Consider the following 71,329-nt stretch of genomic DNA (forward strand, 5'->3'; position numbering starts at 1 on the left):
TCTTCGCCTGACCTCTTCCAGGCAGCGTGTATAACCGGCCCCGTCAGAAGTCCCCTGTCCCTTTTCTGGGCTCCCGCACATGGCTGTACATCTAGGGCAGCACGGGTTGTCCTGAGTGATGGTCAGCTCCCGTAGACTGGTGCACAACCCACCTGCCCCCCACAGCTGGGAGCGCCTCCAGGATAGGAATGAGATCTTACCACAGATCCCCTGCAGCAGGATTCTAGATAGGGCTTAACCCTCAGAACTTGGATGCTGAGAAAGAAAAGATAGAAAGGAAGCTGGGCCTGGCTAAGGCACATCGGGGAGGCAACAGGAAGATCCCAAACCCAGACTACTGGGGGCAGGAGGAACTGGACTGTCCTCCTCCCCTAAGAAGAACAATTGGGGTGATCCTCTGCACAGTTGCTAAAGTGGGTGCTCTGGAAAACACCCCCTTCTCTACCTGGGATCCACACCTAGCATCCCCTTCAGGGATTTCTGGCAAGGTGATATAGGGCTGTCCAGGTTGCTCTATGTTTAGCAATCGGAAAGGGGTACTGGGAGGAGGAAGTTGCCTCGTCTCCCCCGGGGCCCCCAGAAGGAGCAGGGTGAGCAGGAAGGTGGGCTCTGGCCGCCGTGGCTCAGCCTTGAATGTGTTCCAATTTCTGTCTCTGGCCCTGAACCACCCATGGACAAAGGCCTATGCATTTCTCAGAAAGGCCAAGGTCGGGTGGGTGAGGATGGGAGAGGGTTATTTGGGCACCAGCTACTCTGACTGGTGACTCTCCTTAGTCTCTCCCTGTGTGCCAGGCACTGGGCTTGGAAGTCTCCACATTTACCCAATCTATGTAACAGTCCTGCAGGAGACCCACTATGATCCCCACCATAGACAGAAAGAGCCCAAAGCTGGGAGAGGCTGGATTACTTGACAACACTGTACAATTGGACAGTTGCTGAATAGGATTCAAAATCAGGTCTGTCCGGCTCTAAGACTTGACTTCTTTCTACCCAAACTCACCCAGAATGAAATTTCCAACGAAGCCTTTTCCTTCCCACCCTCTGACTGCAGGATCTCCGAGGTCCTTCCATCTCCAACGGGACACCACCAGCAGGCTCCCTTCCCGAGGGGTTGCCAGCTCCGGGACCCCCAGATTTGCTCCTCCTCTCTCGGCTTTCCCAAGAGCACCTCTTTAGTGCCCTACTGTATTTTGTTGTACACTTAGCTTCACAGAAGATAAACACCCAAAGCTAAAAACTCCAATTCGTCACGTTCCTCCAGGTGGTGTCCCCTCTTCCATATCTTTGCTCAGCCTGAGCATCTGGTCTGGTTCTGCCTTCAGCCTCCGGATCACGTGCCCAGCCCCGTGTGTCTGAGCCCCCCGCCTTGCCATTCTTCAAGTGGTTCCAGCGCTGTTGGCTTGGCTACCTTACATTTTTGGCATTTGGACAAGGCCCAGCCGTGCTTTTCCAGGGACATTCACTTTTATGTTTCCTTTGGGAGAGTTGGGGACTCCCCAAGTAGGGAAGGGCCCCTGTCTTTCATCCCCACCCCCCAACCTATTGTTGCCCGGGGCTCCAAAGTTATGCAAGGAAGAAGCCAAATTAGGTTGTATGTGGGTTAAAAATGGCTTTACTTTTATTCATTTCTGGTAAAATAAAGTATTACACTGCCTCCTCCAAATCATGACACCTGTCACCCTGGGTTAAAGTTTCTTGCTTTCTGGGCTAGCCCAGGGGTTCTGGGATTGCAGTGGGCTGCCTGCCATTGGACCCACTGTGCCCAGTACAGGGTCTGGCACAAAGAAGAGGTTCAAGTATTTTGGCGGGGGGCAGGCAGCAGGAGAGGGAGCAGATGCTACTGACCATGGGTCTCATCCTCTGAATATGGGAACACAAGGACCATTTGGATGATGACCAGCAATCACTCCTCCATTCCCACCAAAGCCCCCTGGAATCACATTGTGCCTTCCACCAGTTCCTTCCATTGGAACCAGTCTGTCTATGCTGCCAGCTGCAGAGACGTTCACAATGTCCTTTGTTACATCACTAGTGCCTCGTGACCTGCTGCTCTTCACCCCGTTTCCTTGAAGGTGCCCTCAGAGCCTCACAGAGCACATGCGCTCTCATCCATCCAGCCCCATGCTGTTTCTTCGTTTGTCATGGCAGGCCCCACGCTACTTTGTAGACCTTCGGTCAGACATGATGAACCAAAGCCTCCGGCCAGAACACAAGGGACGTTGGAGAGAGAGAGGGCCCCGCAGTATAAACAACCCAGTAACGGAAGACAAGGCTGGATGGCCCACAGAACGGTCCGCCAAGCCCACTCTTGTTGTGGGAGAGCAGAGTTGAGCCACACCGAGGCCCTGAGAACAATGAGAAGCTCCCCCAGAAGCTGGGGTGGCTGCAGCTGAAGCTGAGGGGAGCGGCCAGGAGCCCGCTGTGGTTACTCAGTGCGCTGTAATTAAGCTCATCCATAATTTGATAAGTGGGAGCAGCCTAACATTTTATAGAGTAATTAAGTCTGAGAGAGCAGGACAGGGCCTTCCTGGGCCCCCGCATCCCCTGAGGTGGGTCCCCATTTGCACTCTCTCTCCTCTAGCACACGTCCATCAGTGGTGAGGCACAACGGTGCTCACCCGGCCCTGGGAACACTCCCTGGCCCTGCTCTCTCCACCCCTCAGTCCCTCCACCAGGACCCAGGCCCCCGGCAGGTCCCACAGAAAACCGGCCACAGCTCCAGTGAGACCCAGGGCCCAGGCTCCCTTCCACACTGCTCTCTGCAAAACTGTGGGCTAGGAGAAATTGAGTTCAGTGCTCCCCTCATCCCTCCTTCACAGACTACCTGGCCAGCCTCTGACTGAGTGGGGTCAAGGGCCCTGATGGGGAGACTGAGGCAGCCCAGGAGTAAAGCAAGGGGCCCCAAGGATGGAAGCCAGGCTCTCCTACTTCCTGGCCCTGTGATCTCAGGTGAATCACTTCCCCTCCCCAAGACTCAGTTTCTCTGTAAAATGGCAGTGGTTGTCCAACCTAACTCATAAGCTGTTTGTGAGGAACAGATGTAAGAGGAGTCATGAGTGTACTTAGTAGCCAGGAGGCCACGTGTGAGACGTTGTCAGCATCTCTCACCAAAGGTGTTAAAACCTGTGTCCAAATCCTTGCCATTGGAAGGGATGCAGGTGGTCGTTCAGCCTGGTGTGTGTCCTCAAGAACAAGAGATGGGATAACCACAACCGAGACCTCCTGCTCCGATAGCGAGGAGTATGGAAACCTTGTCAAGTGAGGGACCTGGGCTCTTGCACCTGACCTGGCCGTTTCCAAACACCCGATGTTCTGTGCAGTTCTGGGTCACAGCCAAGTGCCAGAGGACTTATGTTCGAGGTGGTAGATTTCAGCTCAGTCTTTGGATCTGTTCTCCTCCACCTCCCCCCAAGGACATGCTGTCTCGGGAGGTAATGAGCTCCTTGCTCCTTGCCAGAGGACTTATGTTTGAGGTGGTAGATTTTGGGCCAGTCTTTGGATCAGTTCTCCTCAGCCTCTCCCCAAGGACATGCTGTCTCAGGAAGTAATGAGCTCCTTGCCCCAGGAGGGCTTCAAGGCTTGGCCAGCTCCCTGGAGGCTGAGAGTCAGGCTTGGTGGTGGTTGAATCCCCTTTCCCTCTCTGAGGTTCTGGGGATCCTAGCAGGTGCTCCCAGCCCTAGTCCAAGCCCTGGTCCCTGGTCCATAGCCCAGCAAGGGCTCACCCAGTCCGTCAGAAGCTGCCACTCACAGACCATCTTCCTTAGGGTGCACAAACACCAGGAGGGCCTTGGGATGCTCTGGGCTTGCCTGTGTGGTCTCCAGCAGAGCACCAGGCCCCATGGCTCTCCTTGTTCCACAGCTTCATCTGAGGACCCTCCAGCCCCAGGCTCCTAGAGCCCTCGAGCACTCTGCAAGCACCTGCAGACTCTGTCTCTGTCCAAGGTTGGGTCTCAGTGTTCCTAGAGCATGCCCTCAGAAAGGTCCCTTACAGGAGGGCAGCATTGGCCCCATCCAGGCACATTTCCTCCTGAAGGGATGCAGACGGGCTCCCCCAGCACCGGCTCTCCCACAGGGGGCCGGGAGGGAGGTGCTGGCTCATGTGGCAGGACTCTGTGCTTGTTACTGTGTATATGCTTACAGACTTTTCTCACTGTTACATAATTGAGGTATTTTTTCCCCTCCTTATTTTAGATCCTGGTGCCATCTGCCCTGCTTTTCATGCATCGCTAGCTCCGGGCTGGAGGTTAGATCTGGCTCGGCCACCCAGTTCTAGTTCTCCCTTGGCAAGAGACTCTGGGTCATCGGTTTCCTTCTGTGTACCGTGAGATAGTAACCCCACGCTGCCTCCCTCACAGGGCCGCTGCGGGACGCAGGGGAGAGGCCGCGAACCGGCTGGGTAAGGCAGCCAGCCCCGCACAGATGTGCCTGTTGTCATCTGGCAGCCTGAGACTGGTGTCACCCAAGTGAGGGAGCCTCTGCCCGCTCCTGTCTGCACCTGCCCCAGCCGAGCTCCACCAAACTCCACACAGCTCCGCAGGGCTCCGCAGAGCCAGGCCCTGTTTAAGATGCGGGAAGTGCATGAGTCACACAAGTGGGGAGTCTGGTGGACCCCCTGGCAGGGGCAGCAGAGACAGGCCCCAGGCCAGCAGGGCCAGGCTGGCCTCAAGCCTGCTCACAAGCCTCTTGGCCCCACGTGGCATGGTAAGCGCCCCCTGTCAAAAGCGACCTGCAGGGAGCTCTCAGCCAGCCTCCAGCCATCAATGAAGGCACCCTAGAGATCATGCTCCTCCCTGAGGCAGCCCCCATGGACGCCATCTGTACCCCGCAGAATGGGAACCTCCTCTCTCCCCTCAATGTCCCCCCCACCAATCTCCACCCCAAGAAGGGGCAGCTCTCTGCAGACAGTCAAGCAGGGAGGGTCTGGGTGCCGGGTTAGTTCCCAGGACTGTTGGGGTGAGGTGATGATGAAGAGCACCAATCGGGAGACTTTTGTCACAGATCCACCGTGACACGGGATGAGTCACTTTCCCTCTTTGGGTCTGAGTTATGTCATCTGTAAAATGGGAACAGCCACCTCTGTTCTGCCTACCTCTGTGTCTCTTGTAGGGATCAGAACTAGACCTGCTCCCAGGGAGGCTCTAGGCCACCAGAGTGAATTTGGTCACTGTGAGCTTTTAATTAGCAGTGAGGTTATCTGGAAAGAAGGTGCTCCGGGATTTCCAGTCATTGGGGTAAAAATAAAATCTCAGGGCGGCCTCCCAGACAGCCTGTCTTGTCCTACTCCCAGAGACTCCCGCAGAGGAAGACATAGCTTGTCCAGTGCTCAGGAGTCTGCTTCCCCTTCCCTCTAATTCCTGGATATCCATGCACATGCATAACTCCAAGCATTGCATCCATCCAGCTCTCATAAAATCGAGCATGATAACAAAATCTCCCAAGCTGCAAAATGCAACTCTGAAAGGTCAGTTCTGGGATTCAAAAGGATGTGGTCGTAATGTGAACAGGATGGCCATAGGATGTCCAACTCCGGACAGCGTCAGCCCTGACCACCCACCCTGTCATCCCCACCGGCCCTCGTGGCCTCACCTTGCAGACAGGTGGCTGGGCAGGGCATTCCTGATTGAAGACAGAGGGGACCAAAGCCCAAAAGGCAGGCCTAATTTCCTCCTTGTGAGACACCCTGTTCCTTGGCACTGCCTGACCCGGGAGGCCATGCCTGGCTGCCCAGCTGTTCTTCTGCCTTCTGGCACCAGGTTCCACGTTTATTACAAGCAGCTACTTGCAGAGCAGGAACGCTGTTTCTAAAGGGGTCTTGCTCGTTGTGCCCGGACCGGAAGGTGGATCGCGAACACTCTGAGACCTCAGGTTTGGACGGAAGCAACCAAGTCAAGTCGGGAGCAGAGGCCGCTCAGGCAGCAGAAGAGGCAGAGCGCCCTCTAGCGGCAGGCCTGGCCCTTCCAGGGAGAAGGCGGAAGTGCTAGTTTGGTTCACGGGGCTGACTGCCTACAGCCACCTGCAGCCGCCTGGGAGAGAGCGTGGTGCCTGGTTTGGGTCCAAACATCCAGGCTCTGGGCAATTGCAGGGATAGCAGCATTCAAACCCCAACCCAAGAAGTGATAACACAGATTCTACCTATCAGTAACCTGGCTTAATTAAAAATAAGGCCACAGCAGGAAGGCAAGCATATGGCGAAGGCCCCCTGAGTGTGTGTGTGCGCTGTGTGTGTGTGTGTGTGTGTGTGTGTGTACCACATGACACAGACCGGGAACCTACACCTATCCCAGGAGCAGGCCTGTGTACCATGGCTTCTGCCAAGGGTGCCCCATCAACACAGTCCTACCCCAGGCAAAACTACACAGACTCAAACCAGAAACCTCTCAGCCAACAAGCCCCTCTACACAAGTCCTGAGAGGCTGCAGAAATCCCAAATGGAAATTTACAGAATGGCCCCACCCCTTGGAATAGCTGGCTCTGGGCCACACACACAAGCACCATGGACATGTACAGGGGTGCACAGTGGACATCCAGGGAGTCTGGCTCAGGCGAGGGTACAGAGCCCATCACAGGATCCTCAGATAACTGGATCCAGAGCAGGCAGGAACATAAAATGTGAAGCGTTTCTACTGCGGTGGCAGAATTACACAGCTTGGACCATGTACAAACCACAGACGGTTACTCACCTATCCTCTCTGGGCCACAGATTCTTCGTATACAAAAAAAAAAAAAAAAAAAGAAGAAAGAAAGAAAGAAAAGAAAAAAATATCTGTCCTTTTTACCTTAAACCATGAGGCTGGTTTCAGGATCAAATGAGAGAAATTCCTGAACTGTCATTCGGCTTTAAAATGTAAAGGATCTGTATTGTATTTTGTAATAAATTCGTGTTGAATATAAACGTGTCTTCCCAAAGTCTTTGTATGAAATCAGCTTCAGAAAGATGGACGTACCATGTTTCAAGGTGCAAGGACCCCACCCACCACTCCACACCCCCACGGAGAAGCCCACACCACTCACGGTGCACCCAGGTAGGGCTGAGCTAGCCCCTGTGGTTAATGCTACAACTGGCAGTAGGTCCTCCTGGGACTGTGGATAGTGCACAAGCAGGCCACCAAGAGGGGCGTCACCAGACCCTCCCTCCGACCCTCCGGCGCTCCTCCCTCCCTCCCACCAGGGCTCCCCAAGCAGAGGCGGGTGGGAAACTCTTCAGTGTATGTAGATCCGGTCGGACACCGCTGCGGGCAAGTGGGTCATGACCTGCATTCGAAGCCACCAGTAGTAGTCCATGGGGTGGTAGCGAGTGTAGGGGCTGGCAGAGGTCAGGGCGTGGGTGACAGCGTTGATAACAGGGGACGTGTCTGTGGAGCCGCTGTTGCAGTAGGTCTCCATCTTGGCGATCTTCTCGTCAAAGTACTTCCTGCCGTAGTCCTGGCGCACTACCTCGGGCAGCTCATCCCACATCTTATTGGCAATGGCCTGAATGCGCTCGGGGCTGTAGAGGCTGGTGGCGGCGATGAAGTTGCCAGGTTCCACCACGCTGACCTTCACGCCCAGCGGGTGCATCTCGTAGCGCAGGCAGTCGGAGAAGGCCTCCACCCCGAACTTGGTGATGCAGTAGGGCGAGCGGGCTGGGTTGGCCATGCGGCCCAGCATGCTGCTGATGTTGACGACGCGGCCTGCGGAGGAAGACGGCAGAGCCTTGCTTACAAGGCGCTGACTGGTCGGGCAGAGGGTGGGGCCAGGCAGGTTGCTTTGATGCCTGAATTACCCAGGGTCAGGGGGGCCTTCTAATACACAGTCGAGGTCGGCTCAGGCCACATGTCCAGCTTTTCCCTGATTATGCTAGGCAGGACAGGCCAAGAGAAATGAGCCGGCCTGCATCCAGGAGGGTGTGGGGTAATGCGCAATGGATGCTAGAGCGCTGGCGGCAGGCAGCCCAGGCCAGGGTTCTGAACCTGGTTTTAGTGCTAGGACAGAGGGACAGAGTCTTCAGTACTAGAAGACGGTGAGGACCTCAAGAGGCTTTCCCACAGGCCTGGCCTTGGGAAGCAGGGTGGAGGTGGAGCCCGTCCAAGCAAGCCGAAGCGGACCTGGGACGTGCTTGTCCTGGGAATGCCCTCGGGAAGTTAAGACCCAGCCCCATCCTGGGCACCTTGGGGAGCTGCCTTTCAGAAACCTCTAAGTTGGAAGTCTCTGGAGTGTTGGGGTTTTCTTCTACAATCCTACAGAAGCTCTCGGAGTTCATCCTATCATTGCTGAGACTTTGGGAGAGATCCTATGGGATCACCCCCTTTTTGCCATCATTGTTTGCTATCTAGAGAGAACATCCAAATCAGTGACTTCTTTGGCTACCTAACATGGTCTGAGTGCTCTGTCTACTTTCCAAATTCCTAATCTCGAAGATTATTATTACTATATTTTACAATCTACCACAATAGTCTTATTTTGTAACTACAGCCTAGTGACCCAAAGAATGGATCTACCAACATGGACTTCCCAGTGCCTCTCTTGGTAGTTGCTGTACATAGACACAGCCCCAAGCACAAGGTGGTTATTTCTCTAGATTAGGTCCCCAGAGCAGGACGGCTGCTGTAATCTTTGAGCCTTTGAGACTGAGACCTCTCAGCCGCCTTCCTTTCTGAAAACCACACATACCTTTCCACCTGCCTGGCCAAGACAGCTCGCCTTACCCCCATCCATGAGACCTGCACGGCCCCCGGGAAGTCCTGTGCTCAGCCTCACTGGGGTACGCAGGCTGGATCTGCAGAGACCTCTTTCCAGTCTAGGCAAAGATGAAAAGACAGGATGGGAGGAAAACCCTTTCCAACTCACCTTTGGCCCTTCGGATGAGGGGGAGAAAGGATTTCGTCATCCGCACGGTGCCCCAGAGGTTCACTTCTGCCACTTCCTTGTAGGTCTCCATGCTGGTGAACTCCACTTCTCCGAAAGTCGAGATGCCCGCATTGTTAACGAGGCCCCACAGGCCTGGACAGGATGGAACAGAATCACTGTCACCATGCAGCCTTGGCCTCGGACACCACCCATCACCCTGAAGCTATGCCTCTCCTCACTTTTGTCCCTTTCCCTCCAAACTTGCCACTTCGAAGGCTCTTGGGACATTTCCTAGAATCAGCAAGAGTAACAGGAGACAGAGAGGCCTATGGTACAGGTTGGGACCCTGTCTTACGTCTAAAACATCCAATTACCATCTCACGTCTCCCTGCATGGTCTCTCTGGGCCCACAATGACCCAGCCCTGCCAGATGTCTGCAGCCTGGGGTCACTCCCACTGGCTCCACACGGTCACCTCCCCGCAGCCTGCACTGTGTCTCCATTCCTGCCCCTGCACCTTCGCTTGTCTTCCACCTCTGGCCAAAAGCCTGGAGAACCCCAGGAGTCTTCCAGGCCAAGCCTTCTCTGGAGGCCTAGGGAGGGGACCCAGTATCCAGGGTCTCATAGCAGTTAGAGGCTCAGCTAAGACTTCACCTCAGGTCCAGCCCCAGTCCTGATCCATCCTGAGCCCCTGACCGTGACCTCGGATCTTCCCCTCCCACAATACGCACTGTTTGCTGTTATCCCTGGTGAGCCCCACCACCCGTGTGTATACGCCTGGTCTCGGCTGGTTGAAAACACCCCTCAGCCTTGTGTGGTCCCAGGCAGAGGACAGAGCTAGAGCAAACAGACACGCTCCGAGTAACCTGGGTTGACTGTTTCCTATAAGACCAGAGAGGGGACAGCTGGTTTCCGCAGACCCGGGAACCCTGGTGCTAGAAGGATCCTTGGAGCTCTGACAGCTACTTTTGTCACCAGGGAAGCAGAGGCCCTTCAGCATGCGCAACCGGTCAGAGGCAGAGCAGAATGAGGGAAGGAGGCTCCAAGGAGGCCAACTTGCTTTGCAGGGCCTCTGAGTTCCATCTGTGGGGCGTGAGGACTGCATGGGCCGCAGCCTCCGGACAGAGCTATCCTCCTGCCTGTGGGAGCCCTGGTCCCACTTCGCTTTCCAAGTTAATCATGGAAACGAGTTTGTATGCATGACAGAGTAATTGGTCTCTAGCTGCGTTCCTTCCGTGTTATCCAAATTAAAGCTTCAACTGACCTCTTGTGCCTTCTCCTTCAATTATGGAGAATTAAGAACATTTATCAGGGAAGGAAACTGCTAGTTAACAAAGTGCTCATGAAGCTCTCACTCCCCACAGCGGCTGAGCGGCAGCCACAGGCTCTCGGGTCTCACCAGTGACCTAGCACTGACGCAGCCACCAAAGCCCGTCCTCCCCGGAAGTCTTCACCACTCTCTTCTTCCCAGGAAGAGCCAGAGGCCTCCTACCACCTGCCAAGACTGACCTGTCACCCTCCACCTTCCAAACCATAAGCTGTCACTCCTTGTTCCCTTTTTATGCAACGTTAACCTTTCTCTTGCCCCTGGCTCCCTCCCTCCAATGTTGAATACATTAGATGCTCAGTAAGGGTTTCTCAGATGAATGAAGGTCTACAGATACCATGTCCCGAGATCCCAAAGAACCTCCTCTTTACCATGCTACATCTTCACACCGCCATCTGTTTTCCTTCCCTCCACGAAGAGGCTTCTGAGAACACAAACCACACCCTCCAGACCCCGGTTCCCTGCCATGCTGGGTCCCAGCCCTGCTGCTGACCCATGGTGTCTGGGGTGCAACATGGTAAGGGTGCCCCATCACCCTCACCTCCCATCTTCACTCCCCTCAACCTCTCCCCAGTATGAGCTCTACTCATGGTTCTCTACACTCATTCCTCCCTTGGAGCATCTCTTCTATCCTCCCGGCCGCCCTTCTTCTAGCCACCCCCTAAATACAGGCATCCTCCAATGTCCTGTCCTAGACCACCTGCTCTCAAATTATGCTCCGTGCCTAGGCAGCCTTGTCTTCTTTATGTTCATGGAAATTTGTAGCTGCTTTGTGTTTGGTTCACATACAACCTCATCCCACCTAAAATGCATATTTTCTCCCTAACAAAAAACTAATTACAGCTGACACCGATATCCAAAAAAGGGTAATTGAACTTGACCTGTGAAAGCACATGGCTCCTGGATTATAGCTCCACTGACTTGATAAGCAGTAACAGTCTGTGGAGCTAGGAGGCCTCAGCCAACACTCCACATAAACTCAAAATGAACACTGCTGCTCATTCCCGGCGACGGCTGTTTCCCTGCAACAGCCCCAGCAGTCACCACACAAAGGGCTCCTGTGTACCCCTTAGACTCATTGCTCTCCTCCGACTGCGGTCTCCTCCTCCTGATGGTCACTCTCACCTCAGTGCCCTGCACACAGGTCCCCAGCATCCCCTCCCCATGCACCAGCATGGCAAGCTCCAGCTGCCCTAGCCCGCGCCTTACTTTCCTCTTTGCTAACAGACCCCTGGACCTCTTCTCCCCAATCTGATGAGAACTATTAATATCACTGATCAAGATCAAAAGGACAGAGGTCCGGCCCTGAGCTAAGCACTCTGCGTGCATTTGTTCCAAAGCTAAGCTATCCCAGGTCTGGAGGACACAGTTGGGGCTCCAGGAGGTTAAGCACCTTACTCAGTGTCACTCAGCTAACAGGGGGACAAGATAATTTGGACCCTGGTCTGTGTGAAGACACAGCCCTCATGCTTGACCCTGTGCCACTGTCGGCTTCCTCTGCCATCTCATCGAATCTGTGCCTTTTTTCCTCTCTCCACAGCATTAGTCTGGGGCCTTGTCATCTCCATCCTGTATCACTGGAAAACTTCTCCCAGGTCTCCCTGTCACAGCTTCTGTCCTCCACTTCCATCCTGGCCAGCCCCTCAGCTAGACCCTTCTCTGTCCTCTCTCGGTCACTTCTTGCTCTGACGATTCCCTCTCGCAGTAGGTTTGGGAGGCCTCCCTTGCTGGGTTTCTTGTTCTGCCCTCTGGAAGCCTGAACAGTCAGCCCCTCCCCTGCCTCATGGCTCCTCCTGCCTCTGCTGCTCCCTGGCTCCACCCAGCCCTCCAACCCTCACCCCATGTTATTCTGCTCATGTGCCTGCAGTGATCAGATCTAGGCATGAGCACTGGCTGTGTGAGCAGAGCATTTCTCCCTCTTCACAGATAGGTAAGCTAAGGCCCACACAGGGGAAGGTGTGAGCCCAAGGTCACACTTCTAGTAAGAGAGTGAAGCCCACCATAACTCCAGACTTCCCACTCTCAGACTGAGGGTGTCCCAGATGTAGGACTGGGTCTTCTCTATCCATGGCACTATGTCCCCAGTGCTGTAATGGTTCCGAAGAGGTCCTGCCATGAAGCCACCAACTTACATCTGGCTGGTGTCCTACCACAATCCTCCTGCCAAGTCACACCCTCATTGGTGCTCAGCACACTACCAAGCATACAGCAGGTACTCAATAAATATCTCCTGACTGTGAGGTTAAGTGATGGTTTCAACATACAGCCTGCCGGTCGGCTCACTCAGCCTTTTGCTGGGATGGGGTGGGCAGTGCTGTCTCCAGGCTCCAGATGTCCATCCGGACATCTGTTACTGGAACTTTCTGCAGAGCTCTGCTGGCTGTGGCAGATGGCTCACCTGTTCTAATCAGACAAGCCCCTTCATCTCACCCCCCAAGGCTGGCTCCCCTGTTCCACAGAACCAGGATGAAAGGCACTTGTCTCCTGAAAGGATCCTGCCTGTGTAGAGTGAGTTGGAAGCGAGCACAGGCTTAGGGAACCCAGGCTGATCTGAAAGCTCTAGAAGGGCGCCACCTGGAGTTCAGAGATAGCATTGCCAGAGAAGGGGAGAAGGACAGAGGCTTTACCGGGAAAGACAGCCCTGGGTAGGGCAGGGGTGGGGGCCACAGGGAAGAGAAAGAGGGGGAGGGAGAAGTGGGGACAGAGAAACCAGGACAACCACATGTCCAACAGATTTCTCATCTTTTTCATACCAAAAAAATCTTCAAATCTTTTGCCAGAAAATGCAGTATTAGGTAAGTAAGCTCATGCTGTGGTTTATCAATCCTCACTGGAATGTGTCATTTGGAAAAAGGCAGCAGGGAAAAGTTTATGTATCGGGGTGGGACTAGGGTTTGAACTCCCGTCCCAGGGCAGTGCGGGTGAGTGCCTCTCCCTGTGTTCCGGGTCTGTCCTGCCTTGTCGGTCAAGCGAATTGGCCCAGACCAATACAGGGAATGGAGGTGACTCTGCCCTGGCAGCGGGGGACCAGGACCAGGGTCCTGAGCAGGTCCAGCTCGGGTGCAGCCCCACTCTGTTCTCAGGTCTACAGTGATAAGTTATTTCCATGGGCGCTGTGGATCACCACAAACCCTCAGGCTGCCATGAAGTGGCCTCACAGCACGGACTCCTGCCTCCTGGTTGATGAAAGCAAGCAGGAGGGGTAAGGTGGACTGTACCTCCAGAGCGGGGAATCACCCCAGGGGGACACATCCTGCCTCTTCTTAATGGGACAGGAGCCCTGGCTCTGCCTGTTAATTATGAAATAGATGTTTAGTGAGTTAGGGAACTCATAGGCCTCTCCTCTGAGAGCAGACCAGCCTGGGAATGGCCCTCTTTGGAGGTGGCGGTGGCCCAGGGCTGCCAAGGGGATGCGTCAGGGACAGGCTGGCAGCCTGAGCAACAGCTTCCCTGACAGCCACATGGCACAGGAGCTCTGAGGCAGCTGCTGGCTGACAGCAGTATCTCTGTTCGGCTCATAAAGGCTCGACAGAGCCCAGCCCCGCCCCTGGTGGTCCCCTGTCCTCCCCTTCTCCCCGCTAAGGCCTGAAGTCACCACTCAGGAGAGATGCCTCCACCCTTTCTGTGGGAAAGAGAGAACCCTCTCTGCCTGGTTGGCCAGGAAGGTAAACACCTTAGAGGAAGCAAGTCACCCAGAATCATCACGGCTGTGTGCTCCATGAACGGGGTCCCCTCCCTTCTGTTGGACAGAGCCCCTCCCACCAAGATCCCTCCCTGGGGCTGAACTGGGAGAGAACACCCGAGTCCTTATGTTACTGGAACTTTCTGCAGCAGGTGACCTTGTCAGTGACTGGCCCTCAAACTTTCTGTTCCTCTAGGTTCTGGGGGCACAGTCCCCACCCTCTCTGCCAGCTGCCTCTCCCCTTCTCCACCCCTAATTGCTCATGTTCCCAGGAAGCACACCATCTTGCCTACTCTAGCCTCACCTCCAGGCCTGGACATCTGGTCTCCATCCAGACATTCCCACAGGGCATCCTATGGGCACTCCCCATCCCTCATCATGCTCCTGCAGTGGGTTGGGGGGGACCGGGCATCAGGAGAGGCCTCGTGCCCCTCCCTCATCCCCACATGTATCCATCACCAAGTCTAGCCAGCTATGCCTTCCCGACTCTGATCCCTCTACATCCCCAAACACCCACTGCCCTTGTTCAGTACTCCAGCACTCACGCTCTCCCTCTAAATCTACCCTCTACACTGCTGCCCCAGTCCCCAGACTGATAGTTCATTCCCCCTGGGGCATCAACAGTGGGCCCGGTGTCCTCAGGAGTGCGGCTATGGGCCCCAGGCCCCGGAGGACCTCTGTTCTCAACCCCACTAACTGCCACCACCTCCACCAGACTTGACCACGGACTTGGCCCCCCCAGCATATCCTGTGTGCTTCCCACCATTGTTCCTTCTCTCCCTGACTCTGGAATGCCCTTCTTGCACCCCGCCACAATCTGCTCTCCCTAATGGGCTCCCCACCCCACCCAGGACTGGGCTGTGACCCTCTGTCCTGTGCTGCTTCCTGAGAGGGAGTGTGGAGATCATTTGGGTTAGCCCCCCAGTGAACCTTGGAGAGGTACTTGGGAACAAGGACTATGTCTTGGCCATCTCTGTGTCCCCAACACTTGGCCCAGAGTGGGCATTCGATGAACATTGTCTGAACTGACCTGCCCCTGTGCTCATCTGTTCACCACTCCTAGACGTTTTGAAAGCACCTCTGGCTTTATTTCCAATTGCCTTATTGCACAGGTGTGTTTAATTTAACCCACTTCCTCCTGCTGTGTGAGAGGAAGAGTTTCAACAGCAGGGCAAGCAGGCTTTTGCAAGATACCGGTAAATGGGGAGTAGTGTTTAGGAAAGGGGCCCTCAGAACAGCTGGTGCACTACACCCTGCAGCCCCAAGGGGCCCCCTACCTTTCTCAGGGTCCTCCAGGCTCGAGCGGACGATCTCCACCACTTTCTCCACCTCCTCGTTCTTGCAGACATTGAGCTGGACGGTTCTTAGTCGATCACTCTTCAAGCTATCCAGCTCCTTGACCCCATCGTCTCCTTTGTCCTGGGGAGGAGAGAGGAGCTGCTTCGACCACCTCCTTCCCACTCTGCCTCCAGTCGCAGGACCAGGCCGAGGCCCTGCCAGAGCCTGGGGCTTACTAACAACTCCAGAGAGTCTCTGGAGACCCGCTGGGGCTGCTCATCTGGCAGGTGGCTCTCTTCAACCCCAGGACTGACCACATGTCAAGCCAATCCAAGTGCCACAGACACAAGCCCCCAAGGCTTTCCTGGAAGGAGTCTCTCTCTAAGCCAAGGTTGCGAAGTGAGGCCCTACCAGGGCTAGGCATGTGGGTGTCCGACAATGGGGAGGGTGGGGACTTGGGAATGAAGCACATGCCTACCTCTCCACCCCTGCCAGCTGCTGCCAGCATGGGTATGGGTGTAACCCAGGCCTACCAGCTGCTCCGATGTTTAAGCTAGTAATTAGGACTTCCCAGTTTTTTAAGTGTTGGCAACTTACTCACGTTTAAAAAACAAAAACTAAACACTGTGTAAAGCAAAGCACATTCACAGGCCACATGTGACTGGAGGCTGCCGGTTTGTCACCTCTGGTCTAAGCCACAGGCCTGTCACTACCAAGATGGTCAGAAGCCAGAGCAGCTCTCATTCCAGTCCCATCACTACCCAGGCTCTGTGCCCTCAGGTGCAACCCTTCACAGGTGCCCAGTTTTTCCAGCTTCGAAATAAGAAATAAGGACAATGCCACCTGTCCTGACCTGCTCAGGTTACTGGAATGATAGAGTCATCTTTATTAAAAACCTGTTAAACTGTCGAGCTAAATCCAAGCATTACTAAACATGAGAAAGGGTCACTCACTCAGCGAACATTCCCTGGGCCTCCATCATGTCCCAGCCCTGCGCTAAGAACTAGATACACAAAAATAAATAACTCAGCCCCTGTTATCAAAGAGGCACATTTTCGGGAAGGGGGCAGGTGCATAAGGGAACAATGTGGGCAGTGTTTGCGGCATGAAAGCTGGCGGGAGGGGAGAGGCTGCCCAGAAGGTGGGACAGGCCTTTCAGGAGAAGTGATAGCCGAGGCCAAGGACCAGAGCAGCCCTGGGAAATGGGACATTTCAGACAGCGGTGAGACCTTTGCAGGCAGAGCAGATGCATAAGGAAGTCGTTGCACAGGAGGCTGGGGAAGTGGGCAGGGGTCTTCTTGGGGCACGGTGGTGAGCTGCTGGAGGGCGTGAATAAAAGCCAGCATCATTTACTGAGTGCTGACGGTGCTTCCCACTGTGCTAAGCACTTGACATACATTTCTCACTAGTCTGCACACCATGAGGCGGGTTCTATTACCATATTTCATTCTTTCTAGGACCCGTATCTTCTCCACCTTAGGGATGAGCTATACCGTTGTAAAAAGCAAACACTGTCAGTTACAATGGAATTGGCGGTGACTTTCTCAGTGGTGCAGGAAACAGGAAGGCATCTAGTGAGAGGACAGCAGGAGCTGCCAGGGGCTGCAGTGAGAGGGAAATGCATACTCTCAGCAAGGACGTGCGCGGGATACAGGTGGTATTGATGCTAACCTCCCTGGCAAGGCCAAGAGTAGGAAGCATATGGATGGCCGCATACATCCATGGTGAAAAACTCTCTAGGAATTAGGCTCAGCCTGCTAAGTGGTCTGAACCAGAAGAACCCTAACCCCAGAACAAGACATTCGCATCACACCACATCAGAGAGACATAGGAGAGAGTAGTGAACGGACTGTGTCCAATGGGGCCAGAGGGGCTGGAGATAATCGCTCTGGAGAGGGACCTGGGAAGAACACAAGATTGAAGGAGCAGTCTGGTCCCATGGAGCCCACCAAACAAAGCAGGGCCAAAAAGTCAAATTCAGCCCAAAATGAGTAATGATTTTCACCATCCAGATGGCAAGACTGCCCCAGAGGAGTCTGGACAATGAAAGTGGAGGTCAGGGTTGGGGCAGGGTGGGGAACATGGTGTGGAGAAAACCCCGGCATCACACAGACATCAGGCTGGTCCCCACTGTCCCCAAGAGCTCTTCCACTGTTAAACAGTCAGCCTCTCCAGGGAGCCTCCGCTCTGGGCCTGAAAAGAAGCAGCATGTGTGGCCCTCTGAATCTCTACCTGGCCCAGCACCAGGCATGCCAATGACACCCAGAGTTCCCTCTGCCCAGGGCAGCCCTGTGTGAGGCTTGGTTAGTCTAAGGCTTGGCTCTGAAACTCCCTGGCAGTGCCCACTTCCCGGACAACATGGCAGGTATCTCATGTATAGGCCTAGAGCTTCTGCTACTGTTCCTGCAGAGGGTCTGCCAGCAAATAACTCCCAGAGACGACAGCTTCCAGTCCAGAGGAGGGAAGGGCTGGTGCCCACAGACACCAAGAAAACATGCATCTTGTTTGAATGCAGTCTTCATGTCATGCCTCCTCGAATGCCCCTCAGAGTGGAGCCCAGGCAGACCGTGTCCCTGAGCGGGTGCTGAACCCTACTTCCAAGAAGATAGGCCCCTGAGCACCCTGTCCTCCTCCTGGCCTTTGTGAACCCTGCCACCACATTTTGGCAACTCTCGGACTCCACACCAGACGTCTCCTTGAGCCTCCAGCCAGCCCTGAGGCCATGTCTCCAAGGTCCCCCAGGGAGGCTCTTCACCTGGTTCAGGGTCCCCACGTGAACTCGGTTTGGAGTGTGGCAGCTGAGACCTGCTCTCGGAGGAAACCAGCCATTCGTCCCACGGCTCACAGCTTCAGGCTCAGCATTCAGGATCCCAGGAGAGAACCCCATCTCCTCCCTTCCCCTGCCAGGTCTCCCCAGCAGTCCTCCTCACTCTGAAACGGCCTCCACATCCCGCTCCAATGGCCTTGTCAGCGGGGACAGAGACAGTCAGCTTGCCTTCACTGTTCAGAGAAAACCTTTGCTGACCACCCTTAGCCCCAGGGCCACAGAGCACGGTGGCCGGTCTCCTTCCAGCTCCACCTGTCCTCAGTCCAAGGCTACACTGCTTGGGCCCCACCGCGTCCCTGGCTCCAGGGTTTCTGTCCTCATCTTCATTAGTCTTGCTGCTCGGGGACAAGCTTCGAGTCCTGCTGTGTTGGTGACTATGGAACTGGTTGACTGATAAACCCACTTTTATCATTATCCCTTTCCATTTCATCAGTGAGCTCTTTTCTACCCTTGCATGACAAGTTAGGCAATTCTTACAGTGTTTCCACGCATTCTCAGATAATAGCCTATTTGTTCGACTTCAAGGGTCCAGTTCAGTCTACTAATCAAGGAACCCCAGAGAAGCCTGGTTTGAAAACCCAAGTCTTCCAGCTTCTATGCAATTTAAAGTCTGTCCTGACCCAGGCCTGGGGAGTGTGGGAAGCCCAGGGACGCCAAACGGGTGAAGACTGCCTTTCCCCTTATTTTCTAGGTCCTCCTCACGTCTTCCTTAATCTATGACCCTTCCAGGGTTGGATCCAGGGGCTGGCAAATTAAGGGGCAAGACGGCAGTCTTCTGAGGCTGGTCTTGTTGTCTGCTGTTGGTGTCCAGGGACAGCAGGTGCACGAGCGCTGGCCCTCCCTGCAGGGTGTGCTTTCATGCATTCTGCAGAGATCCATCCCCCGGACACCTCCAGCCAGGCCTCTTCTTTCTCTACCCGGGCTTCAGTGAGGTACCCCTTCGGCTGGGTAAACATGGGTGGTCCTAGGAGTCTCACTGGATGGGTGCCCTTACGATGACTCCAAGAGCTCTCCCCTTCATCCACATCACGTCCAGGCCAGAGTGTCCAACCCAGGCAGGACAGCCCTCTCCTGGTGGAGCTCTCTCTGCTCTGCTTCCAGATGAGGCACTCCGGCCTCATTCTTGGGCCTCTAGGCGTCTTTTGGTCAATATTAACATACCCTTCTGTGGCTGAGGACTCCGGAGCATTAATGGTAAGCTCTCTAGGAGTTCTTTTTTTTTTTTTTTTAATAATTTATTTACTTATGGGGTGCCTGGGTGGCTCAGTGGGTTAAAGACTCTGCCTTCAGCTCACGTCATGATCCCAGAGTCCTGGGATTGAGCCCCGCATCAGGCTCTCTGCTCAGCTGGAAGCCTGCTTCCTCCTCTATCTCTGCCAGCCTCTCTGCCTACTTGTGATCTCTGTCAAAAAAATAAACTTTTAAAATCTCAGAAAAAAAAAAAAAAAAACCCTCTCCATCCTTACATGATTATTCATCCCATTCTTAAAAAAAAAAAAAAAAAGGAAAATTTACTTATTTATTAGACTGAGAGAGACACAGTGAGAGAGGGAACATAAGCAGGAGGAGTGGGAGAGGGAGAAGCAGGCTTCCCGCTGAGCAGAGAGCCCGATGTGGGCTTGATCCCAGGACCCTGGGATCATAACCTGACCTAAGGCAGGCATGTAACAGCTGAGCCACCCAGGCGCCCCTCTAGTAGTTCTTTAAGTTTTTATTTTAATTCCAATTATTTAACATCCAGTGTTCTATCAGTTTCAGGCCTACAATTCAGTATTCTCACACTTCCTTACCCAGCCGGGGCTCATCAGGACAAGTGCGCTCCTTCCTCGCCATCCCCCGTTTCCGCCATCCCCCCACCTGGCTCCCCTCTGGTGTCCGTCAGTCTGTTCTCCGTAGTTAAGAGTCTGTTTCTCCAAGTAGTGTTCTTGAAGCCCACCTCACTGAGACCAGAGGGAAAATATCACAGCACGGTAACAACTCCGTCCAACCTCTCAACCTTCTCCAACCTTCTCCACCTCCATTTCTACCACACTGAGCCAGATGACGGACTGAACCTGGCAGCAGGGTTTTACAGACTCTCGGCCTGTTCTGCTAGGTGGTCCAGCACCTCCAGGCCGGATGAAGACACTCGCCAGGTAAAATGGAAGTGTCTGTCACGCGCACAAGGAACGGTGAAGAGGAACAAGCCTGGGGCCTTGTAACGGTCACAGGCTGAGCAGTGGGAGCGCTAGCAAGGGAGGGGAAGCAAAACAAGAGAGCGTGGTATCCAAAAGTCATGCAACAAAGGGTAACATGAAAGAGTGGTTTTTTTGGTTAATGCTGTGTATAGGTTCAGTATGCTCTGGTCTGCGAAGGGGCCACTTGATCCGGCAAAATGGGGGCTGCTGGCATCCTCGATAAAAGCTGTATCAGAGGCACCCTGGCACCCCCCACTCCCCTGTCCGGCCCTGACTTCTCTGCCCAGCTGGTCTCCTCTTACTCTGTGATGGCTCTGGGCTTCAGCTTCCTCGGACTGCTGATGATGTCCAAATACGCTATCAGCACCCACCTCAGGAAACTCCTGTCCGTCCTTCCATATGGCAGCAAGATGCTACCTTGGCCTATCGAGCCTTCTTTTTTTTTTTTTTTTTTTTTTTTTTTTAAGATTTTATTTATTTATTTGACAGAGAGAAAGAGAACCCAAGTAGGCAGAGAGGCAGGCAGAGAGTGAGAGGGAAGCAGGCTCCCTGCTGGGCAGAGAGCCGGATGCAGGGCTCAATTCCAGGACTTTGTGACCTGAGCTGAAGGCAGAAGCTTAACCCACTGAGCCACCCAGGTGCCCCCTCCTCTAGCTTTTGACCAGCGGAGACACACCATGACGCCAAAACAGTCAACAAGTAACACCGATAGGCATGAGCCGGCAGTGACCTTGTCTGGTATTTTGACGAAAACACCAGTCACTAAATCAGGATCACAGCTGTGGCCGGTGGAAGGAGGTCAGAGCACCCAGTCCAACCCCATTATTGTAAGTAAGGGGCGCGGGGAAGGGAAGCGTCTGCCTAGTCCCTGGGCTAGTGGCTGATAGGCGACTAGAATCCAAGGCCCTGACTCTCTCTCTCTCACTCGACAGCACTCAGCAGCCTCTGCCCTGGACTGTGGAGTCGAGATACAGACCCTGCTCCACTGGACAGGCCAGCATGATGACACAGGTGCTAGAAACATGGAGAAAGAACTTCAGAGGTACAAAACGTTCTGTGGCATCTCAGCACCTGCGAGGGCATGCTGAAGCAGGTCCACATTATGCGGAGAACCCAACTCCAGCACGCCCCACCCATCACCCCCAAATCCGTCCTGAAACAGGTTTTTGCATGCATGTCAGAGGGAGCAGGCATTGGTGTGGCTTTTGGGAGCAGCAGTTTGACAGACTTGAATGAAACCAAAAATCTGCACACCTTTCTACCCAGTATTTTCACATCTAGAAAATTTTTCTAAGAATTACTAATGAAAGCAAGCAAAGATATGTGTAGGACGATTGATTGTGGCTTGGAGTATAATAGCAAAGGTCACAAATAATGTGCACACGTACATTTTAGTTACTTTGCAGCAAGAGACTGCCGTAAAAAGACTCCACTTGTTTCCATCATCCACTTCTGTCAGGTTTGAATCTATTATAAATACATACTACTTTCATAATTCAAAAGAAGGAAAAATTAAAAGGACAAATAAACCCTCTCTGATCTGAATATATGTTCAAACCGTGGCAGTGCAAAAGACTTTATTATTTTTGTTTATATTATTGAAACTTTTACATTGTATGGGTATTGTTTTTATAGATATTAAACCTGGTTTAAAAATAATTGCTTCTCTGGATTCTTACTGCCTTCAATATAAAGAAAATATCTCATCTACAGAGCAGAGACAGCAAAATGTCCCAAAAAGTCCCATTCTTCCCTTCTTCTATAGCGGTGGAACCCCCTGACTTCAAGCAAGGTACATTTCTCAAAATACGAACTACATTTCCCAGCTTCCCTAGCACAGCCAGGTAAGACCATGTGACTAAGTTCTGGACAACAGCGGGAGACCACAGCTTGCTATATGGCAGCTTCTGGGTCATTCATGCCTTTAAAGACCTGGACATGCACTCACAACAGAAGAAATGCAAATTAAAACTGTACTGGGGTATATTTCTCACCTATCAGACTGGCAAAAACCAAAAGCTTCAAGTACACTATTGGGGAAATCGTGTAGAAACAGATACTATCATACATTACTGGTGGGAATGTGAAATTACACAGTCCCTATAAGCCAGTCCGGCGCCCTAGAATAACACTGAAAATCCACAGGATTTTCCTGCCTTTTCCTGCCCTATTCCCCTGTAGCCATCACAGGCTCTTCCTGAATGAATCTCTTGCACATTCTATCCTATTTTGGTATCTGCTTCTTGGAGGAACCAAGCTGACACAACTTAGGAGTTTTGTGTTTGTGATGGTATCAACATAGCAATTCTGAAACAATTGTGTGTATATTATAGGACTGACCAAATGAGTAAATATATTGATGTAGCTGGGAATCAAGGTTCTAGTGGCAGAAAAAGGAAGAAACAAATACGGAATAAGGGAAGCAAGGAAGAATGCTGTTGTGTTGAAGAGGACTAGAAGGTCAATATAACCTCATGAATTATATGTTTGTGTGTGAGCGTGTGTGTGTGTGTGTGTGCGCATGCGGTATTTATAGGAAATGCACGAAGGAGATAAATATAAATAAATATCATGTGTGCATGTATATGCCTTGTGATTATCTATACATCGTCTACCTCTGTCCACAGAGAGGGACAAAGAGCACTGATATTGGTTTCTAAATTCTGTTAAAAGGAATTAGGTAAAAACATATCTACACAGAGACATGTATGTGAATATTCATAGCTGCATAATTCATAATGGCCAAAACACCAAACATTTCATCCAAATATCCATCAACTAGTGAATTAGTTTTTTAAATGTAGTATATCCGTCCAATAGAATACTATCTAGTAATAAAAAGGAAGGAACTACTGATACTTTCTACAACATGAAGAATCTCAAAAACATTATGCTGAGTGAAAAAAGCCTGCCACAAGAGTCTATGCGTTGTACGATTCCATGCAGGAATAGTCCAGAAAAGGCCAATCTAAAGAGACAGGAATCCGTGCTACCTAGGACCAGAGGTTGGTGTGGGGCTTCAAGTGCAGACAGTCAGGAGAGAAATTTCCAAGTGATGGACTATGGTGACGTTGCACAATTCTCCAAATTGGAAGAACCGTTCCCTCTCCCTTTTGGAGCCTCACGGCCCAGGGCTTCCCTTCCGACACCCTAAATTCCACTTGATGAATTGCAAAGGATCCTCAGTCGCTACCTGGGACAGCATTACTTATTCTCCATGGTCCAGAATGGATGTCCCCTCTTCTGCCAGACCAGGATCAACCCCTTCCTTCTACGCACTCTCGTTAAACACTCCACACAACTCTGAGAACCCTCTTCACTCTAACTCTTCCAGGTAAGTCTGTGCATGGCTGTCCTTCACCACTGGACATGGAGCTTCCTAAATGCAGGGACCAGGGTATCATCTTCCACAGCACCTATCAAAGGGGCAGGCACATCAGGAACACTTGCCAAATGGACAAGTAAATGAATGAATGAACAAAGCTATGAAGAACAAGTGAGTCAGAAGTGAAGAGAAAAGGTATGGGCTGTCTACAGAGACAGATGAACCAATCGTTAAGAAAGCAATGAAAACACAACTACCAACCCCAGCCCAAGTCCTGGGTAGTCCTGGTATTAAATAATCAGCTTGAAGTGGGATTCTGGGAAGACAGGAAAGTAGGAAGCACCAGGAATCGCTTTCCCCACCTAGACAGGTGCACTATTTTGGAACTCTGGAGTCTGTTGAAGAGATGAAAGGCATCCAAATTGGAAAGGAAGAAGGAAAATTATGTTTTCAGATGACATGACTTTATATGTAGAAAACGCTAAAGATTCCCCCAGAGAATTTATTGGAACTAATAAATGAATTCAGCGAAGTAGCAGGATATCAAGTCAACACATAGAAGCAGCTGCATTTCTGTACACAAGCAACACACAACCTGAAAAGGAAATCACAAAAATAATCCCACTTATGGTAGCATCAGAAAGGATAAAATACTTGGGAATTAACCTAACCAAGGAGGTAAAAGATTTGTACAAAGAAATCTATGAAACATTTCTGAAAGAAGTAAAGGAAGGCAGAAATAAATAGAAACACATCCCCCATTCATGGATCAGAAGACTTAATATTCTTAAAGTGTACTTACTACTAAAAGCAATCTACAGATTTTAATCCCACACCTGTCTAAATCTGAAGGGTGTCTTTTGCAAAAAAAACATGTCCTAAAATTCACAGGAAATCTCAAGGGATCCTAAAGAGCCAAAACAATCTTGAAAAAGAAGAACAAACCTGGATGATACAGACTTACGGATTTCAAAACTTATCACAAAGCTACAGTAATCAAAACAGTCTAAAACTGGCGTAAAGACAGACGTATGGAACAATGGAATAGAAGAAGTGACAGAGATGGTCAAATGATTTTTGACAGGAGTGCCAAGACTATTCAATGAGGGGGAAAGGACAGTATTTCCAACAAATGGTGCTGGGAAAACTGGGTGTCCACATGCAAAAGAAAGAAGCTGGACCCTTACCTCATACCACATACAAAAATTAATTTGAAATGGATCAAGGGCCTAAATATAAGACCCCCCAAAATAAAGTGCTTAGAAGAAACAGAACAAAAGCGTCACAACTTTGCATTTAGCAATGATTTTTTGGACATGACATCAAAGGCACAGGTAACAAAAGAAGAAATTGGCAGATCAGACCTCATAAAAATTTTTAAATTTTGTACATCAAGACACACTACCCATCGAATAAAAAAACAACCCGTAGAATGGGAGATGATATGTACAAATCATATATCTGATAAGGAATTTATATCCAGAATATAAGTCCTAAAACTCAACAATAATAGCAACAAACAAACAATCCAGTTTAAAACTGGGCAAAGAAATTGAATAGACATTTCTCCAAAGAAGATATATGAATGACCAATAAGCACATGAAAAGATGCTCAACATCACTAATCATTAGGGAAATGCAAATCAAAACTACAATGAGATACTAACCTCAGCCTTAAAATAGCTACAAAAAAAAAAAAAAAACCACACAAGTTTTGGTAAGGATGTGGAAAAACTGGAATCCTTGTACACTGTCGGTGAGAACGTAAAATGGTGCAGCCATTGTGGAAAACAATATGGCAGTTTCTCAGTTAAAAACAGAATTACCATGAGATCTAACAACTCTAGTTCTGGGTGTATACCAAGAAGAATTGAAAGCAGGGTCTTAAAGAGATACTCATACATCCATGTTTGTAGCATCCTTTTTCACAATAGCTAAAAGTTGGAAGCAACCCCAGTGTCCAATGACAGATGAATGGATAAGCACAATGTGATATAGACATGTAATGGACTATTAGTCAGCCTTAAAAAGGAAACATATTCTGTAATATGCTACAATAGGGATAAACTTCGAGGACATTATGCCAAGTGAAATAAACCAGTCACAAAAAAGACAAATACTATAAAATTCTACTTATATGAGGTACTTAGATAAATTCATAAAAACAGAAATTGTAGTGGTGGTTGCCAGGGGGTAGACAGAAGGGAAAATGGACAGTTATTATTATTGGGTACAGTCTCAGTTTTACAAGATGAAAACGTTATGGGGATGGATGGGAGTAATGGTTGTACAACAATGTGAATCTATATAATACCACCGAACAATACACTTAAAAATGGTTAAGACGTAGGGGCGCCTGGGTGGCTCAGTCGGTTAAGTGTCCAACTCGTGATTCTGGCTCAGGTCACGATCTCGGGGTCATGAGATCAAGCCCACCATTGGGTTCTATACCAGGTGTGGAGCCTACTTAAGATTCTCACTCTTGGGCGCCTGGGTGGCTCAGTGGGTTAAAGCCTCTGCCTTTGGCTCAGGTCATGATCCCAGGGTCCCGGAATCGAGTCCCGCATCAGGCTCTCTGCTCAGCAGGGAGCCTGCTTCCTCCTCTCTCTCTGCCTGTCTCTCTGCCTACTTGTGATCTTTGTCTGTCAAATAAATAAATAAAATCTTAAAAAAAAAAAAAAGATTCTCACTCTCTCCCTCCCCCTCTACCCCTCCCCATCCCACTCTCTTTCTCTCAAAAAAAAAAAAACAAAAAAACAAAAAAGTTAAGGTAAATTTTATGTTTCGTGTATTTTACTACAATTTTTAAAACCCTACAAAATAGTAACTATGTAAAGGACGATGGTGACAAAAATGACCCTTGTCTTACCTTCATCAAGCAGCCAGCAAACACAAGGAAGCCTTTTGAATGCAGATGCTTGGCCAAGGAGAACCCAAATCCCGAGTCACAGCCTGTGACCAGGACGGCTTTGCTGCCAACCTATTTCAGAAGATCAGACCCCACATTAGGAACCCAGGATCCCAAAAGCATAGTGACCAAGCAAACCTCCTCTGGGCAGTGACAATTAGTGCTTCCTGAGTGGGCCAGTCCCAGCCCTGCCCACCTGCCCTTGGCTCTTAGAGAAGCACCATAATAGAGCAGAGAATGCTTGGCACTCCAAATCGGGAGACGAGGTTCTAACCCAAATTCTGCCACCAACTGACAACACTACCTGGGGAAGTCATGGCCCCCTTCTGGACCTCAGTTTCCTCATCTACAACCCCCAGCATCACGACCCCCCATCACCACAGTATTTATAATTTCTTACTCTGTGCAAGGCACTCCGCACACATTTTTCTTATTTAAAACCCCACAGTAACTCTACACAGTAAGTAGCATTATTACACCAGGTTACAAGTGAGGAGACATATTTTCTAAATGCCCAAAGTAGTCAGCCTGTGGTAAAGCTGGAAGAGAGAGAATCCCAAATCTGAACTCTTAACCCCTAACTTCACCTGTGGTGGGGGTGGGGCGGTTAAGAGAGTGAGAAAGTGGTTCCAAGCATCCCAGGGGCACTGAAGTCCCGCTCTGAGTGGCCCAGGGCTGGGGGCCCCTAGGGAAGGGTTGTGACCACCATAGCGGGGCTGCCACTCACCGGCTTCACCTCATCGGAATAAGCACGACGGCTGCTAGGGACCAGAGAGGCGGAGTAAAACAGCAGCGAGCGCCTGCGGGAGAAGAGGAGCCGTGAGCAAAGGCTGTGCTCCTACCTGCACCTCACTCCCGGGACAAACAACTCAGAGGACCCTCAGCCACCAGTGCGGCCCCCATGGCTCCCCACCCCAAGCCACTGAGGACAATCTGCTGGTACTACTGGGGAAGATGGTCCTAACTCTGTCTGCCAGGCTTGCTAGGCTGCAACAAAGTCAGCCAGCAGGTGCAGTGGCCATTTTTGCCACTGTGTAGCAATCACCCTCTGGCAATACAGCTTTGTTACCAGAGCCTTCTGCAAATTCAATGTCTTCACCTCGGTTTTATGCTGCTTCCCGATAGTTTTTTTTTCTTTTCTTTCCTTTTTTTTTTTTTTTTTTTTTTTAAGATTTTATTCATTGGAGAAAGACAGAGAGAAAACATGAGTGGGGGGAAGGGCAGAGGGAGGGGGAAAGCTGGTCCCCTGCTGACCAGGGAGCCCAGTGCAGGGCTCGATCCCAGGACCCTGAGATCATGACCTTAGCCGAAGGCAGAGGCTTTAACACACTGAGCCACCCAGGCATCCCCTGTTAGTTTTTTTCAACTAAACTTTTGTTTTGAAATAATTATAGATTCAAATGCAGTTAAGAAATAACACAGAAAGACGCCAAGTAACTTATTACCCAATTTCCCCCAGTGGTAACATTTTGCAAACTTATAGCACCATATCACAATCAGGATATTGGAACAGATGCAGTGAAAATACAGCACATTTCTGTCACCACAAGGATCCCATTACCCTTTTAGAGCCACACCCATTCCTGTCCACTCCACGTCCTCCTCCTTAATCACTAATCTGCTGTCCATCTCTATCATTTTGTCCTTTCAACAATGTTATATAAATGGAGTCACACAGTATATAACCTTTTGGGATTGCCCTTTCACTCAATAATTTTCTGGAGATTCAACCAGATTGTTGCACGTATCAATAATTTGTCTTCTTATTGCTAAATTGTTTTCGATGGTATGGGTATACTACAGTTTTTTTAACTATCAATTATCTTTGTTGGCTCATTTTTGTTTTTGGTAGGCTCCATGCCCAATGTGGGGCTCGTGCTCAACTCTGAGATTGAGTCGCAAACTACCAACTCAGGCACCCCTAACCATTCAACTATTCAAGGGCATCCATGCTGTTTCCGGTTTAGGGTTATTACAAATAGAGCAGCTATGAACATTCCTGTGTAAGTTCTTGTACAAGTCTGCTCTCTTAAGTAAGTACCTAGGGGAACCATTGCTGGGTCATACAGATTTTAAGAAACTGTCAAACTGCTTTCCAGAGCAGCGAGCATTCTACATTCCCAGCCCCAAGGGATGAGTGATCTACTTTCTCTATATCTTCACCAGCATTTGGTGGTGTCACTATTTTTTTTATTTTAGTCATGTTGATTATGGTGGTTTCAATGTGCATTTCTCAGATGGCTAATGACATTGAACATCTTTTCTTTTTTTTTTTTTTAAGATTTTATTTATTTATTTGACAGAAATCACAAGTAAGCAGGGGCGGGGGACATGGGAGTGGGGAAGCAGGCTCTCCACTGAGCAGAGAGCCCAATGCAGGGTTCTATCCCAGGACCCTAAGATCATGACCTGAGCCGAAGGCGGAGGCTTAACCCACTGAGCCACCCAGGCGCCCCGACATTGAACATCTTTGCCTGTGCTTATTTGCCATCTGTGTATCCTCTTTAGTAAAATGTCTCTTCGTGTCTTTTGTCCATATTCTTCTTTTAAAAAAGAAAGAAAAGAGAAGAAAAGAAAATATTTTATCTTCAAATAATCTCCAGTGTGGGGCTTGATCTTAAAACCCTGAGATCAAGATATGGCTCTACTGTCTGAGCCAAACAGGTGCCCCTCTTTGGTCCATATTCTAATTGTATTGTATTGTTCTTTCACTACTGAGCTCTGAGAGTTCTTTAAAGGTTTTAGAGGCTAGTCCTCTGTAACATATGCAGGATGCAAATATTTTCTCCTATTGGGCAAGCTGTCTTTTCTTCCTCTTTACAGGGTCTTTTGCAGAAGGAACGTGTTTCATTTGGATGAAGTCTGATATAGCAATGTTTCCTTTTACAGGTCACACTTTTGTTGTCAAGTTTTAGAATTCTTTGCTTATCCCAGAACCCAAGATTTTCTCTTGATTTCTTTTCTAAAAGTTTGATAGTTTTATGTTTGACATTTTAGGTCCATGATCCATTTTGAGTTTGTATACAATGTAAGACATGGGTCAAAGTTTATTTTTTTTGCTTACAAATGTCCAACTGCTCCAGAACGTTTTTGTTTTGTTTTGTTTTGGAAATGTACACTTTTCTGCCTTGAATTGCTTTTGTGCCTTTGTCAAACATCAGTTGGAGATATTTGTGCGGGTCTGTTTCTGGATTCTCTCTTATATTTCATTGAGCTATCTGCTCCCATCTTATTTTTCTTTTTCAAAAGAAAAACAGTTTTTCAAAACTGTTTTTGCTATTTTATTTCCCTTGTTTAGTCCTATAAATTTTCAAACAATCTTGTCCTTATCCACAAAAATCTGACTGTAATTTTGATAGAGATTGTGCTAAACTCATATATCAATTTGGGTGAAACTGATATTTTTACTTTTTCAAGTTCTTCAATCCCTGAACTTAGTATGGGTCTCCATTTATTTAGACCATTGATTTCTTTCATCAGCATGGTACAGTTTTCTGCAATACCAATCCTGTGCATGCTTACTGTATTTATACCACTGTATCTCATTTTTTGAGCATTTTAAATGGTATTGTTTTAAATTTTGACATCCTCAAGTTCATTGCCAGGCTATAAAAATACATTGTTTTTGTGTGTTATTTCAATTCCTGGAACAAACCCATTTTTTACAGTTTCTATTTTTATGTAGTGCTGAATTCTATTTGCTAATATTTTAAGATTTTCGCATCTCTATTCATGAGGAATATTAGTGCGCGGGTCTCTTTTTTTGTGCAGTCTTTGTCTGGCTAGGGAATCAGGGTAGAACTACTTTCATAAAGTAAACTGGGAAGTGGTAGTGCTGGGTAGGGATGGAGTTCCCTACGAGGTCTCCACTCCTACTGCCTGGCTGGGAGGGGCTGGAGGGTCTCACTACTGCTCCCCACATGCATGGAGTGTGGGGTCTCATTACTGCTGGGAGACTGGTGAAGTCCTGACTCTCCCGGACTCCCACCCAAGCAGGCAGGGTGCCTGATTACCGCTGGGTAGGAACAAAAGTCCTGGCCCCTCCTTGGCGTTCTCGGATACTACCTCTACTGAAGGGACTGGGGTACCCCACTACAGCTGGGGTGAACTGGAAGTGGAGGCTCAGTACAGCTTTTGCAGGTGCAGGGAGGGGTGGAGCCACAGCACTTCCTGTGGTGTTTGGGGGGAGTAGAGCAATTACTGTCTCCAGTTTTCTGAGAGAGCAGGCTCCTACTGGGGCTTTTTGTCCTAAGCTGTCATTTCTGTGCTGCCAGCCACTTCAGCTCCAGGTGAAGGGCAAAGAAAACCTAAAGGGCTCATCACTGTGTTGTTTCTTGGGCCCCGAGGTCCCTAGCTGATCCATCTTCTTCTCCCCATCTTCTAGAGTCTTGTTATGCCTTTTTATATAAACTGGGGGCTTTAGTTTTATCCAATGGGAGGAACAGAGAAAAATATATCTACTCCATCTTTCCAGAAGGATAAGTACTGTTCGTTTTTTTTAAGCTATTTTTATAAATTTTATTTATTTATTTGAGAGGAGAGAGAGAGCAAGAGAGGGAGAAGGGGCAGAGAGAGAGGGAGAAACAGACACCCAGCTGAGCAGGAAGCCTGACATGGGGCTTAATCCCAGGACCTGAGATCATGACCTGAGCCCAAGGCAGACGCTTAACCAAGTGAGCCGCCCAGGTGCTCCAAAGTACAGTTAATTTTTAAATGAATACTAAACCAGAAACAGTAAATGGAGGTGGCAGGGTCACCTGAGCAGCTGGTTAACAGGGGAGAGGAGGTAGGAGATAAATTTGCTTTTTACTATGTACTATTTTGTACTATGTGAATATATTACCTATTCAAAACAAAAAGCTTTTAAAATATTCATAAAAATGTATTATCCCGGGGTGTCTGGGTGGCTCAGTCAGTTAAGCAGCTGCCTTCAGCTCAGGTCTTGATTTCAGTGTCCTGAGATTGAGCCCCGTGTCAGGTTCCCTGCTTAGCAGGGGAGTCTGGTTCTCCCACTCTCTCTGCCCCTACAAAAATACTTTTTTTTAAATGTGTTATCCAACATTTTTAAGAACAATGGGTTCACTAGACAGAAACGAGGGCCCACTAGGAAAGTCAGCCAAAGTAAACTCCTGTCCTTTTGAATTGCCACAGCAGAGTCTCTTCGGATTTTAAGTCCTGGAGCATGGCCATCTTAAGTGTGAGTACACCCAAAGGTAGTTAAATGACTTTATTCAAAGAGAATCACTGTTTTCCCCAAGACCCCAGGGGTTAATCTGCAAAAAGAATGTGTCTCGGGCGCCTGGGTGGCTCAGTGGGTTAATGCCTCTGCCTTCGGCTCAGGTCAGGATCCCAGGGTCCTGGGATCGAGCCCCGCATCGGGCTCTCTGCTCAGCCAGGAGCCTGCTTCCTCCTCTCTCTGCCTGCCTCTCTGCTTACTTGTGATCTCTCTCTGTCAAATAAATAAATAAAATATTTAAAAAAAAAAAAAAAAAAAAGAATGTGTCTCTCCTGGACCAGATTTTATGTGTTCTTTCCCTGCAAGTTCCCTTTGTGCTACTTGACACTATAAAAAGTAACAGAAAGGTCACAGCAAGAGAAAGAGTTTATTTCAAACTGACTTGCTGCCAGATTTTTTCTAATCTACCTGCCCATTCTCAAATATTTTTCGGGCCCAAACTTGACTCTCTTTGGGTGTCTTACAGTAAGCTCTACAGATCAAACCCAGCTGTCAGTGGAGATTTCCTCCTCTCCAGAGAGCACAACGCTCCACCCCTCCACACCTACCACTAAGAGGCAGAACCCTGACAAGGTGAGTGAAGGGAGCCAGTGTTAGCATGGGGAAGCTTCCACAACACCAGAGTATCCTGCTGGGGACGGCTTGGCCTCCCACCCTTTACCCCATAGCCATTGCAGACGCGGCAGGATGCCCAGCTTGGGATTGCTTCTCAGTCTGGAGGGTCCCTGGGCCTGGGAAGGCCTCGCTACCTCCATTCGCAAACTTCAGTTGACAGGCATCTGGGAACCATGTTAAAATGCACACTCCCAGGTCCCTCCCATTAACACTCTGATTCAGCAGGAAGAGGTGGCAGCAAGCTGCAGGTCAACCCATCCCTTACTCCAGCCGCCATGCTCGTCTTGCAGGTGTGTACAAGTTCAGCTCAGGACAGTTTTCTGCGGGGTGGAACCCCAAAGAGGCAGCAGCCACATTCAGAGAAGACCTCGCCGACTGCTGTCCTAACCTACAAGTGCAATCAGATGGGGCAGAGGAGGTACAACCCAGCACTTCCCCCAAGGGTCTGTGGAAGAACCTCCTGGTCCCCAGAGCATCCAGGAACTTGCCGGGCCACTTGCCGAGACACCACCCCATGCTGGCCAGGGCATCAATTCTGGCTTCTTCTCCATCTTACCAATCTGTGTCTCTTCCATCATGAATCAGCCACAATAACCCAGCTTTCTGTAGCAAGGAGTCATGATTAAGTAATTGGACAGGCTGATGATACCAAGATGATGGGGTCTAGGAGGGACAAATGTCAGTGATAGAGTGCAGCCTGGGAGAAATATGGCCTCACGCGGCAGCATATGCAAAAACAATACAGTCTAGTCAACCACGAATCAGAAGGGATATGGCGGCTAAGGGAATCTACAGGAGCCAAGGCTGGAAGGGATAAAGGAGCCCCTCTCCATTCTGCCCAGATCAGGCTCTCCTGAAGTATTGCATGTCAGGCCCAAGCAGGCGGAGCTGAGCACTGGCCCAGCTGGTTTGTGTAACCAGGATCCCGGAGGTGGGAAATGATCAGTAATTCACCTCTCCGGGGCCAGCACCAGAGCCTTCTACCGAAGCCAGAAACACAAAATCCGAGGGCTGTGCAGAGCCAGTAAGTAGGGCAGGCTGTCAGGTCAGAGTCCTTCAAGAGAGCTGGGCTCCATTCCCCCTTCCAGGGGATGCGGCCCTTGTGGGAAAGGCTGTTTCATTCTCCTCTTCTATGATGTCCTCTGCTAGTTGAAACCTGTTTCCAACCAAGCCTCTGCAGCCCATGGAAATGCTTTTAAGCAAACGGTCCTAAAAGCCTAAATGCATGTTCTTCCAGACAGACTTATTTGTTGGCAGAGAAAATATCCATTGATTTTCTAGCTGCTGAGACTACATTTCACCTGACCCTTAATTTCACTCTTCTCAAATATAAAAGAATAGAAAGCATATTGTTTTTTCCTTGCCCTGGCTGCAAAAGAAGAAAATGGGGTAATAAAGCACTCTGAATCCCCTTGGAAAAAGCAATTCCAGAAGTTCTCAAAGAAGAGCTACTTGTTTAATTTGTACTTAATGCTTTCTCTAAATCACTCAAACCATTCTGGGAAACCTTGGGACATTTTAATTAACTGGTTTCATGTATAAGATTTAAATACAGCAATTATCCAAGTGATCAAAGGATTGAAACACATCAACATTCTATGCCTTCTGGGGGACCTGGGTGGCTCAGTCGGTTAAGCATCCGCTTTTGGCTCAGGTCATGATCCTGGGATCAAGTCCTGCATCAGGCTCCTTGTTCATCGGGGAGTCTGCTTCTCCCTCTCCCTCTGCCTGCCACTCCCGTTGCGTGTACTCTCTCTCTCTCTGTCAAATAAATAAAATCTTAAAAAAAACTCTATGCCTCCTGATGCAATGTTCCAAGTGGGGCATCACCTCACTTAAGGGGGATCCTTCCAAACACACATGTGAATGTACATACAAAGAAACACCACACAAACCCTAACTTTCTTCCAAAGTGGCAAGGTCATGAACAACCAAGACTAAAGAATCATCCCCAGTAGGAAGAGTCTGAGGACCCATGACTACTAAAGGTACTGTGGGAGCCTGGTTTGTACCCGGGACCAGTAAAGGTCCATTAGTAGGCCACTTGGTGAAATCTGCATTAGCAGATTAGTTCACCGGTATTACTGTAGCGGTCACTTCCTGGTTTATATGGTTGCGCTACAGTTTGCGAGAGGTCAACATATGGGGAAGTGAGGTGAAGGAGATACAAGAACTCTCTGTACTCCTTCTGCAACTTTCACATAACGGCAATTATTTCAAAAGAAAAAGCTGAAAAACACAAAGCAGGGATGAAAGCTCTTCTGTGCCCTGTGAAGGTCTTTGTCTTCTGAGGACACCTTTGTTTCCTCTGCTGGTGACAGCAGGAACTGACAGACATCTTTTGAGAGACAGGCCTTCTTGCCTCCTGCAGATCCATGTGTGACAAACTGTATTGCTCACAAACTGTGACCCTCAAGGGCACCTCCAGCCTTTCGCTTCTTACCTTGTTCCATTTTCTCTGTCATAGCAACTCAGGGTTCTCCCCGGCAGCTGTGACAGGGGTCTGAAGAGGCGGGTGGACAGCATGGTGGCCACGAGAGGTAGAATGGTGGATCTCCTTCTGGTCGGTTCTGAAACACAAAATGCACCCTCAGCATTGCCTTGTCTCCATGGGCGTACCCTTCGGGGCTGAGGCAGGGTCCTCCCACACATCCCTCACAAAGCTGCTACTTCCTGTGATGGAAAGAGTCAGGAAATGCGTTCTAGTTCTGGCTGTGCCACCACCTCCTTGGGCAACCGTGGGCGGGCTGTCACCTACCTATAACGTGAGAAGGTGGGACCAGACTGTTGATCTGACACCCAAGTGAAGTAGCAACCACAGGGGACACTTGAGGACCCACCCCATGGGTCATGGAGCCTCACGGAGCCCTATTCTCATGTGTTCCCCATAATCAGCAGATCATCAGTCTGGGGTGACCCCGGGCATCAGCCTGCAGCTCTTCCAGCCCCGCACAAATCATTGGGCTCCACCCAGCCCCTTTCTCCCCCAGCCCACCACACACAGGGTCTGGCTCTGACTTCAACTCAGCAGTAGCTCTGGAGCCTGGAGCCTGGAGCCTGGAGCTAGACGGTGAGACACACTTCCATCAACCTTAATTAAAACACACACACACTGAGTCTCACACCCCTCCACCACCCTCTTAAGTCACATCAACTGAATTGCAACAAGGGTGTCACCTTAAGTTACCTTCAGGCTACTCAGCACCAGGACTAGCTGTGCACAATTAACTGTTGACTGCTGTGTGCCTTAGTGGCCCTCCTGGCTGGAGGGCGGGGGTAGGGGGGTAGGAGTGAAGGGGTGAAGGGGGTGGGGAGTGGAAGCCAGGAGGAAGCTGAGCAAGGCAACCACAGCCAGAGGAGCTGCTGGTCTTTTCCTGGTGGACCATCCTAGCCTCTCCTTTGCACATCTGCCTGTGGTTTATTCCACCATTGTTATTGGGAACGGGGCTGTGCCTGGGAGGCAGCTCCTCCGGGCCCTTGTGCTGCCACCTGAACCCGACTGATGACCAGCAAACAGGGCCACTTGGTAGAGAAACAATTTGTTATCTATCTAGCCAGCCACCGCACAGTTCACTGTGGGCAGCAGGTGGAGTTGTCTGATCTGTTCAATCCTTAAGAAAGGGAAACAAATAGGGATCACTTGGCCTGTGTGATCCCTCCTGCACTACGCGGCACTCCTTCCACTCCTGTCCCTCCTCACCACGGTATTCTCAGCACTGTACTCAGAAAGATCTTTACAGATCCATCAAGTGGGGGCCTGGGTGGCTTGGTCGGTTAAACGTCAGCTCAGGTCATGATCCCAGGGTCCTCGGATTGAGCCTCCCAACAGGATCCCTGCTCCGCGGGGAGTCTGCATCTCCCTTCCCCTACTCATGCTCTCTGCCTCTCCCTCAGGTAAATAAAATCTTAAATATATATATATATATATATTTATAATATCATATCATATATTTATGTGTATGCGTGTGTGTGTGTGTGTATAATCAGTCAACTTATGTGACTTCTTTGCCTAAAAGCCTCTTCTCCATGCCTGCTGGGCACAGGCCTCTGCCTCCCTTCCCAACCTCCTCGGGTACCACGCTACCCTGGGCCACGCTGACCTTCTGAAAGCTTCTGGTATGTGTGCCAAGCTCTTTCCTGCCTCAGGGCCCCAGGCTTTGCTCCTTCCTCACTCTAGGTAGCTGAGTCCTTCTGACTCTTCGGACTTCAGAGGGGCTGTCCCAGATCCCCCAGGCAGCACACACAGCCTGCTCTCTGTAAGATCATTCTTCAATCCCAAACCACCATGTTTCTTTACTTTATCCTCCCCTTCTGGATCGTAAGCTCGGAGGGGACAGGAGCCTTGTCCACATCCCTCATGCCCGGAAGAAGCCTAACATAAAGGAGGCGTTCAGTGAGAGTGGGGATGAGCGGTGTGTAGAAAGGTGGCCTGCGGCCAAAACTGGAGTTACCACAGCCAGCACTCGGCAGGCAATAGCAACACAGAGCCCAAACCGGCCCTTCAGAGAAGGCACAAGGCCATGGGGCACAGAGGCTCCACAGTGTGCCCCTCCTCCGCCCCTGCGGCTGAGTGGGCCTAGCTCAGGCACCTCAGCCTCTCCCCTCAGGACTGGAGTCTGAGCTCACTGCCACTGGGGCACTCCAAATCCAGCGGTCTATAATTAAAGCCCTTCATCCCTTCTGCTCAGTGCCTGTGGCAGAGACGACTTCGGTATTATCTCCACACAGAGGGCTGCTTTCAATTTTATTTTCCCTCAAGTCAGCACTATGGGAAAGTGCTCAAGTAAAAATAGCTTATAATACAAGAAAACTTGGCCCTTTGAATAATGCATTCTTGGTGACGTTGTCTCTGACACAAAATGGTAGGATTTTAGATCTCTTCTTCCTTTTTAAGTTTCTAAAACATGTTGCTTTCCCCATGGCAAACACAGTGCTACAGCCCGTGGGATTCCCATGTAGGCTTCGGGGATGTTTGCCATCTTAATGCCTGGTGCTGGGCTTTCTTCTCTGTAAATATGAAATTCTCAAACTTGAAAAGCCCTCACTTGCCTTTTGGTTTGGAAACAGAGGTGGCTGGAAGAGGTGCGTGTGGCAAGAAGGCAGAGCACCTTTGGGGGAGGTGCGACGGGGACAGTCTCCTGGGCCTTGAACCGAGGCAGCTGCCCCAGGGGAACTTGGCACAGAGGACTTGACTGCCAGGGACCAAACTTATAAGATACTGTCATGAAATCAAGATGCTTACATGCCAATCTGGAATCTGGGAGGAAGTGTTCTTTTCCTCTCTTTTCTTTTCTTTTTAAAGATTTTATTTTTTTATTTGAGAGAGAAAGAGAGAAGTGCTGCACAAGCAGAGGGAAGGGCAGAGGGAGAAGGAGTAGCAGACTCTCCACTTAACTTGCTGAATGACCAGGCATCCCAAGGGAAAAACTTTTCTAATACTAAGAGCACCTGGGTCTACTCTCTAGGGCACCCTCTTTCCATTTTCAATGTGGCACCCACACATAACCTGTGGAAGTACCTTCTCTCCAAAAAAATAGTGTGTGCATCCTCGCCCCAGTGCTGGGCTCCCCAGGACTAACTCTCGGAGGACGAAGCTGGTTGCATTCCTGTGGATTAGGATCAAGGTCTCTCTTGCAAGGGACAGATATTCCCCATCCTGAAATCCTTGGAAAAAGTGGTCATCAGCAGGCAACAGGAACACAGGAGGTAGGCCTTAGGCAGGAAAGAGAATGTATGTGTCTTTAGACATGAAGTCTGGATGGGTCTTGGCACTACCACATGGGAAAAGTAACCCCTATCCTACTGAGGGCAGGATGGGTTTAGGCAAGAAATGTTCCTATGTAGGAACCCCACACTAAGGAGATTAAGACCAGTGAGCTTCTGAGTGAAATTCGAAGGTCTGACAACCAGCAGCCTGCCTCCAATGTGCTCTACCTGGCTGTTTCTGTTTGGCCAGCCTAGTATTTTAAAAGGCAATGTAACTAGGCAGCTAAGTTATGCTTTAACACAACACAAAGTTTACACCTACTATCTGTCTTAAACCTCCCCACAATCACCTTTGTTAACTTCCTGGATTCTATGGGCCTTTGAGTTTGAAATCCCTACTGAGAGAGAGATATATTTTCCTTTGGCCATTTATTTCCCTTCTTGTTACTTAGCACAGGCTTGCCTGAAAGTTCCAGGCCAGCTCAGCTACACATGCTAACTGCATAGTTAACAGGGCTTCCGTAAGGCCATGCAAAAGGGGAAACCTACCAAGGCTTAAAGCCCTAATTCAAAAAAGATGACCATTATTCCTTAGAGAGAGGACTATTCTGGACCCAAAGTCTAAAAGCATTATAGAGGAACATTAAATGATAAAGCCGACAATGGTCTCACTACCATTTTATCACAGATGCAGAGGTGACTCATACAGCTGTCTGTGACAGAGACCTTTAGTAAAAGCCAAGGATTTACCTATACAGCCCAGTTCAGTGAAGACAAACCTAACGCAGGCACTTCCGTTAGTCTGAGACAGTCCAGTCACCTGATTAAAGTCAGATGATGTCAGCTCTCCTCAGATAACACAGCACCAACACTCTCTGAAGTGGTGATCTTTCGGGTGTCTGTCCTGCTCACCCGATCCCTGCCCTCTCAGACCTGTCTCTCGCCCATAGGATTTGGCCTCCGCAGCTACAGTTGGCCAGTGAGACCTCCCTTCTGGTCACTGAGGACTGGGTCAGGGAGAGAACCCATCCCTCTGACCCCTGTGGCTGTGAAAGAATGCAAATCATCCTGGGGGTGGGGAGCAGGGGCAAGTGATCAGCAGGTGGGGGGGAGGGAGACAGCTGTGCTACACTGCCCCTGAAGCCAGAGAGGATGGAGAAACCCAACCTGCAGAGAGAAGAGTCAGGCACACACGCAGCAAGGAGGAGAGATGGACAGGGACAAACAAGAGACACAGAACAGCAGAGCCTCCTCCTGAAAGAGCTGCACCTGAGACTCTATAAAGACTTCAAGTGCTCTATAAGGCACTTGAAATAAACTTAAAGTCTCTGTTCCTTGTGGCCAAAACAATACCAGTGAAAATGCACAGAAGCAGAGAGAACATTATTACTAATTCTTAAGCTTGCCCCATTTTGAGAATGCCAATAGATCTTGGCAGTGATAACAGGAAACCGTGTCTCCCCCTCTCCACTTCTCATCTGTCCTGCCCCAAGAGAAAGTATTAGAGCTGTCAAAATGGCCACAAGTGCCAGCTTAAGCAGGCATTCCATCCGTAGGATAATAGGGGTCGCCTATCAAATTCAAGTCAGACCCCTAAACGATGGGACTCTCAGGGCTCCACTGGTGGACTCTTCCCACACCCATCATGAGTGCTCAGAGCTTTAAATAGGATTTATATGCTACCAACTCCTACATGTTTACCTCCAACCAGCCTTCTCCTCCAAACTCCAGACTCACATAGCCATCTGCCCATGCAACAACTCCACTGGAATGTTTAATAGGTTATCTATTATAACTTCTAATAACCCATCCAGGGGCGCCTGGTGGTGGGTTAAAGCCTCTGCCTTCGGCCCAGGTCATGAACTCAGGGTCCTGGGATTGAGCTCCACATCGGGCTCTCTGCTCAGCGGGGAGCCTGCTTCCCCCCCTCTCTCTGCCTGCCTCTCTGCCTACATGTGACCTCTGTCAAATAAATAAATTAAAAATCTTAAAAAAAAAAACCTGTCCAAAATCAAGCTTGTGCTATGGCACGGAGTACCTGTTTCTCTATGTCTTCTTCATTTTTTTTTTTTTTAAGATTTTATTTATTTATTTGACAGAGAGAAATCACAAGTAGATGGAGAGGCAGGCAGAGAGAGAGAGAGAGAGAGAGGGAAGCAGGCTCCCTGCTGAGCAGAGAACCCAATGCGGGACTCAATCCCAGGACCCTGAGACCAGGGCCCGAGCCGAAGGCAGTGGCTTAACCCACTGAGCCACCCAAGCGCCCCTGTCTTCTTCATTCTTAATCCTTCTTTATTTTGCACTCTGCAGCCAAGCTGTCAGCAAATCCTGACTCCACCTTCACAATGTATCTAGAGCCCTCTGCTATCATCTTTGTCTAAGCCGTCTTCACTTCTTGCCCGGATTATTGCAGTCACCACCCAACTTTGGCTCCCTGTTTCTACCCTTGTCCCCTTTCAGACACTGCTCGACAAGGGCCTGCAGGATTCTGTGAAATGTAACTCAGATCGTGTCATTCAGGCACCAAACTCTTGCTGGCAGTAAAAGCCAAAAAAATCACTGTAGATTGTCCCCAAGACCCTCCACAATCTGGGTTTTCATCCCCGCCCCCACCATTCTGCACCTTGGTTACAATGGCCTTCCTGCTATACTTAGAACATGACAAGTAAGCTCCTGCTTCGGAAACTTTGCCCTTACTTTTCCCTCTACTTGGAACATTCTTCCCCCTCATTATCCACAGGGATCCTTCTCACACTTTAATCTTTTACTCAAATATTTCCCCAGTAAGACATTCTCTGGCTACCCCATGTATCACCCCCACCATGGTATTTTCTATTCCCCTTCCCCTGCTTCTATCCCCCCCCCCACGACTTACTACACTTTAACATTATACACACTGTACTTATTTATCTTATTTGTTATCTTTCAGTCCCATTAGAATGTAAACTCTGAGAGCAGGGGATTTTGTCTGCTTTGGTCACTGTTATACCCCCAACACCTAACACTGCCCTCTACACAGTAGGCACATAATATGTGAATTACTTAAGGGGCTTTTAGGCAGAGGTATACTATGATCAGACTTACTTTTTAATACAATAAGCCTCACTGGGTTAAGAATAAACTGAGTATGAACAAAGGCAAAAGCAGGGAGACCACTTACATGCTGAGGCAGTAATCCAGAGCCACAGTTTATGGCCATAAAGGTTGTGCACTGCACAAGTCCAGTGAAATGTGCAAAGGTACTCTCTGGAGATATACAGAAGGGTTGCGGGCCCTGGTGGAAACCATGAAGGTAACTAGAAGTGGTCAGAGTCTGGCTAGCTATTGAAGGTAGAGCCCCATATGATTTAACGGACAAATTTAAAGGAGAATGTGCAAGAACAAAAAATCAAAGGTATTTCCAAGATTTTTGGTGCAGATGTCAAATAATAATAATTATTATTATTATTATAATTATTATTATAACAGCACACCTGACAAATTAAAGAGCCATTCTATTCATAAGTTCTTACCACATTTCAAATCAGGGTATACAAGCCGGACCTCACCTGGGCCTCCAAATCACTATAATTTTCTCATCTACTCATTACCATTTGCTATACCATCGCTCAAGAAGCCCTGTACTCTCCAGTTTCCATGTTTTGCTCATTCCATACCACATATGACTTGTTCCTAAGACCAAGTCCTGATTCAAAGAATACTCCTCCAAGATGCCTTTCCTGATGCCCTGACTTTAAAAAATCAATCTCTCGCCTACAGTTCCATTCCATCCTTTCCTTCTGTGCCTCTGTAATAGCACGTAGAACAGCACTTACCTAAGCAAGTATTAGATATTTCTGCTTATAAGCACTCCACCAACTCCCACCTGGTCTGTGCGCTCCCCACAGATAGGGTCCACCTGTTATAGCACTGACTTTCGCCTTCCCCAAAATACCTACTCTGGTGTCTGACTGGAAACAGACTCTATGCATAAGTGTATGGAGAGAGCATGAAATCTGCAGCAATTCCAAAGGTCAGCTTCCACGCTCGCCAGCGGTGTATTTAAACCCATGCAAAGCCGGGCTCCAAGGCTCAGGTAGGAAGTAGGACATATGCGGCGTCCTGAAGGATCCCGGCTGCAGGAGGCCTGCGAGCAGCCGTCAGTAATGAAAGATTTGCCTCTTCGACTACACCCCCAACCCGGGCTAGCCCGTGACTGCATCAGCTGACTCGAGGCCGATTTTGGCCGACGGTCTGGAAAAAAACGCGCAGGGCTCAACGACGCGAACAGAGCCAAACCCGCCCCGAAGCGGCTGCGGACCGACAGCCAGGACACCTTCTCTCGCACGCTCGTGGACTCAAGCAGAAGCCGGGCGGCCCGCGAGCGCGCGCGCCACCCAGCTCCACCCCGCGCGGAGGGATGCGCAACCAATCGTAGGGCCGCAGTTCCTTCCCGCCGGCCGGAGGCGGGAGCCCAGGGGCTCGGCTCGAGCCGCGCTCCCATTGGCTGAGAAGGGACCGCCCAGACAAAGCCCGGCGGTCGGCGCCCGCGACTGGGCGTGCCCCAGCCTACCACCACCTAGGCATCCCATCCCCAGGCTGCCCCCGCCGCGCCTCCACCATGCTCCCCACCCCCACTCCCCGTCCCCGTCCGGCTGCCTATTCGGTCCTCCAGCAGCCGGAGGCTCAGCTCGTGCTCAAGGCGGTTGGACCGGCAGCCTAACCGCTCTCTACCGTCCTTCCCCGGCCGCGGCGGTGCGGGGAAAGGGGGAGGCAGCACTCCCCAAGTCCTGAGGACAGGGCTTCGCGGAGGACGCAACGTGGGGCAGGAGGAGGGAGGCGCGGTGAAGAAGGGGGCGGTCCCAGCCTGGGACTGGAACTACCAGCTTCGGTACCGGCTCGGCTTCCGACTACGAGATGACCTTGGGCCACTTCCTTCCGTACTGGGGAGCCGGGGTGGTCTTCTGTAAAATGCGGAGGCGGGGAAGGATGAGGCCGGGGGTTTCCCCTGGGCTCCTCGGGGCTGCGCGTTCAACCTGGGACTCCTCCCGCCGAGCACATTTTGCCTAATAATAAAAGCCAGGCGAGGACTGAAGGCCCCGGAAGGCGGTGGGTGAGGGCCGCCTGGGACTGAGACGGATCTGGGCAGGATCCGTCCATCTTCCCACCCTTACCCTGGCCGCAGCTGCAGGGCCACACCTACAGGAATCCGTGCCACATCCCCACCCGTATCCAAGGGGCCGCGCGAGGCCAAACCAAACTGAGCAGGGGGCGTCGGCGCATGCCGCCGTAGCTGCAGAGATGCGGACCCCTCCTCTTACCCCAGACCAGATGGGTGGAGGGGCTCCGGCCGCGGAGGGCCCAGCCGGCGCGTTCCCCTGAGCCCAACGCTTCGCGGGTACCCGCGCTCCTGGCTTGGACGGCCCGGTGGGGGCACTGCCGCCGTTGCCCTCTCGAAGTCCTACACGCTCCCGCTACTGCGGCTTTCTACTTCGGATCCGGTAGGCGGCCGAGCCTAGACACAGTGGGTGCACGCAGTCTGGCAGCGCGGGGCGGGACGGGCCGCGGGCGTCGCCGGGGCGGGGAGCGCTCCTGCGCGCTCTCCTTCCTCCTCGGGCGTCCCGCCCAGCCCGCCTCCCGCAGAGGGTACCCCCAATCTGGCTCTCGGCCCAAGATAAACCCCTTCCCAGGCGCTGAGCTCCACCGCCAGCCGCGTTCTGGAGAGTCTGGGGCTCTCAAGCTGGGAGGAGCAGATGCCGCACCGGGAACTGAAGGAACCTGGTGAGGAGTGAGGCTTCTTCCAGCTTCTGTGCGTGTTTGCTGACTTTCGAACTCATCGGAGTTCGTTGGGTGGTTTTTATATTTGTCTTTTGATCGGATGGAATGCATTTAAGGAATTGCTCCTATGGGGGCGCCTGGGTGGCTCAGTGGGTTGGGCCGCTGCCTTAGGCTCAGGTCATGATCCCAGGGTCCTGGGATCGAGTCCCGCGTCGGGCTCTCTGCTCGGCGGGGGGCCTGCTTCCCTCTCTCTCTCTCTCTCTCTCTGCCTACTTGTGATCTTTCTCTGTCAAATAAATAAAATATTAAAAAAAAAAAAAAGAATTGCTCCTATGAATCTTTAAAGGTAATTTAAGCACAGGTCCCAGAGTTTAAACAATAAACGTCAGGGGAACTGGCCATAGAGCCGGATGACCGCGCCAAGTTTTTAGGATGAAAAGCCGCCTGAGGAGAGAAGGAGACTATCGACAAATTAGTGACAGGGGCTATGTTAACGTCAAATCACAGAAGCGCTGATTGGAAAGGGACCAGACAGATGAAAAAGGGACGGAAGTGCTGGCCTGGTGAGAATTTAGAAGAAACTTGTCAGCTCCGTTCCACGGGCTTCTTGAGAGTTTGTTTCTACTTTATCCCCAGCTCCTAACACAACAGTGTCTTGAAGAATGGGAGGATCACAAAGGCAGGATTCACTTTATTCTCTGTACCCATTTTACAGACAAACTGAAGCCAGCGTATTTTTCTTCAGTGTTGTGTTTCAGAATACTGGCTCTCTCCACGCCACAGCCATAACATAAATCGTTACAATGGGTTGCTGGTTACACTTTGAAAGTTATGCATGGCTAGAAAAGCATTTAATGAAAGGAAGAATTACCGTTTCCACCTAGAAAAATCAGAGGTCCTGACTTTGGACTGAGAATTGAACGGAAATGTAGTTCAACTAATAGAAAACAGGGAAAGGACATTGGACCTGAAGTTATATCAGACAGCACCTGTGGCTGACCTCACAGCTTCCCAGCCTATCTTTTTATTCCAGCTTTGCTATGGCAAATGACTGAATTCAGGTGGTACCTGAGGGCACCTTGCCTCAGCTGCACCTTGCAGCTGGTCTGCACCTTCGCAGCTCTGGTCTTCGCTGTCAAAGCAGCCAAGGACCCCTGTGGGAAAGCCCTGCCCACTCTGACGCAGGCGCATAACTGCAAATGCAAAAGCGCGAGCACTGTTAGAGACATGCATTGAGGCAGAAGGAACCTGTGGAGAAATATTCCCCTCTAACATTCCTCCGGTGGGCAGTTCTGAGGTGCATTCTGTGTAGCTCCTAAGAGGACAGAGCCCCGGTTGCCCACCGTGGTGCCCAACTTTATCAGTTCAGTACTGCACACTTGGATTGCTTTTTTCTGTTCTTCCTTGCTTGGCTGATCTTCCTACCCTTCCACTCCTGTTCCTTGGGATTTGTTCCCAAAATAAACTAACTGTATGGAAATGCTTGCTCAGAGTGTTTTTTTGGGGGAACCCGACTAAGCCAGTCATTAATCCAAAAGAGGCTTCTTGCTCAGAGTGTTTTTCTGGGGAACCCGACTAAGCCAGTCATTAACCCAAAAGAGGCATCTCTGCCCACCTTTCAGGGTCATTCTCGGCAGACCTTTCTCACGTCTGCTAATGAGGAATTTTTCAGCCTGAGCTTTTGCTCATTTTCTCTCCCAGTTGCCCTGCCCTCTAGGGAATCCCCCAATAAACTCTCAGAGAAAGGCAGGACTATTGGTGACTCCCAAGGGATAGGACCAGCTGAAGGCCTGGGTCAAAATGAGAGTCTGACAAAGTCATTCTCAACACTCCTTAATTCTCTCCCCTGTTTCCAAGATTCTGACTGCTGACTTTGAAACTGAAAAACTCTCAGCTCTGCGGTTGAACATGGAGGCAGAGACAATGTGAGACCCAGTTCACTCCCAATGCAGCACGTGCCAAGATTCTGTCTCCTTTCTGCCCTCCTCTTCCTCTCACCCCCTTGTGAAAGCAGTTCCTCTACCCAGATACGAAGTCTCAGGCCAGGGTTTGTAGCACCTAGCATGTTTCATTTCAACACCAGTGGTGCTGTTGCAAATTATGCAACTAGTCTGGAAGGGAAGCCGCCCTTCCCTTCTGCCTTCAAGGAAGGAGATGAGACATGTACATAAGTTAATGAATCATTAGAAGTCTTGTAAGTCTTCTAAAAGAGGGACATGTAAGTGTAGTGTAGTGGGACTTCCAGTAGGGCTTTAGGACAGACTAAGGTAGCATCCTTAAAGACCCAGTTGGAACGAAGCCCCTTGAAGAAATCCCACTGCCCAGAGGGCCTCAGGGTTGGCTCCCATCCATATCCGTTCCTAATTGCCTCCTCACTCACAGACTTCCTGAATCCCTGTCAAGCTAACCATTCCCTCATCTTCCGAGGCCCCAGCCCTCCTCTTCCAGACCTAGCCCTGCCCCATCTCTAAATGCCCTTGGTCTTCTCTGTCCTCAGTGTTAAGTGTTGAATGTCAAATGGTACAGGTTAAATCCCGCCCTTGGCCAGCCACCTTGAAGCACTCCAGGAGCCCACCTGTGCAACCCTCAGCACTGAGCCTTGCTGGGGAAGAGAGAAGAATAACACCACTTACTAATCCAAACCCTACAGGGCTTCTCTTTGTTTTGATACAATTTGAATTTTGTTTTAAAGGGAGGGTGGCTCAGTGGGTTAAAGCCTCTGCCTTCGGCTCAGGTCATGATCCCAGGGTCCTGGGATCAAGCCCCGAATTGGGCTCTCTGCTCTGCGGGGAGCCTGCTTCCTCCACACTCTCTCTCTGCCTGCCTCTCTGCCTACTTGTGGTCTGTCAAATGAATAAATAAAATATTTTAAAAAGGAGGAGGGAGACTAGATATCATGTCATTAATTCTGCAGAATTTTAGAAGTATCAAGTAGCTTTTTTTTTTCTATAATTGACAGTGAAATGAAGAAAAAGCTCAGTGGATTTTTCTAAAATTGGTGGTGCTCAGAATTTAATGCGCTGAAAAGAGCCCTAGATCCCGACGTGACCATAATACTGAATTCTGCTCATGAATGAGAACTGGAGGCCCAGTCTTTTCCCTGCAGTGAGTGAGCAAGTAAAACAAGAGCTTGGACCTTTCTGGAGAAAGAGGGGCCGTGTCAGGCACCCGCATCCTCACCCCCTTTCTGTCTTTTGACTCCAATATATTTAACTAAAATTTGTTTTTGTTTTTGTTTACCTTTTAACCACAGTTTGGCATAAGGAGTTTTTTTGGTTTTGTTTGTTTGTTTTGTTTGTTTGTTTTTCCTTTTTAAGTGGGCTCTGTTACCCAACATGGGGCTTGAACTCAGAACCCTGAGATCAAAAGTCACATGCTCTACCAAGTGAGCCAGCCAGGTGCCCCAGTAGTTTGGAAATGTAAGCAAAGTATCTTTGCAGTAATTGGGATCTTTGAAGAGGGAAAGTATGAGAATAAGGCGGATAGAGACTCCCTGCTCCAGCCCCTTTCCATTCCTGGCTCCCCTTTGCTCCAGCTAAAGCCAAGAAAAGACCAAAAAGCCATCCGGTTTGACTAAGATAAGATAACAAGTCATTGCTCCTGCTGAGACAGAAGAAAAAGACCTGACGCCCAGTCCTGTTTGAATAAGGAAAGAAAAAGAAACAGTCCCCAGGGTGATTCAGCACTCTCCTGAGACACCTCCACATGGATTATACTTCCAGGTGAAAGTGCCATTTGGCCTTGAGAGAATGGGAACGCTTTCAGGTTTTGAGAGACCTCGAAAACACCCCGTTAACATCCCCCATTGCCTGTAACCATAAAAACTCACTCCTAACTCTGTCGGGTGCTCAGTCTTTGGGAAGGAATCCGGCTAAGCCCGCTGGCGTTAATAAAGCTAAGCTTTCCCTGCTCTCCCGTGTGGTGTTTGAGTTTCCTCGGTCACCTCAGATTTTCCGCAACAAGAAGGTAAAAAACAGGGGCGCCTGGGTGGCTCAGTGGATTAAGGCCTCTGCCTTTGGCTCAGGTCATGATCCCAGGGTCCTGGGATCGAGGCCTGCATCGGGCTCTCTGCCCAACAGGGAGCCTGCTTCCTCCTCTCTCTGCCTGCCTCTCTGCCTACTTGTGATCTCTGTCTGTCAAATAAAGTCTTTTAAAAAAATTAAAAAATTTTTAAAAAGAAGGTAAAAAACAGTGCCCTTACTTCTGACCATTCACCCCAAGCTAGAGCAACCCATGAATCTCCTTCCTTCCTTCTATCAGTTTACACCTGAGCCTTATCATATCATGTATCACAGGCTTTGTGCTTTGTTCTCAGAATGCAGTGATAAGCAAATGCTGGGTCCCTGTTTTCAACAACACCACTTAGCAGTTCATTGCTATGTTCCAGACACGATGTCAAGAGTTTTGTCTGCATTATTTCATTTAATCTCTAACGATTTTAAAAGTGACCTAAGATTATCCCTATTTTGCACCAAAGGAAGTTGAAGCAACACAACTATCAAGTGACAGAGACAGATGCCACATAAGTCCATCATATTCCAAATACTCTCTTTCTTTTTTTAGAGAGAGAAAATGTCCAAAAGCTGGGGGCAGGGAAGCAGGATAGAGAGAGAGAGAGAATCTCAAGCAGGCTCCATGCTTTGCTTGGAGACTGATGTGGGGCTCAATCTCACGACCCTGAGATCATGACCTGAACTGAAATCAAGTTGAATGCTCAACAGACTGAGCCACCCAGGGGCCCTTCAGAGACTTTCTTTAAGCCTACCACCAACTGTCCTAAGGATCTTGCTTTAAAAAAGGCTGAAAATTCCAGTTTACAAGGGCCTTTGGAATAGAGAATTTTTTATAACCTGTTGGGTATTCTTTCTGTGAATGATCTAACAGAAGCTCAAATGCCTTATTACATGGAAATTTCTTTCAACAAATACAATACAGATGCCAACATCTCATGCCCTCAGCTAGGAAAAGTAATTATAGGTTCTATTTGACCATATACACTTTGAAAGAGAAAAATATGGGACAAGATTCTCAAACCTTAAATCTGATTTAATTTTCTGACCTTCAAATTCAGTTTTTTCAAAAAATATTTGTTACAATAAACTCTTAAAAATCGGGATAACAAAACACATGCTTATTTTGATTCATATCTTCATAATTTTTTTCAAACGAATATGTATTTTTTAAACCATTTACTGCTTCTTGCACCAAGGACAGAGCCTACTAATTCAGAAGGGAAATCAAATTGCCAGGCTGCTACCTCTCCATTTTGGGTTGCCAGAACTTCTTTCCCGAGGCATATCTGCTCCTCCCCAACTCCCTCCCCTCAACCAGGCTCTTCCCAAGATTTGAAGCTTTTCCTTCTGCTGATATTTCTCGCATTCAGTGTTCACTCACCTTAGCTGGTGGTGGGGTAACAACGTCCCTCAGCACTATCAGTTCGCGGGGTGCTCTCCAGGTAAGTTACAAGGCAGATAGATACACCTGGAATCCTCTTAATGCTCAGTTAATAAGGTATAATACACACCCCTGGAAATCACTTCCAAAATGTATGTGTATTATTTCAATGCTAGTCTTTAGCAGGGAAGGGAAATTCTCACACTCATTTGAAATAAAATGAACTAATGATAAATACAATATTTAGAGTTCTGGATGTTTGTGTGTTTGTCATTAAATAGGCAAAGTTCAGCCTTGTAAATGTTTGTTTTAAGCTTAAAATGTCTGTGAGTTTGGCCCTCTGACAAGCAGAGAGTCAAGAGTAAATGTCACTGATTAGGAACAAATTAAGAAAAAATGATGCCAAAGGGCAGCTCCAGCAGACTTCACCTTAAGCTCCCCCTGCCAGAAATATCCGGAGAATGCCCTGAGCATGACCCAGAATCAGGACCTGAGAAGATTTCAAGATGGCCAAACAAATTTAAACAGAGTTAGTTGTCAGAAGGTGGGACCAAAACATACTCCTTGAACATCATCAATGGAGGTAAGGAAGAATATAGACATACAGACATATGTAGACATATAGAGTATAGACATATGTATAGAGTATAGATCCCTTAAGGGATCTCTTAGTATTCCCATAACCTGTCATTAACGTCAGTGGAAAATTACAACAATCAAATTCAGGCAGGACTACTAATGACCTTGATCCTCTGTGAATGAAGGTTCGGGGCCTTCTACCAAGTAAAGAAGCACAACCAGACAAGGACAAAGGGAATATGGAATGGGCAGGAGGAAAAGGTAGTTATAAATATCAGCTTCAACCACATGACCAGTTACAGAAAACAAGGACTGTAATTGTCATGAGGATTTCTTCCTTACTTTGTGGTGTGTGTCTGCGTATAATGTCTTTGTTTTCTTTTCTCTATTATTCCTTTATGTAACAGAAGATGTTTTGACTTTATATCATAGTATTGTTAACTTTACAACATAGTATTTCAGTTAGGGGATTTGAAGGAGAGGAGTAAACATCACCCAAGGACTTTGCATCCTCCTCTAGGGAAGAGGTTAGTACATTTTCGATTGTATACAGGATAATCATGTCAAATTAGGTGGATTTGTTGCCTTGTTAATTGTCTTCATTTGGATAGTAAGTATGGTTTAAGGAGCTATGCATGGGGGCCAAGTTGACAGAGTGGCTATTGATGTTTAATTTTAATGTCAACTTGGCTAGTCACAAATGCCCACATATTTGGTCAAACATTATTCTGAATCTTTTTGTGAAGATGTTTTTAAACAAAATTAATATTTAAATCAGTGGGCTTTGAGTAAAACAGATTACCCTTCATAACTTGGATGGCCTCAGCCAACCAAATAGAAAGATTGAGTGACTTGTCTCCAAAGGAAGTCTGACTCCCTCAGGAGAGGGAATTCTGCCAAGAGACCACCTTTGGAATCTTCTCTAGAGTTCTTCCCTGGGTCTCTACGCTACTGGCCTATGCTGATGATTTTGAACTTGCCAAGCCTCTACAATTCCTTAAAATCCTTCTCTCTTTCCCTCTCTCTCCCGCCCAAACCCTTGCTCTTCCCACCCCTCTCTTCATCCATACACATTCTGTTGGTTCTGTTCCTCAGGGCACAGCAAGTCATTCTTGGAGGTGTCTCCTCAAATGGCTGCTCATTTTCTTGCATGACGTGAGGATGCGGCAGCCACAAGAGTGAAGGATGAGAGCCGTGCTTGCAGGGAGAGTGTTCTAATAAGTAGAAGCCGGTTCAGAGCATGGGTCCTACACACACAATAGTAATAGAGCTTCACCTGTGGTTGAAGGACTTGCAGCAGGAAGGCTGAGTCCCAGTGTCATGTGCCAAAGGAGTGTCAGAAAGACACGCTAAACCCAGACAATGGCAAGGCTGAAAGATAAGAAAAGGAAAAGAAGTATAAATAAAAGGAGTCAAAACTATTCTTACTGCAGGCCTAGTAATTATTAATCCAGACTATTCAGGATAATTAACATCATAGCTATTAGAATGATAATGGAGCTCAGGGGCACCTGGGTGGCTCACCCACTTCCTGTTCCTTACTAAGCGGGAGCCTGCTTCTCCCTCTGCCACTCCCCCTGCTTGGGCTCTCCCACGCTCTCTCTCTGACAAATACATAAATAAAATCTTAAAAATATATATGTACTGCTTTTTTGACACCTTAATAAACTTTTTATTTTGAATAATTTTAGATGTACAAAAAATTTCCCATATTCTCTTCTCCTAATTTTCCCTAATGTGAATATTAGGGAAAATTAGGAGAAGAGAATATGGGAAATTTCCCTAATGTGAACATTTTATATAAACAGAGTATATTTGTCAAAACTGAGAAACTAATATTGGCACATCACTATTTCCTGAATGCCAGACTTTATTTGGATTTCACTATTTTTTTTTTTTTTTTGTCATTAGTGTCCTCTTTCTGTCCCAGGATCTAATCTAAAATACCACATCACATTTGGATGTCATGTCTCCCAGTTTCTTCTAATTTATAAAAGCTTCTCAGTCTTGCTTTGATTTTCAGGACCTTGATAGTTTGAAAGAGTGCATCAGGTGTTCTGTGGACTACTCAATTGTTTGATGTTTTTCTCATGGTTAGACTGGGATTTGGTCTTGGGGGAGAATACTACAGAGGTGAAGTGCCTTCCTTATCATATCATATCATATAACTTAACACAGATGACATTAATCTTGCCACGTGGTTAAGGAAATGCCTGCCATACTTCTACCCAGTAAAGTCCCTACTTTTCTGTTTCCATATTCATTCTTTGGAGACAAGTCACTAAGTCTAGTGACTTGCTCAGGGAGAAGGAATTAAGCTCCTAATCCTAGTGTATTAATTTAAAATTAAGAAGACATCTGAGAGCAGTGGTGCTGCCTTATTCAGTTTTAAAAATTGCTACAATAGTCATTGATTTATTCTATAAATATTTATTGAGCCCCTGCTATGTGGAATGCTAGCCCCTGATGTAGACACTGGATACAGCAAATTTCTACCCTTCTGGAGCACACATTCTAAACAAATACTGAATGTACAGTAGGTTAAAAAAACAAATAACAGACAAAAGCCTCCAGGATCCAAGGAACTAAGATATGGAACCAAAAGTGGAGGTGGGGCATGAGCAAGACACAGTCTCCAAAGGAGGAAGGGGAAGTAGGAGAAAGGGAGAGAGAGGAACAAGCCTGGAGATGTGGCCAGTGCACATGACGGCGCACAGCCATACGTGGGGAAGCCTGTCATACACTGCAACAGGCAAGCTGGACTTAGTGGAAGGGGCTAAGCCAGCTGGAAGGAGTATGAGGGGATATTATAAGCAATTCTGGACACATAATAGGGACTGTATAGATATTTACTAAATAAATAATTGAAGGAATAACAACACTAAGTAGGCACATTCACCCTTGCTTTCTTCATCATTAAAAACTCCAGTAAGGGGCGGCTGGGTGGCTCAATGGGTTAAGCCTCTGCCTTTGACTCAGGTCATGATCTCAGGGTCCTGGAATGGAGGCCCACATCTGGCTCTCCGCTCAGCAGAGAGTCTGCTTCCCCTCTCTGTGTCTGCCTGCCTCTCTGCCTACTTGTGACCTCTCTCTCTGTCAAGTAAATAAATAAAATCTTTAAAAAAAAAAAAAAAAAAAACACTCCAGTAAGACTTTCCAAGGGAATGAGGGAAGGGAGAATCCAACATTCTGGAGTGCAGCTGCTCCCCACAGCCCCAGCTCCTGCCCAGGGTTCCTTTGTTAGGTATGCCCAAGGCTACTCCCCTTTACTCTTTACCTTCCTACCCAGGCAGGAGTACAGACTTTTGCCCTAATTCCACTGGGGGCCAAGTGGGCAGAGTTGTTCTGAAACCGCTTCCAATGTTTACAGAGGCAGAGAACAAAGTGAAAGGAACTTCCCCCAAGAGATATCAGGCAACCTGATTCCTGAGGTGACAGCAATGTAGTCAGCCGAGGGACACTGTGATAATAGCTAATATGGAGAAGTCTGGGACAGTCACTCACATCTGTGCCCATATTTACTTCATCTTCCAAGGTCTCTCTAGTATTTCTGCTTCCTGAGTTTGGTGGAAAGAAACAAAAGTTTTTTTGCTTTTATTTACCACTTCCCCTTTGTCCTGAGGGGAGAGCACCAAAGGGAAGCCTTGAAAAATGGTGCCCACTCCTGTTCTGGTTTTCCCCATTCTTAAAGTGCTTCGAGTTTTCAACGGTGGCCTGCATTAAAATGACAAAGCTGCAAAGAACTCTTCTTCTAGAGTCTAATTGTAAATTAGCTGTTCAGCAGATCTGAACACTTCTCAACAGCCAAAACCAGCATTCAGTTTCTGCCACTATCTTGCCACGTGACCTGAAAACCTCTCCTACCTGGAAATAAGATAAGAATGTTCACCTCACCACTTTTATTCAACATAGTACTGGAAGTCCTAGCCACAGCAATCAGACAAGAAAAAGGAATAAAATCATTGGAATTGTTGAGGAAGTAAAACTTTCACTACTTACAAATGATCTGATACCATATACAGAAAATCCTAAAGACTCCACACACAAAAAAACTACTAGAATTGGGGTGCCTGGGTAGCTCAATCAGTTAAGCATCTGCCTTCAGCTTAGGTAATGATCTTGGGGTCCTGGGATCTAGCCCCACATTAGGCTCTCTGCTCAGCAGGGAGTCTGCTTCTCCCTCTCCCTCTGCCCCTCCCCCTGCTCTTGTTCTGTCTTTCAAATAAATAAATAAAATCTTCTAAAAAAATTACTAGAACTGATAAATGAATTTGGTAAGGTTGTGGGATATAAAATCAATGTGCAGAAACCCCACTGCACTTTTATACACTAATCAGAAAGCATCAGAAAGAAATTAAGAAAATGATCCCATTTATAATTACACAAAAAAATAATAAAATACCTAGGAATAACTTAACCAAGGAGGTAAAAGACCTATACTATAAAAACTATAAAACACTGATGAAAGAAACTGAAGATGGCATGAGCCAATAGAAAGATATTCCATGCTCACAGATTGGAAGAACAAACACTGTTAAAATAGCCATACTTCCCAAAGCAATCTACAGATTTAATACAATCTCTATCAAAATACCAACAGCATTTTTCACAGAACTAGAACAAATAATCATAAATTTTATTTGCAACCCCAAATAGTGAAAGCAATCTTGAAAAAGAAAAACAAAACTGGAGGTATCAAAATTACAGATTTTAAGTTATATTACAAAGCTGTACTAATCAAAACAGTATGGTGATGTCACAAACAGACACATAGATCTGCAAATACAGACCCACAATTATATGGTTAATTAATCTTTGACAAAAGAGGCAAGAATATGCAGTGGGAAAGACAGTCTATTCAGTAAATGGTGTTGAGAAAACTGGACAGCTACTTGCAAAAAAATGAAACTGGACCACTTTCTTTCACCATCCACATCATACACCATACACAAAAATAAACTCAAAATGGATTAAAGGGGCGCTTGGGTCACTCAGTCAGTTAAACACCTGACTTTTGATCTCAGCTCAGGTCGTGATCTCAGGGTCCTGAGATGGCCTGTGCTAGGCTCAGTGTTCAGCATGGAGTCTGCTTATCCCTCTGGCTCTGCTCCTCCTGCTCACATTCTCCCTCCCTTCCCACCTCTCTCAAACAAACAAATAAATAAATAAAATATATATTTTTAAATGGATTAAAGACCTAAATATGGGGGTGCCTGGGTGGCTCAGTAGGTTAAAGCCTCTGCCTTCGGCTCAGGTCATGATCCCAGCGTCCTGGGATCGAGCCCCGCCTCGGGCTCTCTGTTCAGAGGGGAACCTGCTTCCTCTCTCTGCTTGCCTCTCTGCCTACCTATGATCTCTGTCTGTCAAATAAATAAATAAAATCTATAAAAGAAAAAAAGACCTTAATGTGAGATCTGAAACCATAAAAATCCTAGAAGAGAGCATAAACAGTAACTTCTCTGATACTGGTGGTAGCAACATTTGTTCTAGTTGTGTCTCCTGAGGCAAAGGAAACAAAAGCAAAAATAAACTACAGGACTACATCAACATAAAAATCTTCTGCATAGCAAAAGAAACAATCAAAAAAACTAAAAGGCAACCTACGGAATGGGAGAAGATACTTACAAATGACATATCCAATAAAGAATTAGTATCCAAGGGGTGCCTGGGTGGCTCAGTGGGTTAAGCCTCTGCCTTGGGCTCAGGTCATGATCTCAGGGTCCTGAATTGAGCCCCGCATAAGGCTCTCTGGTCAGCAGGGAGCCTGCTTCCCCCCCCCCTCTCTGCCTGCCTCTCTGCCTACTTGTGATCCCTCTCTGTCCAATAAATAAATCTTTAAAAAAAAAAAAAAAGAATTAGTATCCAAAATGTATAAAGAACCGATACAACTCAACACCCGAAAACCAAATAATCCAATTTTTAAAAACAGACAGAAGACAGGAACAGACATTTCTCCAAAGAAAACATCTGGATGGCCAATAGACACATGAAAAGATGCTCAACATCACTCGCCATCAGGGAAATGCAAATCAAAACCACAGTGAGATACCACTTTGCACCTGTCAAAATGGCTAAAATCAAAAACTCAAGAAACAGCAAGTGTTGTTAAGGATGTGGAGGAGAAAGAACCTTCACACACTATCAGTGGGAATGCAAACTTGTGCAGCCACTGTGGAAAACAGTATGGAGCTTCCTCCAAACGTTAAAAATAGAACTACCATAGGATCCAGTAATTTCATTACTGGGTACCTACCCAAAAAAATATAAAACACTAATTCAGAGAGATACATGCTCTTCTATGTTTACTGCAGCACTATTTATAATGGCCAAATTATGGAAGCAGCCCAAGTGTCCATCAATGGATGAATGGATAAAGAAGATGTGGGATAGATAGATAGATAGATAGATGGATATATATAACGGAATATTCTCAGCCATAAAAACAATGAAATCTTGCCATTTGCAATGAGATGGATGAGCTAGATGGTATAATGCTAAATAAAATAAGTCAGAGAAAGACAAATACCATATGATTTCACTCATATGTGGAATTTAAGAAACAAAAACAAATGAACAAAGGGGAAAATAAAGAGAGGAAAAAACAAGAAACAGACTCTTAACTACAGGGAACAAACTAATGGTTGCCAGAGGGGAGGTGGGTGAGGGATGGGTAAAACAGGTGATGGGGACTAAAGAGTACACCTATCATGATGAGCACTGAGTAATGTATAGAATTGTTGAATCATTATATTGTACATCTGAAACTAATATAACATTGGATGTTAGCTATACCCAAATTAAAATATAAACCTTAAGGGGAAAAACAAAAAAAACCTCGCCTGGGGTGCCTGGGTGGCTCAGTTCCTTAAGCTTCTGTCTTTAGCTCAGGTCATGATCCAAGTGGCAGCCTGCTCAGCAGGAGTCTGCTTCTCCCTCTCCCTCTGATCCTCCCCACTGCTTGTGCACCAAGCTTGAGCACGCTCGCTGTCTCTCTCTCTTCTCTCTGTCAAACAAACAACAATAACAACAACAGAAAAAAAAAAAAAAAAAAAACAGACCACTCCTGCCTGAATGTCCATCCCTGTGTATATAGAACGACAAGGTGGGCTTGGGTAACACAGGATTGCTTAGAGTTCTGAGGTTCCATTATTTTTATCCAGTGTGATGTCCTCCTGACGCCCCATAAACTTCTCTGTCCTTTCAAGTTCAGAGCTGTGATCCAGGGTATTCAAGCAGGAGACAAGGTAGAGAGCCAGAAAAGAGCCCAGCACCCCGTCCCAGCATGGGTTCCAACACTTGGGAGAAACCACAATTGGCCAGAGGTGGAGCTCTCCATTTAGTCAAGAAAGAATTCGGTTGTATGTTGACTTAATGGTCAATGAAATATTATCATTCAACAGTGTATTACTGGCTGTTTTAGGTAAATAACAGTCCTTCAAATATCAAGAGCCTTTACTAGTGATGAGTGACTCACCATGTGTACAATCATAATTGCCTGCTTCTCCTCTAAGAGAAATTAATCTGAGTGTGACAACTTAGTTTAGGCCAGAAACACTCAGAAATTCAATGTAATGGGCTTAAATTAATTAAAATAAGCCTTTGGATGATGCCTCTCAAATCTGGGGTTGAGCAAATTTTTTCACAACCATGAAGTTATAGCATAGTCCCTTAATAAAACTAGCATTTAAAAAATGCATCATTTTGGTCCCCAGTGCTCAGTGGCATTGAAAGCAGCAGCAACCTCAACCCTTACAAGGTGTTTAGAAACTTGCTCTCCTGACTATTGCTCTATCTCTCAAGTCCTTTGGATACTCCCAGCTGGATACAGGGCTTTGAGACGGCCCTGGAAAGGCAGTGGCACGGTCAAAGATCCAAGTTAGCTAATAATAGGTCCTTGGTGGCAAGCACAACTGGCAGGAGATTTAGACCTTAGAAACTCTGTCTGCAAGGTGCACCTGTGCTGCCTGCCACCACTAGCACCCCGCAGCTGGCCCCTGAACCATACAGCTCATACCACTCACGGCTGAGCCTGGAGAACTCTTGCACATCCATGGTGTCTGTCCAGAGCCCTGAATCTTGATCCATCTCCAAATCTAGTCTGACCTGTCCTAGACTTCCCTGCTGTGGCTTATTTCCCTGGCTTTGGACTAATCTTACCTACTCTTTCAATCCAGTGCTTTTATCTTTGTTTCCATTCTACCTCCCCTCTTTCTAGGCATTCGGTGGTCCCCTAGGGCTAGCAAGTGTCCTAGAACATTGCTGGGGAACAGGAGTTTCTTATCATTGAAGAGGTCTCTGAAGCAGATGGACTTTAGGGACACTGCTCAGAAGCAAAGCATCCTTCCATAGGGAGGTACCTTAGAAATGAAGGTGCAGAAATGGGCCCTCACACCTGCTCCTGCTTCTGGTCATCTGCCCCTTAGAGGACATCCATATTCTATTGGTTCCGCACTTCCAGACCAAACCCCTGCATGGGAGTGTTGCTGTCACGAGGATGTAGGCGTCAGGCTCCTGGTGAACACAGAGCCATCTGTCTTTTCCTACCTCTGTCCTACCTACCTCTGTCCTCCTCTGTCCTCCTCCCAGCGTCCTGCTGCCTTTATTTTGGAGTCTAGAAAGACAAATTCTCTTATTCCATTCCCTCACTCCAGAAGTAGACATTCCTCCATTCAACAAAAATTTATTGAGCCCTTACTATTTGCTTTAGGTGCTAGGGATATACTTAGAAACAAAACAGGATATTAAAATCCCCACTCTTGTGGAGCTAAAATCTAGCGAGGGACTGAGAAAATAAGATAAATATTGTATTGCCAATGGTGATGTGTGCTTCAAATATACATAAAGTAGGAAAAGAGGATAGGAAGTTGCCAGAAATAAAAGGATGGTGGTACAATTTAAAATGGTTTTATGCTGGGGCGCCTGGGTGACTCAATTGGTTAAACATCTGCCTTCAGCTCAGGTCATGATCTCAGGGACCTGGGATGGAGCCCTACTTAAGCGTCCCTGCTCAGCAGGGAGTCCGCTTGCCCCTCTACCTCTCCCCCTGCTCCTGCTCTGTCAAATAAATAAATAAAATAAAATAGTTTCATGCCAAAGATGGTATTTTTTAAGGTTTTTTTTTTGAAGATTTTATTTATTTATTTGAGAGAGAGAGAGACAGTGAGAGAGAGCATGAGCGAGGAGACGGTCAGAGGGAGAAGCAGACTCCCCATGGAGCTGGGAGCCCGATGCGGGACTCGATTCCCGGACTCCGGGATCATGACCTGAGCCGAAGGCAGTCGTCCAACCAACTGAGCCACCCAGGCGTCCCCAAAGATGATATTTCTAAAAGGGTGTTTATTTTGTTTATTTTTAAAAGATTTTATTTATTTGTTTGACAGACAGAGATCACAAGCAGGCAGAGAGGCAGGCAGAAAGAGAGGAGGAAGCAGGCTCCCTGCTGAGCAAAGAGCCCGATGCGGGGCTTGATCCTAGGACCCTGGGATCATGACCTGAGCCAATCACAGAGGCTTTAACCCACTGAGCCACCGCAGGCACTCTAAAAAAGGTTTTTATTTTTTAAGCAAGCTCTGGACCCAAGGTGAAGCTTGAACTTATTAACCCAGGATCAAGAGTCCCATGTTCTACCGACACAGCCGGCCAGGCATCTCTGAAGGTCATATTTGAACGAAGACATGAAGGAGGTGGAGTAGCGCACCATGCAGATATCAGGAGAACAGGAGTAGATCTAAGATTTGTGGGATCAGATCTTTAAACTATTTTCTTAAAGACCCTCTTTAAGAAAAATAATATAAAATTAGGTTCAAGAGCTTAAAGAGGTGCATGTAAAGGACGGGCCTGGAGTTTATGCCCCAATAGCATGGGAATAACTTCGTCTTCCTCAGGGCCCAGCATCCATGCACCCACCCACTTGGAATGGCAGGTGTGAAAGGAGGCATGAGCATGCGCAGTGAGTTAGGAACGCATAAAGAGGCAGTGTAGTTGGAACAGAGCCAACGAGAGGAAAGGCAATGTGGTCTGAGGGAGCCGGAGCCAGACTACTGGGATTTGGGCTTTATTGGTTGGGATGGGACCCAGTGGGGGGTTTTGAGAAGAGGAGTAAGAGCCCTGGACTTCAATTTTGAAACAATTTCTCGGGAGTGCTATTTTGAGAATAGACAATATTTGAAGTAGGTCAAAAATGGAAGCAGGGATCAAATTAGGAGCCAATTAGAATAATTTAGGAGAGAGACTATGGTGCCTCAGACTGGCTACCTCTAGCAGCAGAGGTGTGATAAGTGGCTGATCTTGAGCATGCTTTGAAAATAAAGTCCCCAGGACTTGCTACCAGACTTAGAAGGAAGGGTGACAGAGAGAGAGAGGGACTGTCACGTAGCTCCATTACCTGAGACCGGGGTGAGGGGGCAGTGTTTTGAGAGCAGATTTGAGGTGCAAGGTTAGAGTTTGATTTCAAACATGTTAATTTTGAGATGCTTACACATCCAGAGGGAGAGATGGAATCTGGAATCCAGTCTGGAAGAGATCTGGGCTGGAACTAACAACTTCTTGAACCTGGATTACACATGAAGGGAGGTGATAGGTAGAGACAAAAGAAGTGGCCCTAGATTTCAACCCTGAGGCCCTCTGATACTTCGGAGTCAGAGAGGAAAGGGGGAACTGGCAAATGAGACAGAGAAGGGATAGGCAGGGGGCAGGAGAAGAGCCTAGAAAGAGCTATTCCCTGGAAGCCACGTGAACAAAGTAAGTCAAAGAGGTTGAAGTCATCAGGCACTTCAAAGGCTGCTGATAGGTCAAAACCGAGGACTGAGAATTGATCACTGATTGTATTTATTTTTTTTTTAAGAATTTTTATTTATTTATTTGACAGAGAGAGAAAGAGAAAGCACAAGCAGGCAGAGGGAGAAGCAGGCTCTCCACTGAGCAGGGAGCCAGATGTGGGGCTTGATCCCAGGACCCCATGAACATGACCTGAGCCAAAGGCAGACACTTAACCAACTGAGCCACCCAGGCACAGCCAAAGGCAGACACTTAACCAACTAAGCCACCCAGGCACCCCTGATCACTGGTTTTAACAACCTGTGGAAATCGCTGGTGATCTCAACAAGAGCAGGAGGCATAGTCATGTGGATTGAGACCTCAGCAGAGTGAAAAATCCACTACGATGAAACCTTCAGCCTGGTGTGTCTGGCTATAGTGAGCAGTCCATCTGGTCCAGCCTCCAGGACCGTCCTCTCTCACCCAGCCCTTGTGGGCTGTACTTGGCTCCAGGTTCTTTCCAACCCTAGACCAACACTTCACCTACTGGCAGCGCTGGGATTCTGGAATCCCCTGTGTGGGAAAAGGGACAGACAAAACAAGAGAGATAAAGAGAGAAAAAGAAGGAAAGGCGCTAATGGGAACTTTATCCTTCTGGGGTGGGAGGATGCCTAGGAGCAGGTGCTTGGCTCTGTGGGTGGGCACTAAGGCACCTCCAGCCCACCCCACTGTGGTTTCCATGGTGACAGGACAGGCCCCATAGTAGTCAGCAGGTGTCCTTTGTAAATAAAGTGGTTTGTGCCCCCGCAAATTGTTTAAGAGTGAGAGAGCTTAATCATGTTAATCACATGTAAACAACAGCCATGAAAAAGAGAAAGAAAAGAAAATTTTAAAAAGTAGAAAAATGATAGGTAAATATGAAAGAAGAAAATGTTTAAACACTGGCAAAAAAAATAAACAAAATAAAAATATGAATGACAAAAAGGGAGAAGACATATGCAGCACATACAGCAAGGGGCTAATTAGCTTACTACACAAGAGAACATTTACAAATAATAAAATTAAGAAAGACAAGAAGAAAGAAGTAAAGAAAGAAGCCAAGAAACAAAGGATATAAAAAAGTAATGCACAGCAAAAAAAAAAAAAAAAATGGTTAAGAAACTTGTAAATGTGTTCAGATAATTTTAAAGACATGCCCATCACAGTCACATGGAGCATTTTTTACCAGCAGATTGGCAGAGATTAAAAACTTGACAATGGCCCACCATTAATGTTTGCAGGGTTAAGGGCACAATACAAATTCACACCCATATATCAAATAAATACTTAAGATTATAAACCAAGCAAACTCTTAAATACATTCCTTTCTCTTCCCTTAATAAATACATCTCAATCACAATCTGAAAGGCCAGGTTCAAGCTTAGAGTTGTCATACTCCTCAGACTTAGACTTCTGCCCCAGATACAGCTCTCAGCCCCTAGTCTATCGCCTGCCCCTCCTTTTCCCACCCCTGGCTCCATCCCCCACATGCGGCCTTAGACTTACGTGTGTGCCCCTGCCCACACATGTAAGCTTCTGTACACTCTATATATGGTTACCCCTTGGCCACCTTAGGGTCTGGGATGAGTGGACCAAGAGTATATACTCTGAAAGATGGATCTGGAAAGAGCCTATGCAGACCCTAGAAAGGCTTAGTACTCTTCCAGAAAGAAATTCTGGGGTCTCAGATACACAGAGCATGGTTAATATAGGGAGGGTTACAGGCTCTAGGTGGCATATCTCCTTGACCCTATAGGACCACATGCCCTATAGGAAGCCAGAAGAGAGCCAGAGTGGAACTTCCTACAGCTTAGACCCATGGCAGAAATCCCCGGCCCTCATCCCAGGGAGGAATTAGATGAAGGGAAATAGGCAGGTTCATACACTAGTTGTTTCAAATAAATCTGGGGCAAGGGGAGAGCAATTTGGTAGTATCTTCCAGAACTCAACCTGGCAGTTCCGCTTCTAGAAATATGTCATCTAGATTTATGTGTAGAAGTGCCCGATGGTGTATGCATTATTATGCTCACTGTAACACTATAAAATCAAAAAACTGCAAACAATATATCAACCACATAGTAAATGGGTAACTAAAATATGGTACACTCGTGCACTGAAATACATTTTGCAGCCATTTGATAGGATAGGCTGGTGTGAAAAGAGCTTCAATACATATTTTTAAGTAAGAAAAGCAAGTTAAGGATCCGGTGGGTAGTATGACCCACTGTGTGTACGTGCACATTATGCTTATATTTGATAAAAATTATTCTAGAAGGAATTACAAGAAACTATGAAGTTACTACCTCTGGTTAGTAAGAGCATGGATGGATGGGAGCAGTTTTTACTTTACACCGCTGTCCGAATTTATGGTCATAGCAGTCATTACTTTCATAATTAAAATAATAACCAAAAAAAGCATTCAGTAGAACTTTCCAGGTGCGTCCAATAACCACCTAGTCTCAATCAGTGACAGCAGCTGAGATTCTACCAAGTGTGGGCAGGGTGCTAGGCCCAGATGACGCAACCATGGGTCTGAGAGTCTCCTTTACAGTAGTGGAATTCTCTTCAGCCATTTGCCGCGAGCTTGTTCTCCTCCTTCATCTCCAAAGTGACAGGAAACCCAGGAGAAAATACACGCCCCACTGAAGGGTGGGCTGCCAATGTGGACAGTGGGTCAGCGGCCCCTGGTCCCCACACAGCTGGCACAGGTCCCCTCATACTCAGGGAGCAGCTCTGGCCTTGACCTGGCCTGGGCAGTGGATCAGAGGATTTTTCATTTAGTAGAAAAACAACTCCGAGTCAACCCTTCCCCGCAGAGCGTAGATATCAACATCTCCAATTCCGAGAGAAGCCCAGGGAGATGATCCCTACCCAGTCATGAGGTGCTCCATAGCTAGTTCTTGATTATTGGTCTGGGATCTTCTGGACCTCAGGAACCAGACTGGATTCATCTTTGTACCCCATACCGCCATGTCTGGCACGGTGCCTGACACACAGGGGAGGCTGCCCGGATGATTCCTGAATTAGCTGCAGGGCCTGTCCCCTCCCCTCTGCTCCTCCGGAGCCACATCACACCTCCTCTGCAAAGAGCTGATTGTCCCTGGCCCTCACTCCTTTGGATCTGGAACACTCACCTCCCCGAAGCTAGTCTACCCTCTGGCAGAATCAGCAATACACCTCCATGAAAACTCAGCAAATGAGAACTCTTGATGACTTGTTTGCTTCACTACTGAGAGATTCTAGAAAACTTAGAAAATAAAGATTACTAGGCAAATTCTATTACTGGGCAAAATTACTAGGAAAATCACTAGGCAAAATTAATAGGAAAATTCTATTTCCCTCCACCCTCTTGCCCCAGTGGAACCCCTTGGGGAAACTACCCCCCCCTCGCCCAGTGGATCTTCTCGCATCTCATTAGAGATTGGTTCCCACATGCCCCACTTTCTCAGCCTTCTTATCCCCTTGCAACCATCTGCCCGGGCAACCCAGGCCTTTCCACTTCAGCACTCAGCACTGGCTGTTGCTTTCTCTGGGCTTCTAGGATTTGCCTCCCCGCCTGGGGTCCTTGCCAGGGTCTGACATCAATCATCCTGAGAGGGTGCCCATGTCAGCTCTTACTCAGTCTTACCCAGACTTCTTTCCCAGCCCCAGGTCCAACTACCAGTTGCCTGAGCAACCAGCTCTGCTGAAGATGCCATGGCCACTGTGGTCAGGAGCTGCCTTGTATTCCCTTTACCTCCTCACTTGCTTTCCCCCATCACTCTTACTTTCCCGAAACCCATCTCTCCCCACAGTAAACATTTAGCATGCAGGCTTTGCCTGAGCTCCATTTTCAGGGGAAACTGGGCTAAGGCAGGGATCTTGATTTAACGTGCTCTGAGAAGAGGAGAGGCTTTCTTCCCAGCCTTTGAACTGCGGAGTGCCCAGAGTAAGTCTTTCTAGCTGGGAAAGCCCAGCTCTCATGGAAAGTGGTAAAAAGATAGGAAGCATAAAGCCCAAATAGACATTTAAAAGGCTCTAAGTATAGTCCCTTCCTGAAATGACACAGCAGGTTTTTGTTTTGTTTTGTTTTTTCATTGACAACAAGTTAGGGATAGTGCTTAGCTGAGGCACCCCGGGCCACAGGGAGGGGTGAAGGAGAAGGGCTGGAGTGTGTCCTGTATTCTAGGTTGGTTCACAGCCTCTAGTTTATTTCTGCTGTTGTCATGGTCCGTGATGCCCCAGTTCCTGCCAAGAGTATGGTGAACTGCGGAGTGAGGAGGGAGTAGGGGAACCTGTTTCAGAATCTTTAAAAGGCTGTAGTGCTTGGAAGGGCTGCATGGGAAGAAAGCAGGAGGGAAGTGCTTGTTAGGCTGGTGACCATCACATCGAAGTTCCTTGAGACTTCGAAATCACAGCCTTGCTTGTACATCTGTTCAACCCAAGCCCTCTTTCAAGAAGGGCTTTGTAGTCAGTAGGAAAGGAGAAGCCTTGCTCAGGAGACAAGAACTCAGCATGCCCTGTAACAGAGAAAAAGATCCTGGCGTCTTAAGTTGGCAAACTTTAAAATGACTACTTGGAAGAAGCCCTGATGATATACTTTTGACAGGGGTCACCATAGTTGTCCAGTAAAACATTGAGTCTATCCTATTTCTGAGACTCTACTTTTCTCTGACCACTATCAGGAGACAGTCTCATAATGGAGAGGCTCATTTGTTCATCATCCTTAACCAGAAGTGACTAGGAAGTTCAAAGTCAAATGATAAAAGGTGATACTTTTTATTTTTAAGATTTTATTTATTTATTTAAGATAGAAAGAGAGAGAGAGCAGGTGGCAGAGGGGGAGGGAGAAGCAGACTCCGATGAGCAGGAAGCCAATGCGGGACTCGATCCCAGGACCCTGAGATCATATCCTGAGCCAAAGGCAGAGGCTTAACTGACTGAGCCACCCAATGCCCCCAGAAAGACACTTCTGTTCTTAATTCTCCTTGTCTCCAGCTGTTACTTCTCCTAGTTTTTAAACCTTTCCTCCCCTTGCTTTTAGCCAAGGCAGCTTGCTTCAGAGCTCAGGCGGGTCGTGCTAGGGGGCGGTCATGTCCGGGAGTAGAAGCCAGCTCTCAGCGTGTGTTTTCCTACTCACCAGTATAGGAATTCAGCCATGGACTCCCAAGTCCCAGATTCTGCTTTGCCATGCTGAGTAGAATAAATTTCCACTCTTCTGCCAGCGTGTTGCATACAAAACAATGCTTGGAGAAGAGTGCCTTGCGAAGTCCAGAAAGTTCCACTGGGAAGAAAGACAGAAATGGGCAAGTTGAGGTCCATGCAGCCAGAATTCTCATTTCCTTTTTAGTTTACATCTTGGTCAAGAAATCCCCCAGCAGGGAGGGTTGAGGGCTCCTTCCCCATTGATAAGCCTGCATCCACAACACTGGTCTGTGGCAAGGCCTGGCTGAGGAGCTGAAGCCATTAGGCTTATTGTGCTTTGAAGAGCAAATCAGTATTCTTTTAGGCACAGATAAACTATTTCTAAGGAGATCCTCTCGGAAAGGTGAAAGCTCCTTATAGAAAGGCATAGCAGTTTCTACAGAGTTCTATATTCTGGATTGCTATGGCTTTTACTCCCTGGAGAACCGATCACCTTTTAAAAAATCGATGGGATCCTTTTTAGTTTATTCCAACTGAAAATGAGGCACAGACCTCAGAGGCTGAAGAGATAAGTGTTTTTTTCTTGAAAACAAAACTCATTTGGGCCATTGGATTGCAGGGCTCTTGAATCTGGTGTACACAAAATGCTGCTAGAATTAGTTTTTACTCTACAGGGTGGTACGGGTGGGTAAACCATCATACAAAGACCATGTTACCTCTTCCTTTTTGAGCAAGTCCCCTGTGATGGTGACACCTAAAAAGGCAGTGGTTATTGGGAGTTCAGAAAGGACAACCCACCTAGTGGGTGGAGGGAGTGCCAAGGGGGAGGACGGCTGTGGGTCTGCTTCTCTTCTTTCTTTGAAGCTTCACTGGCCTTAAGAACAGCCTAGAGCGGTGATTCTCACAACTTCCTTCTCATGCACCGGAATCAGCCCTTTTCTTTTTTTTTCTTTTTTTTTTTTTTTTAAGATTTTATTTATTTATTTGACAGACAGAGATCACAAGTAGGCAGAGAGGCAGGCAGAGAGAGAGAGGAGGAAGCAGGCTCCCTGCTGAGCAGAGAGCCCGATGCGGGACTCGATCCCAGGACCCTGAGATCATGACCTGAGCCAAAGGCAGCGGCTTAACCCACTGAGCCACCCAGGTGCCCCTAGCCCTTTTCTGATTAGGCGGGTATGAGATGTGGCCCGAGATATGGAGATCTGTATACCTAACACATTTCTGGGTGACGATAGGCTGCTGGTCCCAGAGCACATTTTGAGACTCACTGGAATGGAAAAGTGAAGCTGCAAAGACGATTGTACTCTAATGCTGGAAAACCCCACTGCTGGCACCAGCTCCTCCTCCCCCAAGGGCTGTGTCACCGGAGGAGGCCAGAAGGAGAACAGGCTCTTCTTAACTGACAAAAACCAGATGCCTTTTTCTTTTTAGGCAAAAGTAATTCAGACAAACAACACCAGATACTTTTGATTTTGTTGTAAGAAAATCATGTTAGTAACATCTTTTTATGGTGATGACTTAAAACACCATTTCTAGCTTCTGGTTTTGGGTCACTACACCCACCATGGTCCAAGACCTCCAAACGCCTTTCTGGTTCTCCCCCACACCCTGCCCCACAGCACCCCCCGCTGGTGGCCTGGCAGAATCACAGTAACTTCCTGGCAAACAGTAATACGTTTTAGTAACATTTAAACAGGAGACTTAACCCCAGTTTTGCCACTAACTAGCTACATGTCTTCCTCCCCCTGTGGTCCTTGGCTTCCCCATCAATAAAAGGAGAATTTGGGACAAGATAAGAGTGAAAATGATAAAAGTTTTTATTTGTCTAGTTTCCTTGGCACTTGCACATATATTATTTTGTTAATACCTGTGAAATAATTTTTATTCCCTCCCCCCTTTTCACAGAGAAAAAGATTTGGAAAACCACATTCATTTTGAGGACCCATATAAAACATAGCCACATAGAAACTTCATGAAAACTACCATGGAAGACACAGCCTCTTATGTTACTCAGTGTCCCTTATATAATAATTTGTGTTGAATATTCCTCCTAAAGTTTAGTGCTTGATAAACATGTCCCTTCAGAAGACATAATGTGCATTGTTTTACAAGAGAGAATCAACTTCCTAGCCCTTTATGTTTTTCTTTGTTCCAGCTGCCAAGAAGCTGAAAGCTAATTATGCCAAGACTGTAATAACCAATTTAAATCTCAAATCCGGCATAACCTTATCTCTCACATCCTCTATATCCTCATGCCTTAATGTTTTCTTACAGAGATGACCTGTGATTAGGGTGACAGTGTAATTTACCATCTCAGTGAGATGCTTTTCAGAGTGAAAAGGCACAATGTTAATAATTATGCCAGGGAGGCAGATATAAACCAGGACAGTCCCATGCAAGGTGGAAGAAGTGGTCACCCTACTTATGACTCAAAATAGAATGGGCAAAAATTATACACAAAGACCACTCAATTTGACCTTGTAGGTGCAGGAGTTTTGGGTCTCATTAAACTCAGTGAAGTCACACAGTGAAGATAGATTATCATTCATAGGAAACAGTGGCAAGAAAAAAAGGCTCTGAATGTATTTCAGATGAAGGAGGGAACGGGTGTAGAACTGAAAGCCTTCTCCCTTCAAGCACGCGTATACCACTTTATTTCCAGAAGCCTCTGCCTCCTAGGCACAGAGAACCCATGTCCTGGGCAGGTGGTAGCTTTCAAAAACTCCTTAGAGGAGAGGGTTAGGCAAGACAATCTGCTTAGAAGGGAAGGGAGGCTTTAATCTGAACCGTGGAGCTCTTCACTGAAGATGGGGGAAAAATGCGGATTGTCCTTCTGAAAGAATGGAGTGAGGATAGAAAAGTCACCAGGCAATCCTGCCCTGTCGCAGAGCTTGCCACTCAACACTGGCCCTCGTGCACATTGTTAAGCTCCCCCCACCCACTCACCCCTGCGGAAGACAGGATTGACTGACTGATTGGTCACTGTGGGTCCATGGAGGCCTAGATGGAGACCACCTGAGGGTTGGTGCTTTCGACAGACAACCAGGAGCCCTCTTTCATACCGACACACTGCGCGATCCCTTTTCCACCCTCCCCTTCTTCAGTCACTGAGGCTGGGGCGCTTGTTGCCTCCAGGGCAGTCTGGGGTGAGGGGTAGTCTTGGGTGTTACAAGAGAATCAGAGATAGATGAGCTCCTGTCCAAGAGTAGGCCGGACAAACCGGTTGTGCAAAGTCCAACTTCGGGGAGCTCAAGGGTCCACATGGGCCGCGCTCCCCGTCTCGCTCAGCCGCACCCACTCAAGCTCCGCCCACTCACGCCGGTGCCCTGCAGAGGGTGGTGGGAGGGGGCTTACTCAGGCTGGAGGAAGCGGCGGCGTCGCTTCCAAAAACTACCACTAGAGGTCACTCTTCTCCAACGTCACACAAGGTGCGGGGAAGGGACCAGCTCCCGCTCCGGCTTAAATCGCTCCGGGAGGCGGGCCAACTAGCCCTGATGGGAGACGGGCAGCCCCTGGCTGGCCCTCGTCCCACGTGGGAAGGCCCTGCTCGGAGAGCAAGGAAGCTCTGAGGCTGGCCCAGGGCTGCTGAGGAGAGGCAGCACTGTGCTGGATGCAGGGGTGACACGTGGGTAGATGAAGGGGAACGGCCCATCTCCACAGCCTTTCCCCTTGTCCAGTCCGTTCCCCGCGGAGAGAATGCTGTGCTCTCTGGAGATCTGAGACACTGCCCGGTGGCAGGGGTGGGACTCACCAGATCCAGGTAGAAAGACTTTCTGCAAAAGACGGAACTTCTGGAAGCAAGAAAAGCCCGTGCTGTCCTCAGAGCATGCGGGCTAGTGTGTGTCTAGCGCGTAGTGCCGGGCACGCAGGGGTATCCACGCCCATTTGTAATGGGCCTGTTATTCTGTGCAGATCCGCGCACTGTGAAAGGGAGGCGCCGGCATCCCGCATCCTTAAGAGCCACGTTGGGCCAGGGCTCCCGGAAGGCCCCTAACCTGGCTTGCTTGTGGTTTCCTCTCCCTGTGCTCATCTTTTCCAAGGGTTTTTCTCGGAGGCCCGGTTTTCTGTGTGATAGCAGTGGCTTCCAAAAGGCCATTCGACCATGGCTCGTTTTTCCGTCACAACCCATTTTCAGGGGAAACCAGAAGGGCTTACCCTGCGTACAGATGGAAATACTGAGGTTTGAGGAGATGACATACCTTGCTGAAGTTAAGGAAGAGATGAAGCTAGACCCCAGGCCACAGGCCCACACTGTGCCTGGCTGCTCCTTCTCATAGGAGAGCTACTTACCTTCCTCAGCAAGACACACAGTGCTGATGAGAAAAATGCCGGGGTTGGAAAGTTTCAAACCAGGCAGGGACCTCAAAACAAAAAACAAACAGAAGCAAGCATTACCTCCAAGTCCCATAAGCAGTCCCTGAGTCGCTAGGCAGAGCCAAACTAACCATCCCTGAGCCCCCTGACTTAGTCTTCAGAGGGTGAACAGCTCAAGGGCTTGCCTCTATCAACCCCAGCTCCTTCTTTCAACACATGGATTGTTTTATTTTCAGGATTTATTTTTCTAACTCAACATTGCCCTTTGACTTGATTTTAGACTTCAATTTCATGGTCCAAGTGTACAACCTGAAGGCATAGTTAACTTGTCTTTACTTAAAATAAGGACAACAGTATTCTAGCTGATTCTTGTATTTTTAAAAGCATATTAAAAATGTATCCCCAAAGCCAAGATGCATATCACCTTCAGAAAAATGTGTATTCATCATGGATATTGCTTAATACTGAATAATATCGAACAGTATCTGTGATAGATACACAACCACCAAACTGTTCTCTGTATCTGTGAGCTTGATTTATTTTTTCAGATTCCACATTTAAGACAGATCATTCAGTATTTGTCTTTCTCTGCCGGACTTATTTCCCTTAGCATAATGCTCTTGAGACCCATCTATGTTGTCTCAAATGGCAAGATTTAATTCTTTTTTATGGCCGAATTTTATATACATATATATCACAATTTCTTTATCCATTTATCCATCAATGGAAACTTAGGTTGTTTCCATATCTTGGTTATTCTACATAATGCTACAAAGGACAAGGGGTACATATATCTTCCACAGTTTACTGTTTTTGTTTTCTTTGAATAAATACCCAGAACTGGGCTCACTGGATCATAGGGTAGTTCTATTTGTAATTTTTTGAGGAAACTCCATACTGTTTCCACAGTGGCTACACCAGTTTGCATTCCCACCAACAGTACACAGGGGTTCCCTTTTCTCCACATCCTCCCCAACACTTGTTATCTCCTGTCTTTTCGATGCTAGCCTTTCTGACAGGTGAGAAGTGTTATCTCACTGTGGTTTTAGATTTGATTTCCCTGCTGATTCATGATGTTGAGCATTTTTCATGTGCCTGTTGGCCATCTGGATGTCTTCTTTGGGAAATGTCTCTTCAGATGTTAGAATCAGCTGCAGAGTGATTTTGAAAATCCTGAAGCCCCAGCTGCACCCAGACCCAGAAGGTCAGCCTCTCTGGCCCCAGGGTTTGGAGGGTGGTGGAAAGCTCCCAGATTCATTCCAACATTCACAACATGAAAATGGTGGGCCACAGGAAGTCTTCCTAGTTTTGGGTGAAAACGATAATTGAAGATGTGGAGGAAAAACAGCAAACAACACCAGCATCACCCAGGCAAGGGCAAGCGTAGGGCAGTTGCCAATGGAAGCCTCCACTGAGAGGGTAAAGATTTCGCAGGTGTCCTGCTGGGAGAAGCACATCAGG

The 71,329-nt window shown here is 48.1% G+C and overlaps 1 protein-coding gene across 3 annotated transcripts; it reads right to left on the minus strand.

Moving 5' to 3' along the window:
* Positions 1-6,830: 6,830 nt before the first annotated feature.
* Positions 6,831-49,277, minus strand: BDH1 (3-hydroxybutyrate dehydrogenase 1). 3 transcript variants are annotated; one of them, XM_059391245.1, is made up of 7 exons: positions 49,058-49,277; positions 34,644-34,770; positions 27,077-27,149; positions 26,311-26,421; positions 15,112-15,253; positions 8,827-8,979; positions 6,831-7,670 (listed from the first exon to the last, which is right to left on the minus strand). In XM_059391245.1, the coding sequence occupies exons 2-7, from the start codon at positions 34,724-34,726 to the stop codon at positions 7,201-7,203; spliced, it is 1,032 nt and encodes a 343-aa protein (XP_059247228.1). In that variant the 5' UTR covers positions 34,727-34,770; positions 49,058-49,277; the 3' UTR covers positions 6,831-7,200. The 3 variants fall into 3 exon arrangements, with proteins under 3 accessions (XP_059247228.1, XP_059247227.1, XP_059247229.1); XM_059391244.1 differs by lacking the exon at positions 49,058-49,277 and adding an exon at positions 43,207-43,572; XM_059391246.1 differs by lacking the exon at positions 49,058-49,277 and adding an exon at positions 41,845-41,862.
* Between the last annotated feature and the right edge of the window lie 22,052 nt (positions 49,278-71,329).

Source organism: Mustela nigripes, chromosome 2 (assembly GCF_022355385.1).
Source record: "Mustela nigripes isolate SB6536 chromosome 2, MUSNIG.SB6536, whole genome shotgun sequence".
Lineage (NCBI taxonomy): Eukaryota > Metazoa > Chordata > Mammalia > Carnivora > Mustelidae > Mustela > Mustela nigripes.

What these genes read in the sequence shown, in the direction of transcription:
- BDH1 (XM_059391245.1), bottom strand. Translation starts at nt 34,726, where the DNA reads ATGCTGTCCACCCGCCTCTTCAGACCCCTGTCACAGCTGCCGGGGAGA. An exon ending in GACAGAGAAAATGGAACAAG is followed by an intron (nt 27,150 to 34,643) that starts GTAAGAAGCGAA and finishes CTTCTCCCGCAG; the next exon opens with GCGCTCGCTGCTGTTTTACT. An exon ending in CCTGGAGGACCCTGAGAAAG is followed by an intron (nt 8,980 to 15,111) that starts GTAGGGGGCCCC and finishes CATCCTGTCCAG; the next exon opens with GCCTGTGGGGCCTCGTTAAC.